The following is a 72,089-nucleotide window of genomic DNA, read 5'->3' on the forward strand; positions in this document are numbered from 1 at the left end:
GTTCATCACGTGAAGCCTCTGAATATTTAAATTCATACAACAAATATGTAGCTGTTTTAAATGCACATGTTTCTTAATAACATGTGTTCTTTTGTATGTTTTTATTGTTATTATTTGTCAAAATAAATAAAAATATGTCAAAAGTCTGGCATGGGCTTCATTGCAGAAAAATGTTTTCCGAACAAAATTTAAAACTATAGTGGAAGTTACTCTTCAAAACGTCATATTTCAATCTGTGTTGTCATATTTTCCATATCTCTCCTCTGGTGTGCTGTGTGGTCCAGCCAGCGGGTTGAAAATGCAGATGTTTTTTATGAAGATTTGTGACGGCAGACTGACAAAGAAAAACAGTTTGCAGATTCAATACCAATGTTCTAAGGATATAGTAAATCAGTCAATTTCAGGATTTACAATCATACAATAACTTTAAATGATTTTAAAATGTTAATCACAAATCACACTTCCTGTCAACTCCATCACTTCTATTGGCCGAACCAATTCACTTATGACATTATACAGAATGATTTCCAGTCAAAAGAGATGTCACTTAAAATAGATCTGTAAGATCTATTCACCACTACAGCACGGAGTAATGCTGACTCTCTGCAGTTATGTGACAATTCACCACAAAGGTGAGATAGCTTTTTTCATCCTCTTAAACAAAATGCACCCACCTAACCCTTGTTGTGTTTCTTTACGTCACAAAGACTTCTGAAGTACAAAAAGAGAAAGAGAGAAAGAGCTATACAGCACAAGCAGATAGCAAGCAAAAGATTACTAGTTCAGGGTGTGCAACGAGAATATCCTATTTGTCTATGTTACAACTCTATATCTTTGATCAAAATGAATCAAAAAGAACATACAACTATATTTACATGTATTCTGGAAACAAAACATGATTCCAAAAGACAAGAGGAAAGAGAGACACAAACAGGTGAGTGAGCAAGAAAACAAAGCAGAACAAAGAAGCCGATGCCATCTGCCTTGTTGTTTTTTATTACAGCTGTAACACACTTACACACGCACACACACACACACACACACACACAGATCCCCACCTCCAGCATCTCTCTCTGCAGGACACCAACAATATTTTAATGTGATTCTGTCCTGAGGTGAACAGAGAGTGGAATATGTCTCTTTGGGACTTGATAGAATTGCAAATGATAGTCAGAGTAGACACAATAAGACACGGGGCAGCGCTCAGAGCTTCATGACTCGATCAGTAGAGTTCATCGACTGAACACACAGCGCTACCTGACATTTGAAGGGCCTTTGTTATAAAAAGCATAGGTTCTGTCCTCTGTTCTCAGTGGCCCAGTTTACACACTTAATCTGTTGCAAGATACCTGACGACACACCTGGGACATATTAACAAGAGATACGGCACCGTAACATGTTGCCCTTTTCCAAGAGCAGCGTCACTTCACAGTTACACTTTCTTCTTCTTCTACTGTTGGCCACTAAGCAGCTCCAATGGAGCACGTCTGCTTGGGTTAGGAGTTTTTAAGTTGTTTCTGGTGCACCCTTATCAATTAACAAGTTATTTAACAGCTACACTGTTTGGTGGAAGAATAATAGCATGGCTATATAAGTATTTCTTGAATAAAATGGTTAATTTAACATTTGCATTGTTTCTAATGGTATGGTGTAGCAATGAGCCGCTTCACAGTGAATTAAGTGAAACCTCACTTCATGCTGAGAGAGAAGAGAAAACGAGAACAACGAAGATGTCGCTCTCTGTGAGCTCCTTGAATTTGATTATTTTCATCAGGAGCTCAATTACAATAATAATAATAATAATACATTTTATTTATATAGCGCTTTAAAAGGCACTCAAAGACACTTTACATGTTAAAAACAGAAACAATAGAAGCATTTATAATAAGAACAAAATATACGACATAACAGTAAGAAAAAAAATAAATAAAATAAAATAAACATGAAAAGAAAGAAAGAAAACATACATGACTGACTTTAGAGGTTAAAAGCAGATTTGAATAGGTGAGTTTTAAGTGCAGTTTTGAAAGTGGCAAGTGACGAAGAATGTCTGAGGTGTTGGGGCAGGGAGTTCCAGAGGGAGGGGGCAGCAACGGAGAAGGCCCTGTCCCCCCAGGTCCGATGCTTGGACAGAGTAGGGGGGGTAAGGAGGTTGGCGTCAGCAGATCTGAGGTTGCGGTTGGGAATGTGATGGTACAGGAGGTCCGAAAGGTATGAAGGGGCAAGGTTGTGGAGGGCTTTGTAGGTGATGAGGAGGAGCTTGAACTGGATTCTTTGCTGTATGGGGAGCCAGTGGAGGTTTTGAAGGACTGGGGTGATGTGGTCTCTGGTGCGGGAGTGGGTGAGCAGACGGGCAGCTGAGTTCTGGATGTATTGTAGTTTATTGATGATTTTGGTGGGTGAGCCGTACAGGATGCTGTTGCAGTAGTCCAGTCGAGAGGTGATGAAGGCGTGGATGAGTGTTTCAGCGGCTGCGGAGGAGAGGGAGGGACGGAGACGGGCGATGTTTTTGAGATGAAAGAAGGCGGTTTTTGTGATGTGATTGACGTGGCGTTCATATGAGAGAGTTTGATCGAAGATGACCCCGAGGTTACGGACATGTGTGGAGGCAGGAACAGTGATGCCATCGATGCAGAGGGAGAAGTCGTGGTGGGAATTGTTTAATGATTTGGGGCCGATGATGAGGACTTCAGATTTGTCGGTGTTGAGTTTGAGGAAGTTTGCTTGCATCCAGGTTTTTATATCTGTGAGGCAGTTGGTGATGGTGGAGTGGATGGTGGGGGTGATGGATTTGGTGGAGATGTAGAGCTGTGTGTCGTCAGCATAGCAGTGGTACTGGAGACCATGGTGGCGTATGATGTCACCAAGGGGGAGCAGGTAGAGGATGAAGAGGAGGGGACCGAGTACTGAATAATGACTGCTGACACACACTCACACACCTACTAGTGCACTATAAGTATGAGGAGCATCATTTTTTAATTGGTATGAAAAGTACACAAGTAAAAGTAGAAAGTAAATCTCAATGTCTAAGTCTTTTGAGAAAGGACATACGCAGTTTCCATCTCTTTTCCCTTATTTCAATTTCTCCTGCCTCATTATCCTTCTGAAAAGGGCTTTCATTTATTATGAAGTGTTTGTTTTACATGCCCCTCTGAAATTAAATGTCCAACCCTTCTGCTCTCTTAAATAAAGCTGATACGAAAAAAATGTATGTTAAATTAAAATCCCCGTCTTCCTGCCGAAGCTCTCTAGTATCTGTATTTGATCAGCCAAGAAACAAACGTCCGCTGTCCAGAAGGCCATCGTTTACACAAAGACAATGCCGCAATTTACCTGGAAAAGGTTTGCACTCAATCTCTGCCATTCATTTTAGTATTACACTTTTAGTGGCACAAAGTCAAGTCGGTGGTGCAAAAGTAGAGAAAACTAACATGCAGTAGAAAACCAAACATATCTTTCATATTTTAAACTTTCGATTCGTCTCGCTACAACGAGGGATGGGTTTTGTTAGAATTTTATCGGTGCTGCTTCTCTCATCGATAATCCATATTGGTTGGGTTTTTTTGCGATATTCTTCTCAGTTCTTTTTTATTACTAAATAATTGTTTTTTTTAACATGTTATTTAAAAAAATAAAAAAAGAATAAAGTCAGAACAGGATTAGAATTTATTCATATTTTAAATATAACTAAATCTTTTTTCTAGAGCAACAACAGTAAATTCAGTAATTCCCCCCGTCCTCTGTCTTCCCCCTTTGCTGATGTGAATCACTGCCTGCAGGTACTACTCACGCTTTAATGCACGTTGCAGTAGTCGTCAACTCAAGTAATCTTTGAGTTCACTCCAGCGTCTCTGCTCTGCTGTTCGCTGGCTTGGCTCCATGTGTGTGTGTGTGTGTGTGTGTGTGTGTGTGTGTGTGTGTGTGTGTGTGTGTGTGTGTGTGTGTGTGTGTTTGAGTGTGTGTGAAGGAGCTCAGCCCTGACACACAGAGCGGAGGAGATGCTGCAGCGTGATAATAAATTACACTAAAACACTAAGAAGTACCAATAAAAGAACCGGAAACGTCAGAGCTTATCAATACTCCGGTCGTTAACAATGTAGCCCTCGGGCCCATTTAATACCGGGTTTCAGTACCCAGCCCGGACAGGGGACATCGTTGAGCGGTGGAAAGAGCACTTTGAGGAACTCCTAAACCCGACCAACATGTCCTCTGCAGAGGAGGCAGCGCCTGAAGATCTAGGGGGAGGCTCACCCATATCCCTGGCAGAGGCCGCTGAGGTAGTCAAAAAGCTCCTCGGTGGCAAGGCGCCGGGGGTGGATGAGATCCGCCCTGAGATGCTGAAAGCGCTGGACATAGTTGGGCTGTCCTGGCTGACACGCCTCTTCAATGTCGCATGGGGGTCGGGATCAGTGCCCATGGACTGGCAGACCGGGGTGGTGGTTCCCATTTTCAAAAAGGGGGACCGGAGAGTGCTCGAATTACCGGGGTATCACACTACTCAGCCTCCCGGGGAAGGCTTATGCCAGGGTGCTGGAAAGGAGGCTCCGACCGTTTGTCGAACCTCAGATTCAAGAGGAGTAATGCGGATTCCGTCCCGGCCGTGGAACAGTGGACCAGCTCTTTACCCTCGCAAGACTACTGGAGGGGTTCTGGGAGTTTGCCCAACCAGTCTACATGTGCTTTGTGGACTTGGAGAAGGCTTTCGACCGGGTCCCTCGGGGGTTCTTGTGGGGGGGTGCTGCGGGAGTATGGGGTGCCGGACCCATTACAACGGGCGATCCGGTCTCTGTACGACTGCAGTAGGAGCTGTGTCCACATTCTCGGCAATAAGTCAGACACGTTCCCGGTGGGTGTTGGCCTCCGCCAGGGCTGCCCTTTGTCTCCGGTCCTGTTCGTGACTTTCATGGACAGGATATCTAGGCGCAGCCTGGGGGTGGAGAACGTCAGGTTCGGGGGTCTCGGGATCGCCTCTCTGCTGTTTGCAGATGATGTGGTCCTGTTAGCCTCCTCGGATCGTGACCTCCAGCATTCACTGGGGCGGTTTGCAGCCAAGTGTGAAGCGGTGGGGATGAGAGTTAGCACCTCCAAATCTGAGGCCATGGTGCTCTGCCGGAAACCGGTGGATTGCTCCCTCCAGGTGGGGACGGAGTGCCTACCTCAAGCGAAGGAGTTCAAGTATCTCGGGGTCTTGTTCACGAGTGAGGGTAAGATGGAGCGGGAGATCGACAGACGGATCGGTGCAGCTGCAGCAGTAAAGCAGGCGCTGCACCGGACCGTCTTGGTGAAGAGGGAGCTGAGCCGGAAGGCAAAGCTCTCAATTTACCACTCGGTCTACGTTCCTACCCTCACCTATGGTCACGAACTCTGGGTCGTGACTGAAAGGACAAGGTCGCGGCTACAAGCGGCCGAAATGAGTTTCCTCCGTAGGGTGGCCGGGCTCAGCCTTAGAGATAGGGTAAGGAGCTCGGTCATCAGGAGGGAGCTTGGAGTCGAGCCGCTACTCCTTCGCGTCGAAAGGAGTCAGCTGAGGTGGTTCGGGCATCTAATTAGGATGCCTCCTGGACGCCTCCCACTGGAGGTTTTCCAGGCACGTCCAACTGGGAAGAGACCCCAGGGAAGACCCAGAACACGCTGGAGGAATTACATCTCCCAGCTGGCCTGGGAAACGCCTCGGGATCCCCCAGAATGAGCTGGAACATGTTGCCGGTGAGAGGGAGGTCTGGGTCAGCCTGCTTGGCCTGTTGCCACCGCGACCCGACCCCGGATAAGCGGAGGAAAATGGATGGATGGATGGAGTACCCAGCCCTACTTACAATACTGCTGGTGTAACCAGAGATGGGCAGTATTTCTATTACTTGTATTTGAAATACGTATTTCAATTACTTTTGAGTATTTTGTCATTTGTATTTGATAGGGCCGATAAAAATCGAACGTAATTTGTAACAAAATACTTTAGAGTGGAGTAATTTTGTATTTAAAATACTCAAAATACTTTCTCCACGAATCAAAAAACAGTTCACAAGTCTTCAGATCTTCAAGGTCAACGGATTTTCTGTCAAGATAAATAGTTTATCTGAGTGCTAGCTTGATGTATAATGTATGTCTGGGTCTGGCTACATAGTCTATTGTATATACATGGTGATGGTTATAATATCAAGCTCGATGCTAACATGCTAATCACGCTAGCATGCTGTCTAGGCTAGTGCATAGCCAGTGTTTAGCAAGTTAACTTATCAGTCGAGTAGCTAGCTATATAGGAAGAGGGAGATTGGGAGCTTGTATGTTCATGATAACCTTATCAAGAGACGTCTGACCATCTAATCTTGCACTGTATAACAAGTTATGCTGCATCTTCTCAATGTGAATGTCATAATGCCATATCAATTACTGGCAGATAATATAGTTCACAGTTAGCCAGGCTATGCAGTAGATGTTAAAAAAAACAAAAAAACATTAAATATCCAATTTATTTTATTTAAAAGGCATATTATGAAAGTATTCTTAGTTTTATTATTTCATACATTTTACCAGGTGGACAACATGTCTCAGCAAGATGATGTTCAAGAAGGACCATCAACAAGCACAGATGTGCTTAGTTACACTGACATTCTGTGACTGTTCTTCCTTTTTGTGGGCTTCACCAGAGCTTTGTGTACATTATATAGCCCAAACCTGAATGCTCTGCTATACCAAATTGTGAGAAACGGAAAATCCAGAAAAAAGTATTTCCTATATTTTAAATACAAAATACATGTATTGTATTTTGTTACATTTTCTGGCACCAGTATTTTGTATTTTATTTTGATACATTTATTTGAGGGGTATTTTGTATTTTGTATCAAAATACATTTTGATGTATCTTTGCCCATCTCTGGGTGTAACCACCAATATCATCAATATCTGGGGAAAAGCTGTTCAGTGTGTGCTAGAAATACTACATGATTGCAGGTGCAAAGCTATCCTGTCTTATGACCTGAGACACAACTTCAAACAAATACAACATGTGTTGAAGAAGAAAAAATATGTTGCACACACAATTTACATACACTGAGGACTTGAAGTAAGATGATACGCCAAGCTAACACTTCTGATGATACAGCAAAAGAACAGCAAACACGTTGGCTCAAGGCTGCTAGAAATGCTGACCTTTTTAAGAAGGAATCTTACTATTTTCATGAAATCAATTGGTACCTTTAATAGTGTTTTTTGCACAATTTTTGAATGCTATGTTGCGTAACAACCCTGCTCTTTTAAATTGCTGTGTGGCTTGTGCTGAAAATGAAAACAACTTTGCCCCTGTGTTGCTGAAGATGACTTTGAAATCTTTGGACTCACTGATAATTTACTATCTAGTCTGAGTAATGTCTGAGGCTAGTCTGAACTCAAAAATGAGGAGTTGCACGTTAAATCTAAAGTGTGTGACTTCCATGTAAGTCACACACTCAAGAGGGCAGTTCTCCCTCACAAATATGGTGATACCACTGACCTGCTCATTCAGAGCACATCGGGGTACCGTTTCTTGCTCAAGGAGACTCCGATGTGCAGTCAGGAGCTGGAGATTGAACTACCAAACCTGCGATTAATAAAAGACCCACTGGACCACCTGACCTTGTCGCCCATATAATTTAGAGTGACGTAAGAAAGTCGGCATTTTCAAGGACGGGAACAATCTCATAAATCCAAGTAACATTTAAGAATGGCAAAATATTGTCAACCGATGTTTCCTCACATTGCAAGACACAGATGTGTGCATGTTAAAAATCATTGTGGAATGTTTTTAATTAATGCACAAGAGCAATTTAAGAGAGTCATAAAACAGAAGACTGTTTATCTCTGCTAGGCAGTCGGGTGCTAATCTTTTCTAAAATTCAGTCCGACTGTCTGACAGTGTCTTGTATTTGTGGCTGGGGAATAAAAGGGTAAGTTTCCTGCTTTATGGTCCCTGGAATTAGACTCCTTTTTTTTTATTTCTTGACTTTGAAACCACATCATAAAAAGGGGAGAAACACTGTCTACTGTGCCATTGAGGGGAGAAATTCAATCGTGTGTATTTTGGGCTTTGGTTTATGTGAGTTTATGTGAGTTACAGAACCACAGTACTGACTTCTTTCTGCACTTCCAGACAGAAAATAAAGCATTTACAGCATGAACCAGAAAAGTGTTGCTTGATTGCCAAGATTATTTTTTGAGGGTGCTATCTGTATTGGTGTTTAATTGGTTCACAAGTGTATCTTATATTTTCTCCAATAAGTTACAGAAATGGATACACCAAATGTTAGAAGAGAATTTTAAAACAGATCAATTTTATAAGAAACAATCACGATACTACAGCCAATAAACACCATAAGTAACTGAACTTGAAAATGTTGACAATGGTAGGATTCATTGTAGAGCTCTTTGTTAGATATTCGGCTAACATGGCTGATCTTTCCGCTTTTTCTCTCTTGTATTATGTAATAGGAATTATTTTGTGATTTTCGTCACACTTCCTCCTCCCAGATTCATCTTGTGGACCTGGTGGAGAAGCGTGGCGCTGATCCTGGTATAGAAATCATTCTTCGGCCCCATCCTGCAGCCTTAGATTGCACAGAAAATAGAATTCAGTCATGAAGATTTCACCGCATCTCTTCATTGCTATTCTCTTACTATGATTGTGGGTAATTTTATTCTGTCAATGTCTCGACCGATTCCTCTCCTATATTTGGGATTTGGAAGTGTAACAAATGCCATTTCAAGTCAAGTAAAACCATGCCCGATCAAAGGCATTTCTTTTTTTAAAGCAACATACGGCCACATTTTCAGAATGCAGATCTAAAAACACGTTGATGAATTTAATGTTTCTCAACATTTACCCTCACAGCACTCGCCCTTTCCGTTTCAGCTGAAAACGTCTTTGTGTCCTATAGTAGTCCGTCTATATATAGAGGCTCTGCCGTTTGCTTTGGCAGACCGTAGACATCAAACTGTTCCAGCAGGAGATGGTAATAAAAGGAGACACCTATGTACATCCTCTAGAACAGGGGTGTCCAAACTTTTTTCAAAGAGGGCCAGATTTGATAATGTGAAAATGCCCAAGGGTCAACAGTCCCTGCTGACATTATTTTAAACAATACAAGTAGCCTATACATACGTTGTTATTTAATCATTTTATTTTCAATGACAGCAAATAGCAATGTAACCAAATGTAAGCATTCATGTATGAACACATCTCAACAACTATTCTGCCTTTCTTTCACATCTTGAAAGAACACAAAGAACAAGCCATCTAAAAGCTAATTACATGGAAACCGATCAATATTCTCACCTCAAGACAATCTTAAATATGACTTAGTGAGGGTGATGAAAAGTTGTCTCACATTTAAGTTCAACACACATGAAACAGGCTAACGAAACAAATCAAGTTGTCTCTTAGTATCTGATGATAGCTCTTCAGTGTTACGAGCCAGGCAAACATTAGCAAACTCGGTCTTCTTCTCGGGGCAAATATGTTTTCTGCTATTTTCATAACACAGTCTTTGATAAACTCACCTTCCGTAAAAGGTTTGTCATGTTTAGCAATTACCATGGCCACCTGGTAGCTTACTTTGATGATGTTTTCATGTGAAAAGGACCGCTGCTGTGTGGCCAAGTTATCTTGGAGTTGCTTCACTTTTCTAGCTCGGTCGCTCTGATAGCTTGTTGTAGCATTAGCATGTTTGGTCTCGTAGTGTCTCTTTACATTATATTCCTTAAACAAGGCAACAGTCTCATGACTAATTAGGCAGACACAGTTGTTTCGGTTTTCGGTGAAAAACATATTGCGATCTCCACCTCTCCTGGAAGCGGCGGCCCTCATTATCGACTTTCCTTTTTTTACTTGCCGTAACATGACAGTTCAAGGGTCAAAGCCAATTTCAAACAGCCAGACAGTTACAGAGTGGTGCTGCCACCATGAGGTAAAAAGAGGAATTGCATGTTGAATTTGTATGATTTATTCATTCCGTTTTGACTGTGCTGGCGGGCCACAAATAATGCATTTTAAGACAGAAGGTGCAGGCCATATAAAATCTGACCTCGGGCCGTGATTGGCCCGCGGGCCGGACTTTGGACATGCCTGCTCTAGAATGTCAGAGGAGACTGGATTCAAACAGTTTCAACTATTTTTGTTCAAACCGGATGTAGAGTGACATTAAATTTGACCTTGCAATTAGTAGCACAGTTTGTAGGAAGTGTTTTATGTGACTTTAACTTAGTCACAAGGGTGGCCAATGGATGAATCAGCCGTGTGTGTGTGTGTGTGTGTATGTGTGTGTGTGTGTGTGTGTGTGTGCGTGTGTGTGTGTGTGTGTGTGGGGGACTGAAGGGGGGCTTACCTCAATTGATACTGACAAATATTTTCACTCAGCACAATTAGTGCATATGGTATAGAGTTCTTGCTGTGCACAATTTTCAAAAACTCTTTCCTTAATGAACTGATCAGCAATATTCCCTTTCATGTTCATCCTGCTCAGTGGCATTACCAGTGGGGGCTGCTGGCTTTATCTCCAGGGGGGGCTTCACAAAAAACAATCAGGCAAAAATCTACTGAGGTATCACAGCAGTGTATTTGAATGAATGAAAGGGCCTGTATTTTGTATTTGCTGAGTATGTGTTATAAGGAAACATGCTTAGTTAAGGTAAGTTAAGATACTTCAATTGGTGCAAATTCTTTATAATAGGTGTCTTTTATACTACATTTTGTTATTGGGGAAAACAAAAATAAGTGAAAAATGCCTATTTAAATGTGCAGAAAGTAAGACATTTTCATTATTTTGTGTGACTTTGCTTTGCCACTTTAAACAACTCTGTGCACCTCTGTACCTAAACTGGCATAGAATGTTGTTCCACATGTTGACACAACGTATTCACTTTATTATCCGGCTGATCGGGTCCAAGCTTTTTTGACTCGGAGCTTCTCTTCCTCTGTCAAATGCCGTTGGTAGTGATTGAACGGAATTGTCTTTCTCTTCTCTTGCTGGCTAAATTACACGGTCTGTTGCGACTTCTTTGACTCTACGCTCAACAGCAACTCCTTCTGGTGCATTGCTCATCAGATGTACTTTGAGCCTCTCTGCCGCTGCTACAACCCAGTGGTTGGTGGTGTGTAAATCAACAGCATGAAGATGAATGCGGTCGGAACGCAGGTGCCGTGCTCCCCAACAAACTACTATCTCTTGTGTTGAAAAAGAGCGAACTGCGCAGGTACGACTCATAACAATAGTGAATGGGAAAATATTGTTGAGCCCCAGGCTAGAAAAATACCATATGTGCAGTGGTGGAGTCAATTATTTCAGGCCTTTAGGCATCGTCAAACTTTATAATCTACATTTTATTGCAGATTAAACATTTTACCCACCAACTATATAATATTAACCTTGCTAATTTAAAAATAATATATGGTTTTTTTTTAAGTCACTGTCTTATTCAATGAAGGTGCAGGATGTGGAGATGCACCATAGTGCCGTAAATTGGCAAGCTGCTACAAGGCATTACAATCTTCCCCTGAAACATTTGGAAGCTAAATGTTTTTCTCCAGTACGCAGCAGTGCTAGTTTCAAAGATATACATTCTGAGTGCCAGAGGGAAGAAAGCAGAGTCTAAAACAAACGTACAGCAACACGCCCCAGTATGTCTATTTATCAACTTCTTATGGATAATGTACCAAATTATTTACACATCAAACAGAAACAGAGCAACATAGACATCCCACTGCGGTCCTTTGTCCGGCTGACTGCTGAGAAGAATTTCTACCGGTAAGGCCCCGAGGCTTGTGAACTTTCTTCACCAAACCCTCATTTACTGCAGCTCTGCAGCCTTTTATGGACAGGTATTGCACAATCGGCTCGTGGAAGCTTGTGAGCTATCCTTATATAAGGCGACTCAAATTCACACCAGAAACAATCAGCTGAAAGTGGCAGAGCTGCAGAATGGGCAGTCCCAGAAACCTTTTCACAGTACAGTGTGTCATTTGATTCACAATTAAAACTCTAAATTATTTAGACTAGTATATCTTTAATGAAGAGGATAGTGGTTCCCACCACCATATTCCCGGCCAATCTAGGGATTTTGTTCAGTTCATTTCATTCATGACTCCGCTCTTCCCTCTCCGTTTTACAGGCTCTGAACAGCCAATAATTAATGAGAGACACCACACAGTAGCCTTTCCATGTATCTACAGCAGGTTCTCAACACAGAGTCCATATTGCTGCTAATTATAGTTTGGCATGGAACATTTCAGTGTGTCCAAATCAGAGCTAGGGATGGGTAGCTACTGACCTTTCTATGGCTCTGAAAGGCAGCAGCTGTGAATAGCAGTAACAATGCCCTCAGTGACATTACAGTGTGATGTGAACAACATTTCACAGATCATGGAAGAAGACTGTCGAGCTGGGATCACTGCTACTGAGAAATGATAGACGCCAAACTCTTGTCTGATATATGTTCCGTTATCCTATTATGAGCAATAATGTAAGAGATCTATTTTTGGGGAGTTTTACCTTGTAAATGATCTTGCTTCTCCAAATGAAACCCCGACATTGTGCTCTCTCTCCTGCCTTGCTCTCTGGTTGCTGTGTGTTATTATTGTGGTGCTATTCTCAAACCCAACCACCGAAGGTGGGGGGATACAGAACCGCCATGTTGACCATATGGTCAGTTTATTATGTATGCACCGGCAGAGCATCTTAATGAGAGTCCACATCCTGACAGTTACATTCTTTTGAGCCCAGACCACACACACCGACACAAATGATCACACACACACACACGGACACGTTAAGATGCACACACATGCACACACTGACTGTGTACACACACTACTTAAGTCACAAATGAACTACGTATGCACACAAACAAAAACTCTTGTGCATAGCCCGTTTCCTTTCACACACACACACCAGAAAACTGTGAAAAATCCTTCAAGCATAGGCATGGGCTCAAATCAAAGCCCTGTACTGACACCCAGTGGCAACAGTCACTCACAAAATGTTTCACTGGCCAACAAGGTCAGCACTCGACACAAACTGATTAGCTGAGGGTTGTTTTTGTGCTGCAGCAATTGCTAATGCATTTGACATACAGCCAAAATGAGTACTGCACAATTAATCAAAATGTTATTGAAATTGCAATACAATTGTTGTGGAATATTTCTTATGACTAGTCGGGAGAAGAAAGTTGAGGTTTTCTATCAATATAAAGTAAAACAGAGTTTTGATGAACGATCAAGGTTTGTAAAGTCAATTTATTTGCTTGCAAGCAAAGAGAACAGTCTCACAGACACATCGCAGTCATCTGGAAGAGTGCTCTACCCAACAGTCAGAATGCATGGACATTTATACTCAGACAGCTTCCTGTTATCTGCTTAGCTAACAAGAATACACAAAGAACACAACAAAAGGCAGGTCATCCTTCGAGCCTTAGTATATCATTTAAGACAGTCAGGAAGATGCTTTTATCTCCTGTTTACAAATCCCTTTTGTTCACAGTTTGCCTTACCCTAATCAGTTTAAACTCACAACAGATGCTTCCTTTGAAGTCACTGTGACATCGTAAAAATGACCATTTGCAGAGACAGAACAGACATTCTTTACCCTCACACATCATCTCTGCATGCAAAGGTTTACGCCTTTACAACTTCAGATAACGCGTCAGCAAAGGAAGTGAAAAGTATTTCAAACAGAGGATCTCTGTTAATCAAGGCCTCTCTGTGTCTCTGTCTTACGAAGAGTAAACAAACAGTGCACAAGATAACAGATAACAAGACACCTGGATACTAAACTAATTAAAGTAATCTACTGAAACTACAGTTTGGTGTCTGCTCTTTTAGGACTTACATTCCTTAAACCTTCACATTAGACTATGACATATTTTCCCATTACACAATCTATTGGCATCTTCTTTTTTTAAGATTATTTTTTTGCCTTTCTTGGAAAGTGGGAAAGAAATGCAGCAGGTTCACAGGAATGACTCGAACCCGTGCCATTGCAGTCAGGACAGGCTTGGTATGTGATGTGACCACTCTACCAGGAGATCTACCGGGTTATCTACCGGGAGATCGAATGAAAAGATACACCTCATCATCTCAGGCCTCTATTGGGCCATTGCTCATCAATTATAAAACATAGTTCATATGTACACCAGTACACAAAGCTCAATCCAAAACACTATATTGGACATCTTACAGTCATACATAGGGATGGTATTATAGTAAAAATATTTCTTTTGTATATAGCAACAACGGTACTGAATACAAAGTAGGCCGCCTATATGTAAGACTTGTAACGGTAAAAATGTTTTAACATGTCCTCAGCATATTTCTCTGCAAGATGTTCAACAGGAAACACCTGCTGTGACCGCAAAAGGTTCCATATGAGACAACAGCAGAAGATATGCTTTTGGGGTGTTGAAAAGGAAATATGCGAGACATAGCCCTCTCCTTCTCATGTCCTTTTGACTTCTCTTACTGTCTCCTTTCTGTTTTGTGAGGGTATAAATTAGAATGTACAGAGGTCAGTCGGGGGGCTTTCTCATCAGACTCTGCAATATGTGTCTGTGAATCTGTTCTCCTTGCTTGCAATGCAATAAATTGACTTTACAACTTTGATCATTCATCAAGACTGTTTATTTGATATTGATTGAAAACCTTCACTTTCTTCTCCCGAATAGTCATAGAAATATTCCACAACAGACTCTCCCAAAACAACTCCAGTGCACCCTCCACACAGCATTATCTTTAGTACAGAACAGAGAGTCCCTTACCAACACACCCAATGCTGTTCAACCAAAGAACCAACACTGCTGGAAACAGTCCATGTGGACAGCAAAACAAGTGGAACGCATTGGCCAAAATGCAATCTGGGAACCCACCAGCTATCATCTGACGAAGATTTAGCTAAAATTAGAATGTAAACTCCCTACTTGTGAAAAAACCCCGTTGTACGCGCCATCGCTCAACTCCAGTCTCGCATATCACGTTGCTAATCGGACCGCAAGAAGGAGAAGCACACGGAAAAGGAATTATTATCCTGGATATCGGCTGGCTACACGGGAAGCCCAGAAATATAGCCCCTCGCCCCCAGAGGATTACCCGTCATCAGGCCAGCCGATGGGTTTCGAGAATGCACAACATGTAACAAACTGAGGAACACATAATCAAAACATTACTAAATGTGATTAGTAATTATCTTGACAAAGTAGTGTTATTGCTAATATTACTGTTTTTGTGTATTGTGTGAATTCCTAATAAATTTGTAGTTCGATACTCTGAAAACAATTGACAGAGAGAAAGAGTCTGGAGGAGTCTGGCATCCATGTCTGTATGTGTGTTTCAGTGTAAATGACCCTTGTACCGTTTTATTGACACTCATAAAAACTGGATATATGACTTGAAATTTTAGTCGGTGATAAACTTTGATTAGTCACGCCACACACACAGAAATAACGTACATTACTCATGTTGGGTGGTTACGGTATCTTATGCTCATGGTTAGCTTTCAATATCTGTCAAACCTGCACACGCACTTTCTGGTTTGCATAGCTTTCATAACACACACACACACGCACACGCACACACACACACACACACACACGGGGCAGGACCTGACTGATACGGGTGTCTTCTCCTTAAGGTAGTGATAAACAGATGCAGACGAACAAAGGACTTTGACACAGTTGGTTTCCAGTGCACTCGACAAATAGAAACTTTTCAAACCTTTCAACGGGTTTCATTCAAAATACTTTGAATGGAACCTGTTTCCTGCGGTTAGAAAGTTGCTGATATTTAAGTTTGGAGGAAATTTTGTGAGCAGAGAGTGAGTGAGAAGAAATGCAGCTCAGGGTGGATTACTGAAGACCTGAGGATAAAGATCTAGTCAACAGAAGAATATATCAAGGTAGATATCTTCAGATGTCTTATATGTAAACGTGATTTAAATGATCAATGCTGACCATGATTTAAAGAAAATATATTGTCTTCTAATCTATTTATTCTGTTATTTGCCGTGTTAATGTTTCATATTATACTGTTGGTAATCCATCAGAAAAAAAACTTCCTGTTTGAATATTTTTCCTCTTTGAAACAGATTCTACAGTGGCCATCACAAGGAGTGGAGTAGACGAGCAAGATGGAGGAAATCAAATTCAGAGGAAAGAAAAGAGAGGGAAGGCACAGGTAAAGACTAACCTACCGTGTGTGTCGCTTTTTGACAGTTTCATTTCTGTTTTATTTACAGGGGATCATCTGAAACATGAATTGAAGTTAAACACATATGTATGTATGTGTGTATGTGGACAGCAGCACACTGAGCCCAGCTACCAAAGTTTAATATTTAGCTGATCATATATATATATGTAATTGGGGAAAGAAACGTGTGTTGCAGACATTTTCTTTTTAGGCAGCAGGAATCCATCTTCTTCTTTGGGGGGGGTCACAATAATATTTGTATTCTTTCTTGCATTCGGATTAGTAACCTGGGCCGACACAAAAAGTAGTTAAACCAAAATGTCCGCATCCGCATGCAGGAGGGTGCGCTGACTGTGCTACAAGTGGTTACTTAGCAAACTAATGCACAGACTAAACGAGTTAGAAAGTAGTACCAGTACAACTACTACGCGTTTGTGGTGTGCGCAGCTGTCTGTGTACGAGTTGGCTTCAGACATTGTAGAGATCACTGAAAACAAAGAAAGAGTTGGATCAAGGGAATATTTTTGTATACTTGTTTGATTCATAACTTAACTTATGAATCGATTATTACAATAGTTGAATGATGAAAATAGCTAAAGCTAGCCCTAACCCACTATAATGAATAGATCACAAGGTTAAAACACCACATCAAAGAAGCTGTATCCTGTCATCAAATTTAGTGAAAACTCATAATAAGTAATTTAAGATGATCCTCACTTAATGTCTGAATATCTAAGTCAGACTATAATATTAGAAAAGGTACTGCACAAATTCATACAAATGCCGCAGATGCATCATCCATTCATAATGGATCCAAAGAAATTTGGATTTGTTCACATCACTAGTTTTTAGTCAGAAATGTCCATCGGTCTGTCCAGATGGTCCAACGCGGAAATGCTTTTTACTGCCATCATTTGTGTACAATAGTTGTAAAGAAGAGGTAAAGGTCACGAGCTTCGATATGTGCTAAACCGCAACAACTTACTGGATGTGAAAGAGAAAGAATTCAAAGTGAACTTATTTCCTTATTTGAGAGAGGACAGCGCAGGGAATCCTCTCACCAACAAAGCTACCGGAGGAAAGTTCATCAGGCCATCCATCCATCCATCCATTTTCCTCCGCTTATCCGGGGTCGGGTCGCGGTGGCAACAGGCCAAGCAGGCTGACCCAGACTTCCCTCTCACCGGCAATATGTTCCAGCTCATTCTGGGGGATCCCGAGGCGTTCCCAGGCCAGCTGGGAGATGTAATTCCTCCAGCGTGTTCTGGGTCTTCCCCGGGGTCTCTTCCCAGTTGGACGTGCCTGGAAAACCTCCAGTGGGAGGCGTCCAGGAGGCATCCTAATTAGATGCCCGAACCACCTCAGCTGACTCCTTTCGACGCGAAGGAGTAGCGGCTCGACTCCAAGCTCCCTCCTGATGACCGAGCTCCTTACCCTATCTCTAAGGCTGAGCCCGGCCACCCTACGGAGGAAGCTCATTTCCGCCGCTTGTAGCCGCGACCTTGTCCTTTCGGTCACGACCCAGAGTTCGTGACCATAGGTGAGGGTAGGAACGTAGACCGAGTGGTAAATTGAGAGCTTTGCTCTCCGGCTCAGCTCCCTCTTCACCAAGACGGTCCGGTGCAGTGCCTGCTTTACTGCTGCAGCCGCACCGATCCGTCTGTCGATCTCCCGCTCCATCTTACCCTCACTCGTGAACAAGACCCCGAGATACTTGAACTCCTTCGCTTGAGGTAGGCACTCCGTCCCCACCTGGAGGGAGCAATCCACCGGTTTCCGGCAGAGCACCATGGCCTCAGATTTGGAGGTGCTAACTCTCATCCCCGCCGCTTCACACTCGGCTGCAAACCGCCTCAGTGAATGCTGGAGGTCACGATCCGAGGAGGCTAACAGGACCACATCATCTGCAAATAGCAGAGAGGCGATCCCGAGACCCCCGAACCTGACGTTCTCCACCCCCGGACTGCACCTAGATATCCTGTCCATGAAAGTCACGAACAGGACCGGAGACAAGGCGCAGCCCTGGCGGAGGCCAACACCCACTGGGAACGTGTCTGACTTATTGCCGAGAATGTGGACACAGCTTCTACTGCAGTCGTACAGAGACCGGATCGCCCGTTGTAATGGGTCCGGCACCCCATACTCCCACAGCACCCCCCACAAGAACCCCCGAGGACCCGGATCGAAAGCCTTCTCCAAGTCCACAAAGCACATGTAGACTGGTTGGGCAAACTCCCAGAACCCCTCCAGTAGGCTTGCGAGGGTAAAGAGCTGGTCCACTGTTCCACGGCCGGGACGGAATCCGCATTGCTCCTCTTGAATCTGAGGTTCGACAAACGGTCGGAGCCTCCTTTCCAGCACCCTGGCATAAGCCTTCCCCGGGAGGCTGAGTAGTGTGATACCCCGGTAATTCGAGCACTCTCCGGTCCCCCTTTTTGAAAATGGGAACCACCACCCCGGTCTGCCAGTCCATGGGCACTGATCCCGACCCCCATGCGACATTGAAGAGGCGTGTCAGCCAGGACAGCCCAACTATGTCCAGCGCTTTCAGCATCTCAGGGCGGATCTTATCCACCCCCGGCGCCTTGCCACCAAGGAGCTTTTTGACTACCTCACGGCCTCTGCCAGGGATATGGGTGAGCCTCCCCCTAGATCTTCAGGCGCTGCCTCCTCTGCAGAGGACATGTTGGTCGGGTTTAGGAGTTCCTCAAAGTGCTCTTTCCACCGCCCGACGATGTCCCCTGTCCGGGTCAGCAGTCCCCCCCCCCCCTGCTGAGAACAGCCTGGGGTAAGCCCTGCTTTCCCTTCCTGAGTCGTCGGATGGTTTGCCAGAACCTCCTTGAGGCCAACCGAAAGTCCTTCTCCATGGCCTCCCCGAACTCCTCCCATGCCCGAGTTTTAGCATTCGCGACCACCGCAGCTGCAGCCCTTCTGGCCTGCCAGTACCTGTCTGCTGCTTCGGGAGACCCCTGGGCCAACCAGGCCTTGAAGGTCTCATCAGGCCGTCACGTTCAAAGGTTGTGTGATTGTCCGTGTTAGTCGGACTGATTGAGAGAGAAATGCGTTCAACACAGCATTCAGCCACTCCACGTCCTCTCTGCAGGCACACCATCAAGATCTATCGACATCTTAATCATTGCCAGGAGGTCAATAGTTAGCGAGATATTGGTAATGGATATTATCATTAAGTTGATATATCATAACGTATTGTATTAGCAGGTTTCTATTTGGTATAAATTACAGTTTGAGGAAACAGTTAATTTCCCCTGTGCACTGCTGAGCTTCTCTTTATAGCTGTGGCTGATATCATCCCCGCAGATACTGAGTGCTGTTAGGGGAACGCTGCTCCATTTAAAACGTTAAATACGCAGCACAGTTTTAATCACATTCTGCATGTTGGTGTCTCAGGTCAAAATAGGTCTGTTTTTTTTTTGTTTTTTTTTTTAAATAGACTTAATTTATGTTCTGCTATCCTCTATATAATTAGTAGAACGTTTTAGAGGAAATACACTTCTATTTTCATCAACAAACAATGATTTTAAAAACTCTGAAGTTCAAAAAAGCAAATACTATGTGTGAAGAGATATCTGAAGTCTGAGAGTACTAGTGAATGATTGCATTCAGTGTTATGCAACTGTGATGAGTTATATAAGTATGTTGCAAGATCACCAGAGGGTCAACAATTAAAATGTAGGCAAGTTGAACCAATATGCTCTGTTCTGAGATGTGTACCGTATTTTCCGCACTATAAGGCGCACTTAAAAGCCTTTAATTTTCTCAAAAAACGACAGTGCGCCTTGTAATCCGGAGCGCCTTATATATGGATCAATTGGTTAATTGGTTGATCCATACTGGTTGTACACGGCGCTCTGTCAAAATGTTTCAGTACGACTGGTAAACTACAAAGCCGCACCGCGGTAAACACCGGTACTGTGCTTACTCCTAGTCCAACACCACTTGTGTGTATAAAGACCCCAAAATGGCACCTTTCGAGAGACACGCTTACGACGCTATTCTATTCTATGCGCCTTATAATCCGGTGCGCCCTATATATAAAAACAGTTCTAAAATAGGCCATTCATTGAAGGTGCGCCTTATAATCCGGTGCGCTTTATAGTGCGGAAAATACGGTACTGGCCCAGAATAAAAAACACAGAACAACACTTAATTGTAATTTTGTGACAGCTGAAAGTTGTTTTTTTTCTCTTCTACAATCAGCAGCTTTTCATGGCTACTGACGATTGATATGTAGTGACTACTTATTTATTTACCTCATGAAAGAAGAGAGTGCTCACCCTCATCTCCCAAACACACTTTCTGCCAGCGTGGCTGTGGACTCGCTGGCATTTCTGATAGTTGTTATGGCAAAGATCACGAAGCGTTATAAATTCCAGGAAGACAAGCCACATCCCGATAATTATTCTGTACTTGGCACTAATCGGGCAGCAGTGAGGGACGGCACAGAGAACGATAGAAACTCAAATGTCAACTCAAATTGTACCAAATATGTCTGACCCCTCTGAGAACTTGTACAGTGTAATTTAGACTAATAAAAGAATCTATTGAAGATCCAGGTCCATCTGAAGACATAACCAGCTTCCAACTCACACACACCCTGATCATGACAGATAGCAAAATCATCTGAATTATCATCATTGTATGATAATAAACATCTTTATTTTGTCTCAATAGCTTCCTTGTGACAGGTCAATGCGTCCTCTTGTTTACGACTTATCCCGTGTGTTAAACCCTTCTTCATTGCCACATCTTTACAGTCACCTTCCTTTTTGACATCGTGACCTCCAGCTTTAGGGCACTACACGAGCACATTCAGGCTACACAGCATTCTGTTTTCACTGACAAAATCTTGTAATTAAAACATGTTTCAAAGTCCAGCATCGGTTTATAATTCAATGGTTCCCCACTGGTGTTCTACCATCTTGGTCAAGTGACTTGGGATGGATTGTGGCCTGAATACATGAGATAGCCGTGATGACTGTTTTCATGCGTGTCTCAGGGATACGTGGGATCCATTCCAGCTCAACCCAATCGGAGCTGAGAAGGAAACTAAGAGAAGATGTTTCCAGCTCGCCCAGTACCTGGTGGCTGCTATCGTTGGTTTAGCCGTCTTGACCAGCGCCGTCATTTCTAAGGTAGGATAATCTGTATGTCTGTCTGTTAACGGTTATTCATCTCTTCATCATGAGAAAGAAGCATCACCGTAGAGTCCCTGGCACTAAATGTGAAGCCTCAAGCTAAAATCGTTACAATCTTCTTTGATGAAAGTCTAAAAGGATGTTTCTTTCACAAACAGACTCTGAAAAATATACATGTATGCCTTCTCACTATTAGGTTCAACTAACCGTCTTATATTTTCTGGCCTAAGCAAGAAAGCCTTTCAAATACATTGCTCTATTTTAATGGTTGATGTCTCTATCTGCAATTCGATGTATTACATGGAGCATTTATTTAGCATACTGGAAATAAGCATGAGAGTGCTCTGAATTGATTGGATTTGATCACTTGTCCATCAAATCTTTGGGTTTTCTTCATTTGAGTTTCTGTAGGTACTACTGTTGCATATGCATTATGCGATTATTCAAATACTTGTTGTATATACAGCTCTTGCTGGCAGCAGTGTTTGAAGCTCTTTCTGTGTTTAATATTTTGGCAGGTGGAAAAGGTTGTTGTTATATGAATTAAAACTTCATTTGAATATATACTGTTGGTGATGCCTGTCTTCAACAGTGTCCCTTCGTGTAGCCGACATCTTAGAGTTGTTGTTCCTGGGAAATATACAACAAACCTTTAGTGACTAGAAAATGTAATTAAACATCTACTGTTTGTACATCTACTTGTCATTGTTTTGTGTTGCTTTTCTTCGTGTATGTGAGGGACTCAATGCCATTGTAAATAATGATCTCACGAGTATACAGTGGGTACGGAAAGTATTCAGACCCCTTTAAATGTTTCACTCTGTTTCATTGCAGCCATTTGCTAAAATCAAAAAAGTTCATTTTATTTCTCATTAATGTACACTCAGCACCCCATCTTGACAGAAAAAAACAGAAATGTAGAAATTTTTTGCAAATTTATTAAAAAAGAAAAACTGAAATATCACATGGTCATAAGTATTCAGACCCTTTGCTGTGACACTCATATTTAACTCACATGCTGTCCATTTCTTCTGATCCTCCTTGAGATGGTTCTACTCCTTCATTGGAGTCCAGCTGTGTTTAATTAAACTGATTGGACTTGATTAGGAAAGGCACACACCTGTCTATATAAGACCTTACAGCGCATGTCAGAGCAAATGAGAATCATGAGGTCGAAGGAACTGCCCAAGGAGCTCAGAGACAGAATTGTGGCAAGGCACAGATCTGGCCAAGGTTACAAAAGAATTTCTGCAGCACTCAAGGTTCCTAAGAGCACAGTGGCCTCCATAATCCTTAAATGGAAGAAGTTTGGGACGACCAGAACTCTTCCTAGACCTGGCCGTCCAGCCAAACTGAGCAATCGTGGAAGAAGAGCCTTGGTGAGAGAGGTAAAGAAGAACCCAAAGATCACTGTGGCTGAGCTCCAGAGATGCAGTAGGGAGATGGGAGAAAGTTCCACAAAGTCAACTATCACTGCAGCCCTCCACCAGTCGGGGCTTTATGGCAGAGTGGCCCGACGGAAGCCTCTCCTCAGTGCAAGACATATGAAAGCCCGCATAGAGTTTGCCAAAAAACACATGAAGGACTCCCAGACTATGAGAAATAAGATTCTCTGGTCTGATGAGACCAAGATTGAACTTTTTGGCGTTAATTCTAAGCGGTATGTGTGGAGAAAACCAGGCACTGCTCATCACCTGCCCAATACAATCCCAACAGTGAAACATGGTGGTGGCAGCATCATGCTATGGGGGTGTTTTTCAGCTGCAGGGACAGGACGACTGGTTGCAATTGAAGGAAAGATGAATGCGGCCAAGTACAGAGATATCCTGGAAGAAAACCTCTTCCCGAGTGCTCTGGACCTCAGACTGGGCCGAAGGTTCACCTTCCAAAAAGACAATGACCCTAAGCACACAGCTAAAATAACAAAGGAGTGGCTTCGGAACAACTCTGTGACCATTCTTGACTGGCCCAGCCAGAGCCCTGACCTAAACCCAATTGAGCATCTCTGGAGAGACCTGAAAATGGCTGTCCACCAATGTTCACCATCCAACCTGATGGAACTGGAGAGGATCTGCAAGGAAGAATGGCAGAGGATCCCCAAATCCAGGTGTGAAAAACTTGTTGCATCATTCCCAAGAAGACTCATGGCTGTACTAGCTCAAAAGGGTGCTTCTACTCAGTACTGAGCAAAGGGTCTGAATACTTATGACCATGTGATATTTCAGTTTTTCTTTTTTAATAAATTTGCAAAAATTTCTACATTTGTTTTTTCTGTCAAGATGGGGTGCTGAGTGTACATTAATGAGAAATAAAATGAACTTTTTTGATTTTAGCAAATGGCTGCAATGAAACAGTGAAAAATTTAAAGGGGTCTGAATACTTTCCGTACCCACTGTAAATAAAGGTTTAGGGAATGAATGAATGAATGAATGAATAAAAAAAGCAAATTGATTATTGTTCAACCTGATGAACTTCCTTATTGGTGCGAGTGCAATAAATCAAGGCGGCATCCCATAAAGGTAATCAGGAAGCAGATAGTTTATCGTCTCTATATTTACAGAATGGAAGTACTGCTACACACAGCACTTTCCAGTAACAAAGGCTGTTAGGGTTTCTCTACAATCTCACTCTAAATTAAAAAAAAGATGAACATTAATTAATAAAACTAGTATATGACACACAACACATTGTTACTTTGCTATTGTGTCTCAACTCTTCTTTAACACTCACTTGGTCTGTGCTCAATCAGGGCTCTCTCTTGGTGTTGTCAACCATGTCCAGTCCGACCTCCCTGCGCAGCCCAAAGGAGAAGCAGTTCTACATGCTGATGCTGGTGTTCTGCCTGGTCTGCCCAAACTTCCTGGTGTTCCTGAAATCACTGTGGAGGTGTGCCTTCAAGAGCTTTGTACAACCCAACATGAAGACCATGGCATTTGTACGTTTTTCTAAAGCGTATTCATCTATTATATATTCTGCTTTGGTTGTAATTACAATGAATAAAATGGTGGAAAAATGTATATCATAAATCTTTCTTTACAATGTTACATGGTAAGACAATATTACAAGGCTATTGCGGCAATATTTGTTTGCATTCATTATTTACGGCTGTGCTCGGCTGTTGAGATTATTAATCTTTATGAGGAAGACAATTCAGGGAATACTTTAGAATGGATCCACACTGTCGAATATTTAGCTGAACTTAATCTTGAACGCAGCGATACACAACTTTTATAAACTCAAAGGTCAGTTTGTGCACATTGAGATTGACGCTTCTTGTGGTTTTCAAAACTCACTGCACGCAGGAAACAAACAAGTCCCTCAGTGCCACTATTAATACATTCAATAACTCTAGGTGACCTATAGAGTTTGATTTCCTGATTAAGCTAAACCAGTCAGCAGCATTATTTTCAAAAATGATGTATGTCAATCTATATCTTGACATTTTCACCACCAGATAGCCCCTAAAAATACTTTAAATATGTGAAGGTAATGATGTGTGCTTTTGTGTCCTTTCCAGATCTGTGCCATCGAGTGTCTGGTGTCTCTTGGTACTTCTATCCTGGTGCTAGTTGTAATGCCTCAGTTTGATGTGTTGACTAACCTCTTCATCAGCGGAGGAGTCTGCATTATTTCTGCCATTCTGCAGATAATATACAGACTACAGAGAGAAACATGGAAAATCCTGTTCCCAATCTGCTCCCTCATCCTCACAGTTGCTGGTAACTCTCTCTTCATGTTTGCTTTCTAAACCAACACTCTGTCTGCCCGTCTCTTTTTTTAACATGATATTTGTATCACTAGTATCTTTGTAATTCATAACCGACAACTACTTCAATGTTGCATTTTGTGAGTAATTGACCCTACGCTAAGTACCGCCCCTCGAACGCAAACTGGCAAATGAATGAATGAATGAAATTTATTTATAGAGCGCTTTTCACAGACATAACATCACAAAGTGCTTAACAGAGCAGAAATTTAAAAGCATAAAAACACAATGTGACCCTAGGGTCAATAAATTACATACACAGAGAAAAATAAAATAAAAAATAAAATAATAAAAATTAAAACATTTTAAGAGCAGGTCTAGGACATGGGTTTTTACTCAAACGCCAGCCTAAAAAGGTGGGTTTTGAGCTGTTTTTTAAAAGTATTCACAGAATCTGCGAGGCGTAGAGTTGCAGGCAGAGCATTCCAGAGCCTCGGCGCCACTGCCTCAAAGGCTCGGTCACCACGGGTCTTAAATCGTGTGCGTGGGACTGACAGAAGACCTAGAGCGTTTGACCTGAGAGTGCGGGCGGGTGAATATGGGTGAAGTAGATCAGCTACATAAGTAGGAGCCTGACTGTGAAGTGCTCTGTAAGTGATGGTGAGAATTTTGAAGTGTATCCTATAGATGCTATAGGGAGCCAGTGGAGAGATCGGAGTACGGGGGTGATGTGAGACCGTCGATTTGTCCTGGTGAGTAATCTGGCGGCAGCGTTTCGGATTACCTGCAGACGGTTAAGAGCAGATACACTGAGTGATGTGAAAAGTGAGTTACAGTAGTCGATGCGAGAAGAGATAAATGTGTGTATGATCATCTCTAATTCAGGTGTTGATACTACAGATCTCATTTTACTGATATTTCTTAGATGGAAGAAACATGATCTGGACAGCTGCTTAACATGGGGGTCAAACGGCATGGATCGATCAAAGAAAATCCCTAGATTGCGCAGGTTGCAATGGGCAGCAGAGGAGAGTGGACCAATACTCTGCCTGATCATGGGGACAAACTCATCTGGAGCAATAACTAGGACCTCCGTTTTAGAGTCGTTGAGTTGTAGGCAGTTTTCTGCCGTCCAGTCTCTGATGGCATTGACACAGTCCAGGAGCCTAGTTAATGTGAATGCCTCGCTGGGTTTGAATGACAGATGGAGTTGGATATCATCTGCATATAAATGATAGGACACATTATAACTTTTTATAATCGGTCCCAAAGGTAACAGATAAAGGGAAAATAACAGAGGCCCCAGAACCGAGCCCTGCGGTACGCCACAAGACAGTGGAGAGGTAACAGACACAAAATTACCCACAGAGACATTGAAACTTCTGTCATTGAGGTAAGACATGAACCAGTCTAACGCTATGCCAGATATGCCAACCCAATCACGTAGCCTCTTAATCTGGATGTTATGGTCTACAGTGTCGAATGCAGAACTGAGGTCCAGAAGAACTAGCACAGAGCAGTCACCTGCATCAGAACACATGAGAATGTCATTTGAAACCCTCAGGAGAGCGGTTTCAGTAGAGTGTTGTCTGCGAAACCCAGACTGGAATTCGTCGTACATGTTGTGCCTCTCCAGTGCAGCAGTAAGTTGTTTGGCCACCACTTTCTCTAAAATTTTGGACAGGAAAGGCAGTTTTGATATGGGCCTGTAGTTCATGGGCAAAGCTGGATCTAAGTTTGGTTTCTTTAATATGGGCTGGATAGTGGCATGTTTAAAATAGGAAGGGACAATTCCTGTAGACAATGAGGAATTGACAATAGATGTTACTGCAGGGCCAATAATTAGCAAAACTTTCTTAAATAGAGAGGTCGGTATTATATCGAGAGGGCAAGATGATGGCTTTGTTTTGTTAATTAAGTCCATCAGGTCTTGAAGGCTGATAGGCTGGAAAGAGTCCAGAACAGTAGGAGATTGCGAGGAGCTACATGTAGATGAACAAATCCCAGGCTGAATGCCAGACCTAATACCCGTTACCTTATCAGGAATTTGTTGCAATCATCAACAGAACAGCATGGCAATGTAGAGACAGACGGTGAAACAATTCTCTTAATTGTGTCAAACAAAATCTTGGGATTTCTCTTTGAGGAAGAGATTAAGTTGGCAAAATAAGCAGTTCTAGCTTCCTTTACTCCAGTATTAAAGGGAACTCTGAGGTCTTTGAGATATGAGCGATGCACTTCTAGCCCAGTGGCTTTCCAGAGCCACATCATTGAGATTTGTGTTAATATCGCAGCAGAAGTGCATAGAGAAATGATCAGCTGTACTCTGAGTAATAATGCAGGAGTGGAATGTTTGTTTCAGACACAAGGGGTCAGCATTTACAGAAAGATCAAAGAAAATACATTTATATCTCCGACCAATGGCTGTGCTCCATAGAGTCTCATGTAAGCGCTTCAGATCGTCTTCAGGTCGGCTTTGTGGATTTTGCGCTCGCCACGGTGAAAACGTTGTGTACTTGTGATGCTCGTTACCCCCAGAGGTTTATACGTTTCTAAACGTTGTGTTTCTACCTCAAAACCTGTGCAGACTACGTTAACACATTAATTATCATTACCACTATGCTACACAAGCTACTGAAGGTATAATGAATGTATATTAATGGTTGTAACGAGGAATAAGGGCCTACGCGGCTTTAACTGGCGATGGAAACAGAAGACCATTTGCTGTGATCTGCAGGCTGCTGACTTTCTGTTTTTCACTGCTGAATCAGTTTGACATTGTGAATATATCCTTAAAATGCATATTGTAGACCATTCTGTCTGCTTCTCTCTGAAATTGGTTTTCAGTTTTTCCAAAACACTTCTACTTATTGAGGGAGTGCAGTCAGTGACAGTGAGTGTTGTGTTCCATGGTGGCTCTGGCAGCTTGGCGGCGTAGCAGCGGGGGCAAGGCTTAGCGAAGGGTTCATTTGCTTGCATGATTGAGAATCACAGCTACAAACTAACAGCTTAATTACTTCACTAACTAACCAACAGGTTACTGCCTCCTGGGAGTTGACTACTATGTCCGTGTATCATCATACGTGGATCGGCAGGGTGTCGAGTGCTTTATCTACATTGGAATTGGAATTTTCTCTTCACTCCTCGTCTCCCTCTGCTGGTGGGAAAACCCGCTGCAAGCTACTAATCGCATGCAGGTATAATGTTGTTCTATTATGTGCTTCTATTGATCTTCACTGCACCAACCTTTAAACTTTATTTATTTATTTAAATCAGCCAACAAACTAGAATTCACCCCTTACATTAACTCCACTGCAGACTGCAATTTAGTTATTTAATAAGCTGAAATTCCCCACTGACACCGAGCCTTAAACATAAAATCTTATTCTAATTGCTGTAACTTTGTCATTTTGTGTAATTGTACTGCCCACTTGGCCAGCTGTGGCAGGTATTTTCCCATGTGTTCTGATAGAGCTTCTGTTTTGTGCCGTTTCTAGTGCATATTGATAAACAGTGTTGTTGACGTGACGTGATCAGGGAGGCTTTTCTCATCTCTGTCTTTCTCCCTGCAGGAAACACTGTCAGAATTGGATGGTTTCAGAGACTTTGTGTTTGTCATCAGCAGCATTCTGAGGGTAATAGTGATAGGTAATTATCTGCCATCAATGTCTGCATCAACAGGATACTCTTGAATTGTGTCATAAATAACAACATCACTGTGTGTTGCCGAGTTTTCTCATCATCTCACTTCCAACATTCACACCCTGGAGAACAAACAGATGTCTGTTAGAGGTGCAGATGGTTTGCAGAGCAAGTTCTCCAGCTGTGATGAAGTCTTCACTTGTTTTCAACTTTGTCGGGCGATGCCGTCTATTCTTCTCAACAAAACACTTCTATCCCTTTCTATACAACAGATAATTTCCTTATGCTTACTTGAATTTCCAATAACATTTCAAATTCACTCTATTTAATGTTTACCTATCCAAACACATAGTGCTCTTTTTATATTGTACTTATGTAGGCTATATTACACATACAAAACATATTTTGTGTTATTTTTTAACACAGAGTAACTTTATGAGATTGTCTCTTTTACGTCAGTGATAGCATGCGTTCTGTTGCAGGAGCGGTATACCTGTTCTACCATGTGCTGATTGAGAAATCCATCATCTGGTCAAACTTTAACCTGCAGGATGAGGACTGGGAATTACTGCAAATAGGACTGGTGCTGTTTTTCTTACAGGTAAGTGGGAGGAAGACAGCAAAACAAACAGATGGGCGCGATAGGTATACATGGACTATGTGAGTCATGGGTCCCCTTGGGATCTTTCCACTTTAAAGATCTGCAGCTCATCTTTAGGTGCTAAATGGTCACATGTCATTTTTCTACATCTAATGAAGATCTTGCACAAGTAAAATTTAAGAAAAGTGTAACCGTAAAAAAAAAAAAAAACGTGTTTGAGCTCATGCAATATTTAGAGGTTTAAACTTTTGAAAGAAGAAATGTATACAATGCTGACGGACCAGTGCGGCAGACAGAAATGCGTATCAATTTCAACATCTGATAAAAGCAGGTGCAAAATCTCTGACACTGTTTTAGTGAAGGGACACACTCTTCTAATAGCCTATTATTTCTAACTTGATTTGACCCGTTCATCTCTTAATGGCCTCCTGATATAATATGTATCCTTTATATTAATTTCCTGTTCTAATCTAGACAAAGGAGTTTACAACTTGTAATATGTCCCCTGTTGATTCTTAATAATTCCAGCAGGTTTAACTCAATCAGAAATCAGAATCAGATCTTACTGGCACTCATTTACAAGTGTAATCTAAAGTAACCGGCTTCATTGAAAAATTGAATTTTGCTCCCCTGGCAGTCATTTCTATTCCTTTACTTCCTGTCTCAGGCCTTCTGCTCAGCGGCCTGCCACTGGTTCGGGGTGGTGGCCTGTAAGATTCATGCAGTCAGGATGAGCTTTGCGCTGCCAGTATGTTGCACAGCACCTGCAGTGCTGCTGTTGGGACTGCTACTTTTCATAACACAGGCAGAGACTTTGGACGGAGCAGAGCACGGGAGCATCACAGGTGTGTTTATCCTTCTAACACTTTGAGAATTGCCTGTGCTCCGCTTAAATGTACTTTTGTGTGACGTTAGTTTAATTTAATTATTTTAGTCATGCATCAGAATGTTTAAACATATGCCTTCCTATAGTCATGTGGTGGAATGCATACTTCCCTTAAAGCTGTGTGTGATAAGAGTAAGAAACATAATTTCACTTATTAGTAATTTGCTAAAACGTTAAGCTTTGTTTCCATTGCAGAGTTTTGTGAAAGCTTGTTCTACTTGAGTCATAAGAACACAACCCCTGTGGTTTTACTGGAAATGACAAGAAGCATTTGTCGAACGTCACTCAACAGGTACGTTCGTGTGTTTGCATCAGGTTTAAGCGATGTCCTGAAATGACCTATCATGCAAAGTAACATATGTAGAGCAATCTATACACACATTCAATCTATGTATATTTTTCCCAAAATGATTATGGACTATTTGATTGACAGCTACTACTTGCAATGGCCTTTTGGAATGCTGGCACTGGAGGGAGTGTGTATGTGGTCGGGCTTCGTCACGTGTACCTACTACGTATGGAAGATCAAGGTATCGATACAAAAACACACACACACATCCACACACACACACACACAGACGTCCATACCCTTCATTTAGGATAAGCTCCTTAAAGAGTCAGTTCACCCAAATGATGAAGAGACATCCGTCTTTCTGACAGATTTCACCTGCCACCTCTATACGACGGAGGTGAATGGAATTTCCTTTGTGTTGCTTACAGCATTGAAAAAATACATTTTGCCAAAGTCAGCAGCAACCTCTCCCCAGAAAAAATATCAATGTTAACCTTGATGAGCCAAAGAACAGTATTCATTGGAACTACTATTTTACTATTTCTAGCAGCACAAAATGCAGGCACCTACCTGCATGGCTAGATAGCAGTGAGTCAATGAGTCCTGAGTTAGTTTCAAGCATCCGTGTCATCTAAAGCTACATTCCAACATTACATGGCACAATTTACTTCTTATATTAATATTAAGCAGAAAGACGTGGACCTAATGCCTCTATGGTTCACCGTGTCTCAGGTCCAGCGTATAGAGAGAACCTCCCAGCTCTTTGTTCGTCGACTCTATGAATCTGCTTTCATCGACCTGTCTCTGCTGCTCAACACCAAGATGAAGGTGCCACGAGCCCGAAACCAAGAGAGGTGAGAGGGTTTCTCTGCTTATTTTATTTTTATTTGATTGTGGTCATATTTTAAGCAGGTAAATCAAACATCATATTAGGGTGATAATTGTGTGCGGATGCAGTAGAAGTACAGATATCCCTTATCCCACGGCCTAATGAATTTAAAATATGTCGTCATGAGTCGATTAGCTTCTGAAGCATACTTTTGGAGATTTTGATATCTCTGTGTGATGATGCACACAGACATTGTTGTGATGATGATTTAGAATCAACGGACTGTTGAGAGATGTGCATGGTCACAACATGAAATGTTTAAAGCTTCTGTTGAAAACCTCTCCCTTTCCTTCTCCCCTCTTCTCTCCCTCACAGCCACGAAGAGATGCAGAACTGTGTGATCTATCTTTGTGCCACCATGTGGCATGAGACCTATGATGAAATGCTTAAAATTCTCACCTCTAAGTTCAGGTTAGAGACACCGTCACTGCAGACACCTAGGTGTCCAGGTATCAGATACACAACATGGGTTTCATTCCTGTCTCACATCCCTTTAAAGAGCTCGTGAACAGCAACTAAAACTTGTTTTTATTCACCTCCACCGGTTTAACTTCTCACCTCGCTGCAGTGATGCAGAAGTGTACTCCGAGGTGTATCAGTACATTTTGTACAACAGAAGTAAACACTTGAGTAAATAGGCTTTTGCAGTATTGATAAGGTTGTTTGTTTGTTGTTGTTTCAGGCTGGACCGCTACCGAGGTGATCCAACGGAGAACCATAAGGACTGTTTTGACTTTGAGTGTCACATTTATGTAGATGATGCCTACATGACTGAAAAGGACACAGGAAAGAGGCTGGTTAACTCCTACGTTACCGACTTGATCCATGTTGTCATAGAAGTTTATAGGTGAGATTATCCATTGATCTACTATCTATCTTTATATGTATCCATCTGTGCATCCATCCATCTACTCATCCATCTATCCATCTTCCTAACCATCCTTCTATCTATCCATCCATCCAGGGTGTTTACCAACAAAGAACCCGATGATGTGTCGATCTTTGAAACCCCCTACGGTGGCAGGCTGATGTTTGTTATGCCAGAAGGCAACATGCTCTATATTCATCTAAAAGACAAAGCTCTCATCAGGAACAAGAAAAGATGGTCCCAGGTATGGTGTAGTCATGGTGTTTTTGTCCTAAAGGTGTCATGGTACGAGACGCTATGCGGTGGCCAACAGTAAAAGACTTGGACCAGCTAGTTCCCAGTTAGAACTGCATGGGAATGACTGAGACCTCTAATGTAGTGCTTAGTGCCCAGTAATCTCTGACAAAATTTAAGAAAATGTAATTTACTCACTTCTCATACACACTGTATGGCTGTCATACCCTAAATCCACATCAGCAAAACCAGTGACTTATTGAACAGTCTGTGAAATGTCAAGAAATGGTCAAAGGGCACCACATTTTCCCAGAGTCCAAAGCATTGTCTTGTTTGTTGTCAAATTGCTTGTTTTGTCCGAAGCCCAAAAGATTTTGAAATTATTTTCTTGACAAATTACTTAAATACTTAATCAATTATCAGAATAGTAATCATTCTCTGTGATATAATTAGCTATACCGTCTTGTCTATTTGCATTACGGCTCATTTCAACACAATTTCATCATGTCTCAGATGAACCAAATGAGTAATTGACAAGTCACCTGTGTTAAAGGTTTTGGGGAACAAATACACTATTTAAATTGCACCCATGTCTTTAAGAGCCAGTCTTACTGTTTATGACTTTCAGATTATGTATATGTACTATCTACTCGGCTGGAAGGGCTACATCGTCAAGAACCCTCAGAAGATCACAGTAAGACTTCTCTATTTTGTGTAAAAAGTGTACATCTTACTATTTTGACAGTATGCGTATAAAATATTTCAATGTGTAAAATATCTATATTTTTTACAGCGCCAGAATAACCCATGCAGAGAGAGCATGGTCTCCATGTATGGAGAGATTTATCTGTTGCCTCAGCACGACAATGACTACAAGAGGAAGTTCACCTCAGATGAAAACACCTACATCCTGGCTCTAGACGGAGACACAGACTTCCAACCTAAAGCTGTGATTCTGCTTGTAGACAGGTCAACTATTGTTTTTTTCCAGTCATTACTGTATATAAACCCTTTTTAAACATAGTAATTAAAAAGACTATTTTCATTGACAGGTTGAGGATGTACAAAGCCGTAGGTGCAGTATGTGGTAGAATCCATCCTACTGGAATGGGTAAGTAGACATTGTAATGGCCTTTGTTTGCAGAAGGTATAGTACTTTGATTTTACTTTAAGCTGCTTGTCCTGTGCAGCTGGAACGTGGAGCCAGTGCTGAGTAACCACTGTAGTTTACACTGGATCCATTCAACACAGTGGGGCATAGCAAAGTGTCTGCTGGCCAGGATTTGTAACAGTTGTGGGGGGGAAAGCCACCCAAATCCATGCCATTAAATGGCAAATATAACAAAGTCATGGGATGGATTATTTAAACACCGTATTTTTCATTCGTATCTTGCAAATATTATTCAGGACTTCATGATTTGGTTGTTCAAGTGGGAACTTCTTGACATAGTATAGTTATTACATGTAAAAGCTTATTTTTGTTGCAGTAATCAAAAGGTGTTGCCCTAAAGAAAGGGAAAATGATCATATAATCCCATATTAATATCCCAGCACTGGTGCTTTCTGGGTTTAATTCCCTCCGCATAGTCAAAAATGAAGTAAGATGGGTTATATGAAGCTAATTTGTCTCAAGGTAGGAGTAGGGTTGTAAAGTATACACACGACATTATGCTCAGATAGACTCCAGCTTCCATAACCCTCAACCCGACTGAGTGGAAAGAAATGAGCATTTGTGAAGGATTGTCTCTTTTTTATTTCCTTCTTTTATTTGATGATTCATTTGTCTCTGTGGTCATCTCCTGCCTGCTGCCCTCCCAGGTCCCATGGTGTGGTACCAGAAGTTTGAGTATGCAGTGGGCCATTGGCTACAGAAGACATCAGAGCACGTGTTTGGCTCCGTGCTGTGCAGTCCAGGATGTTTCAGTCTGTTTCGAGGATCATCCTTAATGGACGACAACGTAATGAAGAGATACACAACTACTGCAACAAGAGCTTCGCAATATGTGCAATATGACCAAGGTCGGTTGGGAGGAGCACCAACCATTTTTACCTCGCTTAATTTAGTCTCTTTAACATAATTTTTTGACTGTTCACGTCCATCTCTCTTCTGTGTCTCGTGTGTGCGTCTAGGGGAGGATCGCTGGTTGTGTACTTTGTTACTGCAACAAGGGTGGCGTGTCGAATACAACGCTGCATCAGATGCATACACCAACTCACCACAAGAGTTCAAAGAGTTTTATAACCAGAGGAGACGATGGGGACCATCTACACTGGCTAATACACTGGACCTTCTGCACAGGTTAGGGTTACCTATTACTACTGCTATTAGGATTATAATCAATATTTAAAGTGGTGTTTACATCCTTAGCATAGCACTTTCTAACTCACCTGATTTAGTTCCCGTGTTTCAGAGTGATATCTACAGGCTATACATCTATAATGAGCCGTTTACTATAACACTATGACATGTGCATTGTATCGTTATAACACTTTCTGTTGTTCGGACTTAAATCACAGTGGTGAAGAGACGGTGAAGAGAAACTCGTCCATCTCCAGGCTTTACATCTACTACCAGATGTTCACCGTTGGTTCCTCTATCCTTGGTCCAGCCTCTGTGACTCTCATGATAGCAGGTAGGTTCAGGTTTACTTTAATACGCTACAAGCCCTTCCTTTTGGGGGGTTGTCGAACGACTGCAGTGGAGCAAACACGTTCTTCTCTTCTCCCACTCTGTCCCTGCATCTCATCTCCATTTCTTTACCCGTATCATATGCATCAATTAGGTCACAGTCTTTCTGCATTTATATGAACTGAAAATAATGTTATTGATGTTATGCTCTGTAAGTGTAGTTGTTCATAGATAGCAAGTTAAGGCTGGGCGATATGGAGAAAATCAAATATTACAATATATTTGACCAAATACCTTGATAGCGATATTACGAAAATATTGTGAGGTTGACTATTGGTGCTTTCACAATACGATTTTTGATAAATAATCACCAGAAATGTGATATAATGACTATGTGGGTAAAGGCAAATGCTGCCTTTAAAACAAAGTAAAAGACAACACTTGTGCTATATTACGATATCCAAAATCTAAGAGACGATATCGCTATCATTTCGATATATTGCCCAGCCCTCAAACAAGTTACGAGTTACGCTAGCCTACTAGTGTATTGTGCGTCATTTCTTGTCATTCTGATTAGTTGGTTTGTAAATATGGATCGTGGGAACTGTGACGACGTCGTCACAGAGCAGTAACATTGTAAGATTTGGGTCTTAAATTTATGATCAGAATTTTTTACTCGGACAGTTTTTTTTGGGTTACATTTTCATTGTCCATCTACCCGTCTCTGTTGTCCCCCCCCCCCCCTCTGTCTTTTCTTGCCAGGTGCTTTACAATTTGTCTTCAAACTCGATGGTACAGACGCCATCGTCGTCGCAAGCGTTCCTCCTGTGTTCTACGTCATCATCTGTTTTGTAGCCAAGTCTAATAACCAGATAACCATTGCTGCCATTATGAGTATTCTGTATGCGTTCCTCATGACTGCATCCTTCTTTGCCATCATCGGTGGGTAAAAACTCCTTGTGACCTCGTACTTTTTTTCAAATTATGATTGAGTAAATGATGTAAAACCCTTAAATTCACACACGTCTCGTTCTGCTTTTAGGTGACATGGTGATTCAGGGTACCTTCCTGACCCCCACTGGCTTGTTTTTGGTTTCAATGGCAATCATGTATGCAGTGACAGCCATGCTACACCCAGAGGAATGGGGTACGGTTATATTATTTTAATCATCATTCTCACATTTGTAACAATCATTATTCACTATGATGTTAACATTGTTATGTTGTGTTATATCCTGTTATGTAAACAGCTTTATGTTCAGTTATGTTATGTAGTCTTCTCTTCCAGGAATGATCATCTACGGTCTGATGTATTTCATCTGTATCCCCAGTGGATACCTCCTACTGACCATCTACTCACTGGTTAACATGCACATTGTGACATGGGGCACAAGGGAATCCAACAAGTAATGGTCCAATCTTCTGATAACTTCATTCTTAATTTACAATGATATTAAGCAAAGACAAGCAGCCAGCAATCCCCCTAACTTTCAAATCTAATCATCCGTTGAGCTAAAGCCAATCTACCGGATGACCTGATTACCTGACTTGTGACTTCAGCACTAACGGTGTTAGTTGTGATAGTGAAGATAACTGTCAGGAGGAATGTAAAACACTGTTGTAGACAAAGTAGTATTTCCTGCTCGTAGCACAGCTGCAATGATAGAGAATGTGTCACTATAATCAATTCATTCAATATTGTGAAGTTGGTCATTATGCATACAAACTCCAAAGAGGGAAGAATTCTCCCCGAATATCAACATACTAAAAATAGATGTGATACAGAAATAATTTCATCAATCAACCTCCATTTATCTGGCATTCATAAGCTAATAGAGAAGAACACAGACATGTGAAAAACATGAAACGGGAAAAAAAGGAAATATGGGTTTACGTCAAAGATAATTAACCTTGACTTGTGCACTCAAAGAAAAAGATACAATTTTAAAAAGCAAGACATAAAATATTACAATTATGTAGAATTTAATATGATGATGAAATCCATCCAGTCATCCACTCATTTTCCACTGCTTATCCGGTTTGGGTCATAGTGGGAGCAGGCTATTGTTGCCCAATGATTCACGTATCCATAATACAGATCAGTGGAGTTATTTATGCCAATCTGCATTCTTAATAATCACTGTATCTGTCTGTATATTAATGAGAGTATGTCTGTTCTCACTGTCTATCATTCTGTTTGTCTGTCAGGGGAGAAGTAGAAAAGAAGAAGAACCATAACATCCTGTGTGACAGAAACTGTACACTTTGCTGCTGGGACATGAAGTTACAGGTACTGTTCCCAAACAGCCACAGGCAACACTTCCACGGCATAAATAGAAGGACAGATGTATTCATGTTATCCTGTTGCTTTACAGATAACACAGGAAACAGAGAAGCTGATGCTTCGACAGATGACAGGCCAGACTGCACAGCAAGCTCCTCCCCTTCCTATCACCAACCAGGACTCATTGATTCAACAGATGGAGCCTGAAGCCAAAGTTGATACAAACACAGAAAAAGCTGTGGAAGGAACTAAGAACTCTCCAACTGACAAACACAATGGGATGGAAGGAAAAGGCAATGACACCGTTTCCTACAGCAGGTATTCATTTGTCTTTTCTTTCTTCTCTTTTTCTATTGTTTGTCAATAATCTATTCTGTCACTAAATATTTCAGTCAATCAGCAACCTGTACTGCCATAAAGTTAATCAGCTGTCACTCGTGAGATTATTAACACTTCCATGCATACCAGCTCACCTCTACATTCTGCTGACTTGTGACAAAGGCAAATACACACTTGGATTGTGCAATCAATACTCAACATTCACAAAAGTGTGTGTGTGCCTGTGTGTAGTGATGACAGTGTCAACAAAAAAAGCATATCACCAAGTGTATACGACGAAGATGACGTTGAGGAGGATGATGACTTAATGATTGCTGACCCAGACGAAACAGAGCTTCCTGTCAGCGGTGAGAAGCACTTTCAGTGTATTTTATTTCCTAAATATTATGTATTCTGTATGTATGCAAAACATAGTATGTATAGCATACTATAATGACGTTAATGGTGTGTGTGTGTGTGTGTGTGTGTAGACTGGGTAACGCCGGTGAAAGCAGAATTTTTGAAGAAGCTGACTTATGCCAACATGAAGAGAAATCTGCAGGAACAAATACGGTAAATAATCAACATTAAGGAGAGAAATGTACAATGTTTGTATGTCCTTTATCACAAAGGCTTTTGTCACAATGTCCACAAAAACTGTGGCAATGTTTGCACAAAGTGAACATTGAATTTAACTGAAAACAAATGAATAAACTTCTTTGTGTCCACGTGTCCTTTGCAATTGTATAATACGAGTTTTGTTTTTGTGGATTCTTTGTCCACAGATACACACTCCGTAACAAAAATGAGGATGACGTGTGTGAGGAGTTGGTCTTAATGTTAACAGACACTCTTAACGGAGAGCTAAGTGGAGTGGGGCCTGAAGATGTTCTGTCAGAAAGCAAGCTGGAGGAGTTAGAATATGCCCTGGAAGAGCATGTAATAATAATAATAACAACAACACATGAACTATTCATTACAATGTATAATTGTATAATATCACATTCAAATGCTTCCATTTCATGACTTCTATATTGTCGCAATCTCGGACTGTATAATAAAGCCAGAAATGTAAACAAAAAAAAAACAATAAAAGAAGATGAATTATGGATGATCACTGAATCACTAATGGACTTCCTGTGTCTCACAGTCTCGGCGTATCCTTAGAATCAGTCAAATGGAGAAATTAGAGAAAAGAGTAAGCGCAGCAATCAAGAAAACACTCACCGCCCCGCAAGTGCAAAAACTTGATGAGGTAAGACTCCGATTCAACCCCTGGCTCTGTGAGAAGAAACACCTCACAGGTATGAAGTCAGGTGTGTAAATACATATTTGTGTGTGTTTTTAGGGTGAGCAGGACTTCTGGAACAAGCTACTTGAGCGCTACTTGAAGCCTATTGTTGACACCAAAGCACATCTGGAGGAAGTCACCAGAGAACTAAAGTCACTACGCAACAAGGTCGGCTATCTTTAATTGTTCGTGCAAATGTGTCACTTGTTTTGTTTGTGCCATGAATTCTGGTCTTGTGGACATACAGTATATGTAATAATGATACCTCAAGCACCACAGCTGATTTATCTCACGCTGGATTTAGAATTAGCTAACTTTGTTATGCTGAGCTCAGACTACACAAGTTATAAAATCATAACTGATTTTGATAATGGGTTGATTCACAGAGATACGTAGAAACTTCACGGACGTTCTTCTCTCTAATGTCAAACATGCACACACTACAAGATGTGAAAACCATGACTCATCACACACTACAGGATATTGTTTACCGTGCCAGAGGGAGCAATACATGTGGTCTCATGAGGAAGCAGATACAAACTAAATGGAAAGTCATGTGGAGCAACAACTTGCAGCTGTAATGCTTTGCAAAAAACAAAAGCAGATGGCTCTGAGAAATGGTTGGGGAGACGCGTTCGACGCGGGTTGTTTATTCCAGTGATTCTCAAAGTGGGCTCCGGGGGCCCCAGGGGTTTGTGTCACTCTGCCAGGGGGGGGTCCATGCAATAATTTGCTATGAATCATAAAATTGTGCTGTATCATTAAAAAGTGCATATCTACAGATGGGGACCAGTTCCACCCACAAAACAAACATACTGTGTCCATTACTCCCACTCACGTTAGCTTTGGGCCAGAAACTCTGATATCAGTCCGTCACTCGCTCTAATGCAAACACTCCAATCAAACAAGTCTGAAGTAACAGACTGAATTACTATCATGTGGTATGCAACACTGCTATGATTAATTGTTATGTGTATCGAGCTTTCTGCCAATTGATACATGTTTCTGTTTATCACTATGAAACAGGTCTGAAGTATTTAGATTGAAAGGCTTTAGGATACAAATAGTTCCAATGGCATGTAAGGGTACAAATGGTAGTAAGCATATACTACCATTGACATGTTATTAATAACTGGTATGAAGACTTCAAAGTATCATGAGATTCTCCTTCCTTCCCAAAGGCTGTGTTCCTGTATTTCATCATCAACGTGCTGTGGGTGGTTGCTACCTTCATCCTGCAGGCCATTGGAAGTGATATCCTCAGCATCAACATCCCGAAATACTTTCCGAACGGAACTCTATCTGATATACCCCTCAAGGTTGGGACAGACAGACAGACAGACAGTCTTGTAGCATCTTTTTGAATGTGTGTCACTACTGCTGTAACTCCTGCTCAAAGTAATCACCATTACTGTCATTTTGTGTTGATAGGTGGAGCCTGTGAGTTTGATGTTCCTGATGTCTTTTGCTATTCTTCTTACCATCCAGTTTGTGGCCATGTTATATCACAGGTACACAAACACACTTCTGTATGTGCTGCACACCCACTACATTGTCATTCATATTCAGCTTTTACTTTTTTGCGGCTGTAATATCAGACTTGTATTTGACAGCCTCGCAGCTAACTCACAGACTGAGCCTGAACTTTCAGATACTGGAGGTTTTGATTGTGTGGCAAAAATAAAAAACAAAGCTATTAACTGGTATTAAATGTTTTCCCGCACCATGAGCAGGACATTTCTTATTCGTAGATACCTGCCTTTATGGAAAATTAGAATTACTGCTGTCCATTTCCTAATATTCCTATTCCAATACTTTCTACGTGTGTTTGATCTTTGTGCCTCTCTGTTTGCAGAGTCTACACTCTGATCCATGTGGTGTCCTATCGCAGCACAGAGAAAGACTACAGACCGAAAGAATATGTAAGTAACGACGCTCAAAACGCACACAAATTAGAATGTGACGGTCTAATTTGACACGCGCCGATTTCAAAATGAACCGAAAATATTTTAACACTTCTCAACGGGTGGGCTTGAAATGCGCCTGGAAAGGCCCAGAGTGAGAGTGGCTCGTGGTTCCATGCGTGAGCTCCACAGCTCCCCTCTTCACATGGACGTAGTGCTTACTGTACCTATACTAATAGCGTGGATTGATACATAAAATGAAACTGATTTGTTCTGTGAGACTGGTGAGTGATGGGTGTAAAAGTCCCGCATTTAAATTTGACTTAAGTAAAAGTTTAAAAAGTATTGTTGTCAAAATATATTTAAAGTACCAAAAGTAAAAGTATGTATTGTGCATAATGGCCCATTTCAGACTAATATATAAAAAACATCATTGGATTATTGATGCATTAATGTTTTCATCACCTTAATGCTGCAGCTGGTAAAGGGGGAGCTAATAATAAATATAACGTTAGCCTAACGTTCTTTTTGCTTTTAAAGTTCACCAGACTGATGCATTTTACTTTATAAACGTACAAAATGTACATTATTACACACCACACTAAACCACATTCTCCAGTTTTTACAAAGGGAGGATGGTGTTGTGACAACAAAATGATGTTTCAGTCACAATAAAACAATGCATGTGCGATATACATGATTAACGCATGTTTAATCAATGGAAAATACTTGTATGGGCTGAATTTCAAAGCTTTTAATCTAGTTACAAATAAAGGGTTAGGGTTAGACTTTTACAGCATAGACATTTTATAAATTGGTAAATTCTGATATTGTGCCAACTACAAATGAATTGAGCAGGAGATTCCACACATGGCGGGGGTCCATGGCCCCATAAGAATGCAGTATTCCTTAGCAATGGGTTATTAAAGCTCGTTACTCATTAGCACAGCTCAAAAGGAAAGGGAGGGGAGGGTGGTAACAATACAATAAGCAACGACCGGACTTCTGCACAGGCTACAGACAGGCACCACACAGTCAAACAGGGGACTTGACACCTACGATGTCAAACTCCAGAAGCCTTGACCATGATGGCACACAAACAGCTCAACCCATTACAAGCGATATGCGAAGACAACTGTATAACTGTTACAACAGTAAAGTTACGTTCATTCAGAGGACGTGTTTGACTCACCTACCGGTGTTTGAAGAAGACCGCTGTGTGTCCAGGTGTTTCCTCGCTATACTTCTTGTCTGATACATTGTGTACAAGTATTTCCTGCCATGTGCTCCGACTTCTTCGTCTTTGTTTACTCCGGCGTAACCTTTAGTTGCAGTTTCGGAAGTTTGTTTAATTTAAACGAATTTGCTAATTTTCTTTAACTTTAATTGGGGTGAAAGAGGCCACAGACAGTCGCCTCCCTTCACATTATTCACCTGTGTCTTGGTGCTCCCTCGGTTTCCCAGTGGCGTGAAGTTCCTAATTAAGGCACGTGAACTTCACCTGCGTTAGTTTCTGCCGGTAGATACAATCGCCTCTAAACAGTGTAATACCATCTGTCACCACACAAGCTCATCGACATTTACCGCACATTGTAATCCAGGGGGCGCTGTTTCGCTAATTCTAAGAAAGTTAATGGAAAAAAAAACCGTGGGACGGATTGATTGAATGGAAAACTGAGAATATTCAATGAACATCTGACAATTGAGAATGGCACTGAAAATATGACATTTTTAAAAAGTATTGAAGATTGATTTATAATTAATCCCAACGAGAGTTTTAACTACTTAATATACAATTCCATAATTTTGTTTCGTGGTCTCCAACCTGGGAAATCAGGCCCTCCACAAAGGGTCATGACATAAAGATTTTTTTTTTTTAAATCGGACTCTTAATACAAACAACAGCTGTTGTGACTAGATGACATAAAAGTACAATATATATATCTCCAATGACTAAATCTACTTTGGTACATTCCACTGATGTAATGTCAGCTACTTTCCACCTGCAGTTCCTGGGCAGGTAGGCACAAGACTACAAAATACAATAGATACAGAATTATACGTACAATATATTTGTAATATTACGTTTTAAAAAGCATAATTTGAAGGGCTGTAGTATTCAAGTTTTGCAAGGCTCAAATCTTCTGCAGACAAAGCAGCTTTTGACTCAGTATTTTATCTATATTTTTCAATAATCAAAATGTGTGCTGATTGGACGCCCCAGTAGAGTAGTAGTTCACCTAGTAGAGAATGTGCACCATGAGTCAAGTACAAGGCTGAGTCCTTACCGCAGACGCCCATGTTTGATGATTGTTTTTTTTTATGATTGATTTGTGATTGTAAAAATCAGCCAGAGAAACTCTCTGTTAGGATAAGTCCCTTCATTTACATGTCTTTTTTGTGTGTCACCTTGGAGGATGAGGAGGAGGATGATGATGGCTTGACTCTGGAGAACCACAGCGCCAAAGGACTTGAGTTTACCAGTGATGACCTGTAGACCATAACAACCAACTGGAACCAGTGAAACCCAGCCACCAGCACACATTGGCATGCCCAGTGCCAACAGGTCCCTCCCCATTTAGCTATCACATTGCACTAAATACAGTGGATGTTAATGATTGGCACAGGGGAAATCATTTATAACAGATTAAATAGGCTTTGTTCAACAACTTAAACTGAGTAATTGTTAAGATGTGAGCTCATGTTCTATATAATGGGTTCTTAGATAGTGTTTTCTAACGATCAAGTGTTTTGTTTCAATGTATCTGCTCTTAAGACATATTTATTGTATTTGAAGTGTGGTTGAATGCATCAGGTCCTGATCCAAATCCAGGGTCTGAAGATAGACGGTGTTATGTGGTACAGACTGCACATCTCATTGAAGGCTACAATCATTTAGGCAGATTTGAAAAAAAATCTTGTAGAGGACACACAAACTCATTATCAGAAATTCTACAGAAAGATCTGTGTAATTTGTTGATTTTTTGTTGTTATGTGCCTGCAACAAAACCTGTTATTAATCACAATGAGCTAGATGTAGATGGAAGCAAATCATTTCCATTTGTCCAAGTACATGTTTTTATGAGCTCCTTGTCAATTCAGGTTAAAATAATCAAATACTTGAATGCGTTGCTCCCACGAAACAGAGACAGTCCTTCGATGATTTTTAAATGCAACATTTGCACATGAAATATTGTAAGAAATACTTCAAACATTTTTTTTTTGTTAAAGTCTGGTGGAATTTACACCGTTTCCTTCTTAAAATGCTGTCAAGATGGTATCATTGTAATTATGTACACAACTTGTAACAATGCACTTTACAGGGATACAATGTTCTTGCAAAGATTTGAGAAAACTCCCATGGAAACTACTGAAGTGATTAAATCAATTAAGTGGACAGTCTCTTTGTATTGTAAAATAAAGATATCAGCAGCCAACACTCATCTTCTCAACATGCTCGATATGAACAAGATTTTAAAAAAATGTTTCCAATTGTAACAGAAATGTGCTTATTGGACGTCAGGGGAAGCTGTTTATAGTTGCTCCTCAGTCTGGCGTCTCAACCTAATAGCACTAAACTGTTAGTGATCAAGTTTAGTGACTGTATATTTTCTTAAAGTCCAGCTGAAGTTAAAAGTTAAGCATCTGGCTCCCAAAATCAGTTCACATTCAAATCTATACACGCTTATTTTCACACCCCTTTAAAAAGAATAAACACAACCGGAGTTGACCTTTTTTTTAATGAAGAAGTCATTTCATTCAAATGAATGGAAGCAGTAGATACAGTTCTTAAATAGACGCAATTGCAAAGCAATCATCCAATATATTTTGGGGAAGAGTTTCAGCCGACGGTAAGGCAGCAACCCGACACTGAACACAACCGTAAAGGTTGTGTGCACCTTTCTACTCACAGTTATCTGTAGTCGTGTAACAAGTAGCAAGTTGTTCGGTCAGAACGAGGCACCTTCCATTTTTGGACAACGGCTCAAGTCTGATTACTGCCACCGATCCCCAAACGCCCAGTACAACAACAAAAAAAGAGGAACACTTTTACATAAAACTCAATGAATGACACATTCATCTCATTTTAAGTCATTATGTAATGCTAAACTTTTACTATAGATTGATTTCCCAATGGTTTTGATCCTATGCCATTCAAGACATAGCAACTGAATGATGCTCCAATACATGTAGTAAAAATGTCACTTCGTGAGTTTCCACTTATGTGTCACCTAAAAGAAGCACACACTGCCAGTGGTCCTGTGTAAATAAACTGCACACAGAAAGTCTGATCTTAAACCAGCAGGAAATGGCTAGTTGGAAATAAATGTACTTTACTCAGATATCATGGAACTTTCACTTTATTTTGAAAGAGGGGATGTTTGTAATTTAATGTACTGTATATGAAACTTCTGAATATCTGAAAGCTGATGATGGAAATCCATTGATTCCACTCACTCACTCACAGCCAATAAAAACCCTGCCAGCCCAGATGAGTGGCAGTCAGTCTTATCAGTCCCCAGGTTGGCACTTCAATAATCAAAAGCGTCACTGAAGTTGCGTTTGTGTGTCCCTCTTTTTTCGCCAAAGCCGCCGCGACCGCGACCGCCATAGCCACCGCCACCGCCACCGCCACTGCTCCGAAACCCGTTACTACGGCCACCATATCCCCCAGAACCACGCCCTCTCCCACCTCTGAACCCTCCTCCTCCTCCTCCTCCTCCTCCACCACCACTGAACTGCTTCTCCTCCAGGTCTGGGAGCTCTGTGGCTACAGTCAGCTGCCAACGCCGACCGTCCTTCCAGCCCTCCTGTTGAAGGATCAAGTGAGGTGAAAAGGATGTTAGCAGGACTGTCAACTTCAGCAACAAACATGTTGTATGTTAGATTATTTATCTTGACTTTGAGTTTTTGCAGTTGTTCTCACCAGAACCTCCTTGACTTTGTCAGCTGGGACGTCAAAACAAACTCCCTGTTACAGACACAATAAAGGGTGAGATGGTGAGTGCTGTGCTATCAGAATGAGAGCCACAACAGGTCAGGTCACACCTACACAAAGGTTTCACACATTTACTCTGGCAACAGATGTTTTGTTGTTTACTTGCTGTGAATAAATAGTTGTGTAACATGTCTAGTGTGGCTGCAGCAGCTGAATTTATATATAAACTAAATAGTGTTGCTCTTTAAAGAAATAACACGGCTTCTTTTCTCAATTTGCATTTCGATTTACCACCTGGTTTCCCCATTTATTTTTTCATTTGCCAAGTCTATGACTTCCATGTATTAGGCACTGTGGGGGCCTTTCTTTGGCAAGACATTACAAGTGTGTTGTAACAAGAGCACCACTTGGCTGTGATCTGACCCAATTATGTGTAGCCTACATCCATGCTCAACTTTTACAACTGTATACATCAAATCGAATACACACTTTCACTAACACTCAAACCCCATTGGTAACTTTAAGATAATAAAAAAAAGCTTCCACAGTGGCTCCCATAATAAAATTACATCATAATCTGGAATTGGAAAACCAGGAAATGTAACAAATATAATTTCTTTGATGCGTATAAAACCCCAGCAGCACCTCCCATATGTACACACGTGTGTGTTTACGTACTGTTTTGCCTTTGAGGAAGGTCATTCGTTGAATTTGGTTCTCAAACTCTTCTCCGAGCTGCTCTTTGATGGATCTCCAGGCGTAACCCAGATTATGCATCTCCTGGGAACACACCATCTGCACAGTGGTGAAACCCTGCAAAAACAAACACAAACAACGAGTTAGGTGGAATTAGGGTTCTACAGCACCTAGAAGAATAACACGTGTGTGTGTGTGTGTGTCCAAGGACGGCTGCGGTTTGAATCATCCTGCAGTTGTTGTGAAACCCTTGCAATGTTTTCAGTACGTTATTCAGCAGTGTGCCCAAATGTGTTACTATAATGTATGAGTTTGTGTGTATATAACTTTGTTTGTGAGATTTGTAGGTTGTTTATAACGAGTATAAAAGCAAACTTACAGTATCAGAGTTGAGCAGTGACCTCTGCTCGAGACTTGTGGCTCCAGAAATATGTGCCAGGGCAGCGGCGAGAGCATCGACCGCTCCTCTCTCGCCGATCAGTTTCTCAGCTGACGCTCTGAAGTACGCGATGGCTGTAATTGGAACAGAGTCCAGATACCTGGACACAATACAGACAAAAAACAATCAGAACAATCCAAAACTTCATTGCTTACTTTAACACATTTGTTTCACATTGAGCATGGCACTAAATTAAGCTCATGAACCAAATGATGTGGCTGACACAGTCAAACAGTAATCAACAACAGTAGCTTCATACATCCAAAACAAAATACATATGGTTCCACTCGGCTCCCACTATGATGATCTACCTGACGGCATCCTTGCTTGAGGACTTGATGATATCGTTGGCAGTGGGAACGCCAACTCGTTTGAATGTGATACCCTGGAAAACAACCAAACACAATGCATTTTAGTTGACACTCAATATGGAACCACCTGAAGTACAGTCAAACAGGTTGCACTGAATGTCGGAATTTCTTTGTCAATAAAATTGTGCAACTTTAAAACACCATTTCAGACTACAGGGATGAGGTGGCTTTCAGTCTGGCTGCTATGGAGCGCAGCGTTCTCTTCTTCTTTTATGCACTACTTTTGATTCTCCCCTTCCTTCCTGTCCTTATTCCATACCATGTGTAGCACAGATGTGACTGCAAGCTGTGTTTTGTATATTTTCTCATAGCTCCTCAAACAATTCAACTTGTCGATGTTCTTTGCCCTTTCGTCCTCTTCCACTTGGACTGAATTAAAAAAAGAAAGACACGTACTGCTTTGTGTTCTACGTAGCGCAGCTGGTCCTCCTCTTTCCTCTGGTAGAAACAGATGCAGACTCCAGGTCTGCCGGCTCGGCCCGTACGTCCTGAACGATGGATGTATGACTCCACATCCTGACACCAACCACAGAGACAGAAACATTTTCAGAGCAAGTAGAGGTGACAAGTTCATATCTCGTGCAACACTGTTACTGAGAAAGTGTGTAGTCAACATTTGTCTTGTTTTATGTGAATGGAATCAGTACCTTAAGATCAGATCATATTTGTAAATCTAAAATGTAACTTTTACATAGAAATGGCACATTCTTAGTACTGGCAACACATCTCACCTTGGGTGGAGAACACTGGATCACCAGGTCGACTTCAGGGATGTCTAATCCACGGGCTGCAACGTTGGTGGCAACCAGAACCTCAAACGCCCCGTTCCTGAAGCCCTTCAGCGTCAACTCTCTCTGTTTCTGAACAATATCACCATGGAGGCACTGGGCACTCTGACACGATACATACAAGAAAAATAAATTAACACTACACGTTTCCTTGCTTCTTCATAGCAGTTTGTACTGCTGCTGTATGAATCGGATATTCGTAAACTGTTGCATGTGCGAGTGTCTACCTGTTTGATGGATGCATTCACGGTAAGTTCGTTGACATCTTTCTTCGTCTCAGAGAACACGATGGTCCTGCCGTGGCTGCCGCTGTAAACCTGGATCACATCTCCTATTACAGCTGCACGCTGTGACCAGTGGCACGCTATGGCCAGATGCTACGGAGAGACAAACACAAGGTGAGAGAAGCCAGGGAGTGACAGAAAGAGACTGTTTCATGTATACAGCTGGCAGACTTTAACTTGATTACAATTCCATTGGTGTTGATGATGACAAATACAGCAATTTTTCAACTTTCTGGGCTTTCCTGATGGAGATATATGCAAACGTATTTCACAGTCTCAACTACTGTAACTGTCCCTGCTTACAGGCAACTTTAAAAGCTCTAAGCCTAAGAATTAAGAATGCTAGAAAGCTTGTTAAATTGCACTAATCACCGTTTTCACCTCTGCCAACACACACGCGCGCGCACACACACACAAACACGCGCACTTACTTCTACAGTTGTTGCAGCTCTCTGTGTTTTCTTGCCGATCAGATCGACATGTTTGCACTCTGGTCTCATGTATTTCTTAGCAACCTCGTAAACCCAGGGAGGGCAGGTGGCCGAAAACAGAAGAGTCTGTGGGTTGGAGGCGGAGTCTGGAGAAGAGCACACACACACACACACACACACACACACATTTTTACATACATGACCACTCTATACCAATCTTTAAATCTACTTTAACACAGCGCTCCAGACTGCAATCGTTTTAATTTTTTTGAGTGTGTGGGGTTAAAATTCACGTGGTCACATTCATGCGAGAGTATGAATTACAGGCTTGCAGCTGGGTACTGCCGAAAAGACGCGCACACACACATCATGTCGTCGGTGTGGAAGTGTATGATGATTATTATTTTGTGATTATTGTGAAATTAGGAGGAAGAAAAGTAAAGTAAGTAAAGACTAAAAGTTAGTCTGGAGCCCTGTTACATATATGATACACAAATCAAAATCCTAACACTCCACCTTACACACATACATAAATATGAACACAAATACAAGGACACCTATATATACGCTTTGCAAGAAGATTTTCACACAACACAGATTCACGTTACCTTTCTCATATGATGAAGACAAAATCTCTTCAACCTGCTCTGCAAATCCCATGTCCAACATTTGGTCTACTTCATCCAGAACAACATGTTTCAGTTGAGAGAGGTCGAGTTTATTGTTCTGCAGGTGGTCTTTGATGCGTCCGGGGGTGCCGACCAAAATATCGATACCACTACGGATCGCATCAACTAGACAGAAGGGGAAAACCACATCAAAATACAAATAAGGAGCTGGTATTTACATGGTCATGTTATACATTTTAATAAGATTAAACATAAAGAAGCCATCAATGTAAATAAATGGACTCTTAAAATAATTACGCTGTGGGTTGTATGAGCTGCCTCCATAGAAACAGGTGAGAGCCAGCTTCCTGGTGATGTCTTTGAAGTCCTTTGCCACCTGGATAGCCAACTCTCTGGTTGGAGTTAACACCAAGACCTACAGCCAGACAGAAAAGACACTCAGTCACACACAAACATAGTCAGAGAACAAATGAATAGTGGGACTCCGACTGATGCTGGTTTTTTAGTGATCGGTGAGACGGTGGTTCCGTGTGTGTGTGTGTGTGTGTGTGTGTGTGTGTGTGCACCTTGGGAGCCCGGCCTCTGGTGAACGCCACCGACTCCGTCTGGAGCTTCTCCACCAAAGGGATGGCAAACGAGAAAGTCTTTCCTGTTCCTGTTCGGGCTTGGGCAATGACGTCCTCGCCATCATATACAGAATTGAATGTCTTGATCTGAATGTCAAACAGGTAAGAGGCTCCCCGAGCTGAGAAAATGGCAGAGAGTGAGGAGGAGAAGATGGTCATTTGTTTTTATGACGCCCCAAAGGCCTTGCAGCAGCACCAAAGCTCAGTTAACACTCCAAAGTACATTTTCAGTACAAAAAGAGTTGTGTGTATGAATTAGTCATTTATTTCAATATTAAAAAACATGTGTATTCTATTAAAAAAAAAACAGTTCAGAAACAATTAATATGTTATAAGCATCAGTTCACCTCTGGTAAAAACTAAGGTATGAAGATGTAAATATTTGAGGTTTACCTTTTAGTTTGTCAATGGTGAATTGGGAGATCCTGAAGTTGGCGAAGGCCCCTTCCTTCTGCTCTGGTGTTTCCTCCTAAACAAATGAACAAAGTCAGACGATATGACAACAGCCAATTTAAATTAACCGGAGTAATTTAATTTGAGAAACTTGTAAATGCTTGAAAACATGCCGAGTGGTGAAAGAAGTTGCTTTACAGTTATGTTGTGGTTGTTTTGTTACTTAATCCTAAAATATTTTCAATATTCTGGGAGCTTCTCATATTGCAGGCCAGCCCACTGTTGGTAACAAACACTAACTGCACTGCCTCGACTTTTATCCGACATGTCATACGAGCAGCTACGCTTCGAGTCAAAGGAGCACGTAAAAGACTACAGAATGGCCATTTCCTCGATATAATAAAACAGAAATGTAAGAAGTATTCAGTAACAGCTTTCATGGTGGTCGCTCACACTTCACCACTTATTCTAAACGCCACATCGCTGAGTCATCACACATTCAGCAACAACACAAACGTTCAACTCCTCCTGAGAGGAACAAAACTAAAACATCAGTCTGTGAGTCGTACCTTTTCTTTCTCGCCTTCGCTGGCAGAGTCTTCACTTGACTGGGCCGGTGTCTGTGCGGGGGTGTCTGGGATGGAATGTCCGTTCGTTTCAGCCTCTGCCGTGGCTTTCTTTTGCTTCTTCTTTTTTTTCTCTGGTGGGTCAACACTATTACTGTTACCGTTCATGTCTGCGGCCTCCTCTATGAGGTCGGTCACTTGGTCCACCGCAATGTTGTCTTTTTTTTTCTTTTTTTTTGGTGCCGGAGGTTCACAGTCTGGGTCCTCCTGCTCTTCCTGGTCCTCAAACTTCTTCTTGGTTTTCAGCTTTTTGCCCTCTTTGGTCTGGTTAATAAAGACAAAATAGGATTCAGTTAAACCTGTGCAAATACAGTGCAGCTACTCAACGTTTTAAGAGAGAAAAATGTTGGCTGCTTGAGTATAATCTAGTTTGGAGTTATCTCATCATGTTGCAATTTCAATTGCGACGTTTGATTAAGGTCTAATTAGAGATGGGCGGTTAATATCAAAGCTGGTTTCACTCCTGTGAAGCGCAGTTTTAGTTAATCGTGGCGGAGGTAGTCTCAAATAAAGTACACTGTGTGTTTCAGAGAGCGCTTCATTCAGTTTGGTACGTTTGCAGATAAACTATGTAATAAGCACGTTAATGGAATATGAGCAGATTAATTGAGAAATATGGCCACATACACTAGAGATACATGTCAACATTTCCACCTGATACCACATAATACAATAAAAGTAATACGCTAATTTAATGAATAGCATTCTCCAATCACATCATATTGTGATTCATATGACATTTTATGTAAATATAACTTTTTTTCATACGTTTTGACACTATATAAAGTAGCGTGCACGATTATGTATCAAAGATAATTACTGGAGACAATCCCAACTAGAGTTCCTCTTACTGTAAGTGAGCTTGAGTTAACGTCAGTAGCAGCTGTAATTAAAGGGGCAATCTTGAAGACAATCTTCACTGTTTTAAGACGGTTGTTTTGTCTGCTTGACGAACAGCTGACGAGCCCAGCTGTATAAAACGTAATCAGGTCGCGCCCAGAGCGCAGACATACACGGAGTTGGTGTTAAAGGCGTCCACGTTGTCCCACCCGTACGTCCATGTGATCTACAGATCAGCTCACTTGCGATCTTTTAGCTAGGCTAAGATAACAATAACTTAGCAGTGGATCGCGTACATTTTCTTAATTCATACACTGTCACACTACACTATGTTTATAACATTTCACTACAAGTATCGCTCCATAAACCTATCTTACGGTGGTTACCTAACAGTTAGCTGGCCGGTTAGCCGAGGGCTAGCGCGTTGAGCCACATGTTGTTAAACATGGAGTCGCCGGGGACGAGGCATAGCACGAGCTAAACGGTTATTTTAGTCTGTCCAGGGCGACACGAGTCACGCTGCTCACCTTTCGGGGTTTAGCCTCCGCGACAGTGTCTACGCCGTCATCCATGGCTTGATCTTCAGTTTCAAAGATGATTTTTGTCGGCATTTCTCTCGACTGTTGGAACCCCTCAGTGTAGACACGCAGCACAACCCACGGGCACGCGGATGGAAAGGAACGCGCAAGGCTGCGACTCGCGAGGAAGTGTGCTCACGAGCCAGACATAGAAATAGAAGCGATAGACAAGCAAGAACCTTAGTTAGGCTTACGTAAGACGCTACTGTCCAAAATGTATTACTGCGAATTGTTCACTCCGTAGAATAACTAAAAGGCATAATACAATGAATTGTTTTTATTTGACAAATAATGAATTATTCTATTACACTACTTATTGTAAAAATGTGAGTGGTGCTGATAAAAGCTCAACCAAACAAGCTCAAAAGGGTTTCATATTATCATTTGATACACTCATCATAGTAGAAACCACAGTGCTCTTTAAACACATGTATTGCCGTCGACATCAACTTCCCAGCAGATGGCGCACAGGTCATCTGGCAACTTAGTTTGTTGGTTTTACATAACCTGATTGTAAGCAATATCCATTACTAACCATTTTCACTCATTAAACAATTTTCACTGAAACATTTAAAAGGCTTACTCAAATTGTTTGCCGTATTTACTGTATTATATAGTTATTATATTTTTTTTCATATATCTTTTTTGTTGCTCTGTTAGGTTACTAAAGGGGCATGCTTAAAGATCCCATGGTAACTTATTATTCAGTTCACTCTGTTTTGCCATCAGTAATAGTTTTATAGATAGTCAATATGAAGCAAGTGTGTAACAAAGTGCAAATGGTCTATTATTTGAATATTGAAGTGCTATAAACTTGTGAACGGATGAATTGGCACAACAAACAATTTAGTACAAATGTTTTCTCTAAGTTAGTATTTCTTAGTATCACAACAGAACATGCGCGATATTGGTGCCAATGCATCAGATGAGTGCCAGCAGAGGCACTATTGTTATACTGAGACAATGCATATTGGGATAATCCATTTGTATGGGAGAAAGCTTGAGACTCAATTTGGGTGAATCCTTGAATTCATCCTTAAAGTACAAAATCCATGCAAGTATTATGTAAACAAAATTTTAAAAAAATCGATGAACAATAAACATAGTATAAAGCAAATTAAGGCATTGTATGGGAACCTAGCTTTGATGGTAAAATCATGGCTTATTACCATATTCACATGTTGTCAAACTCAACAGTATGTTTTCATGTTTAAAAAGTTGTAGTTTAACAGGGTAAATTAAACCCACAAAAACAAAGAAGGCCAATAGATGCAATAGATAAACAGCCTACATGGCAGCAGTGTGTACATTCACAAAAATGCATGCTTGAAGTAAAGTAAAATGTACATTTGACTCCAACAAAGGTCTTCATGCACGTTGCTGCACATAAAGACAATCAGCTCAACATCAGTGTGGACAGCATAAACATGATATAAAAACAGGAAAGAAAGGGCAGATAAGCCAATAGTGTATGAATGACATTGTATAATATCCTAAATCAATATAATTTTATAAGATCATACACATGAGAGTCACAAGGCTTCTCACATAAATGGGCAATAGAGTGGTGTGCACAGCACTGCTGAAACTTTCGAAAGGAAAATGTAAGAAAATTCAAAGCCTATTACGTTACTGAAACAAATACATATGGTGTACTGTAAGACATCTTTATATTAATATTCTCTTTGACATATTTCTCTGTATACTTGTTTTCAATAGCTTTTTGTACAAATTTGGACCGGCTGCAAGGGACAGAATTGCCCACCATCATTTTAGTTAGGTGTTCAGATTACTTTGGGTAATGTTGGACTCAAACCATGTTTTTCTCTTTATGTTTGCATGTTTCATTTATATGGTTGTCTATGTCCCATGCTCCCAAATCACTAAGTCAATGTCCTGTATATGACAGTATACTTGGCAATAAAAATAATTCAGATTCTGAATAGAGGAACATGTTCAAGAGATCCATGTTGTAGAAGAAAGCCTTTATTTGGTTGGAGTCTATTTGTCAGCCTGTAAATGAAGGTGCACAAGAAAGAAGAATTTCAGTTCAGTTACAATTCATGCCAAAGCTCACAAATACTTTAGGCAAAGCTTTGCTTTACATGGTTACACTTACATCCAGCTGCCGATCGAGCAACGCGATCTCCTTGTGGAGCTTTCGCATTTTTAGCTGGCGGTACGCTATCTCAGTGCGCAAGTACCACTTGTACAGCGTCCGCACATCTTCATGGTCACCCTGAACAAAAGACAAGAAAACCATTCATAACTTTGTTCAGTGTGGTGGTCAGATGCCAACTAAACTCAGACCTCCCCTTTGGAAAATTGTCTTTGGTTTTAAAAGACACACACACAATGAACATGTATAGAATCATTACACAATGATGCAGCAATATCAACTTGCATCAGTGGGCTCCTCTCCTCCGACCAACACTATGGGTGGTGGCTGCAGCAATGTGACCGAAGGTCCAGCCACTGCAAAATGTGACGATGGTTAACCAAATGACTAATTACGAAGGAAACTCACAGAATGAAGTGCACCTACCTTTGAGATAAGGCCTCCTCACAGTACTGCCCACCTCTCCAGAGGAGCTGCCTCCAACTATGCCCTCCATTATGGGCCTACCCCTATTGTGCTGGGGTGCCAGCTCCTCAGCAGCGGTAAAATCTGGAGTCTTGGGTCCTCCCCCTGTCTTGACCATATCAGCCCTCTTTTTGTTTGCTAAAATATGAGGGATATGACACTGACAAGCTGTTCAATACATTACCATGGCACATATTGGATTGACTCACCACTCTGAATAATGTTTTTGTGCTTCATTTTTACTTGCTCCCATGTCCTTTTGATGGCTGTGTTGCAACTACATGGGGGTTGAAAGCACTCATAATGATATGTACACCATAGCATATCATTATTGTAGAAAATGATTAAGGTAGACTCATGATAAGAATAGAGAGAATCACACACAATTTCTTTTCACTGCTTCAATTGATTGAATTTCTGATTATGAATAATACATACATATACTGATCCGCCCATACACAGATTCACACACACATATTCAAACTCCTAGTTCTATATGGTAATCTACACATACATGTATATACACATATATAGTACATGATACATATGCGCATACAGTACATATATCCTCATGAGCATCTATTAATTCGTATCAATTAGATACTCTTTGGGCTTGTTTTTATCTAATTATTCTGAAAGAGTTGAGATCATTATTTTCGCTATAACATCTCATTCGATGATGCATTCCATTAAATCTACTGCCAGCAGGCACATTTAAAGAAATATAATGTGATTGATTGGGGTGATGAGCAGGGGCGTTTCTAGGATTCAAAGAAAGGGGGGGCTTAGCCCCAAGGGGAGTGGCATGTTTGCGCGTGTAGTGCGCGGCAATTTTTTTTGGGGCCCATTTGGGGCCGTGGATATCCATTGTTCAGACAGTTCATAGATTGGTTCAATCAGAAAGAGTGTGATTTTGCTCTGTAGTTTTGCTTGCATTCAGTATATGATAACACAAGAGACAGAATTTCAGGGTCATAGTGAAATTTGACAACACAAATATGAACTTTTCTCAAATAAAGAGAGAAATAATTTTCCTGCTTGTAAAGGAAAGATGGATAAACTAGCTTTCATATCCGCGTCACTCCCAAATCCTAATTCTTAAAGGGACCGCACACAATGGATGGAGAATGGACCTGACAGTGTCAACTTTATATCGTTAAGTATGATGATAGGCTATTGGATTGTAATTTGAAGGGGGAGAAAACATACAAACCAGAACGCACGCTCATATGTAGCATCTTAGAGTTATAAATAACTTGTCCATGTGAGAAACAATAGTTTAATTTAATGACATCACCAAAAAATTCAGCCCCCCTAAAATAAGCCTAACGACGCCCCTGGTGATGAGGCACTTAAAATGAGCCTATACATTTTCCCAACACTTACGCATTTAACTTGTCTGCGATCTTTTGCCATGCTTTCTTGTCTAGCCCTCGCAGCGGTGGTGGTGTTAGACTTCATCATGATTACGGTCTTGAAATCCTCATATGCGGTCATAATCATCTCCTTCTCGTCAGCAGAGAAAAAAGTGGCTCTTTCTCTGCGTGGATTTTCCATTGTACTGTTAGAAAATCATGGTTTCGGTGATCGACGCTTCCCCCTTTTGAAGTAGGACGGGCACGCGCAATTATCCTGATCCTGATCGTCTGGTTCGAATTAACGAGACTGTTTGAGAGCGGATCAGCCTTGGAGAAACCGAGATAGCCTGATTTCAATCATCGGGTTAATTTCAGCTGGCTAATAGGACATTTGATCAACTTAATTGAACCACGTACGAGGAACGGGGCCCAGATCAAACTCATTTTATTGTTGAATGTTAGTCCATTGTGGTCCATTGTCTTAGCTTCATTTCTTCACCTAACGTAATCAGCTCATCACATAGGTGCATATTTAAACTGTATGGTATTGTTGTATTACTTGTACTGATATGTTAACATATGCGAGGCACATGCAAACCCACAGTTGCACACCCAAAGCTTCTTTTAAGTGTGTTTATCCTGGATGTCAGAACTTTCCAGAAGTTCAGAACATTGTTTCTAAAGTTTGTTTTACAGTCACTCGTCAGAGATTGAGGATACCAGCCAGACGCTGCAGTCAAGTCCTCTTTTAAGGTGTTCTCTCTCTTTATTGTTTTCATTCAAGTGTGAGTTCATGCAGTTGAAATTAACTATAAATGTGTATAAGACTTGTTAACAAGCTAGACTGTGATGCAGTTCTTTTACACTGTTCTTGATACTATTTTAATTCAGTGTCTGAGGGAGTGACGCCGAGATGGAAAAGTGGCAGATGGTATGCTACTGTTGTTCAGGGTTAGGTACCTATCCCTAGAGTGGTATGCCAGTACTTTTCCAAAGGCACACCATTTCCTGAAGGCAGGTGCTGCTTGAAAGTTCATATTAGTGGTATATGCCGTTGAATCAGAGTGGTATACCATTCATATATACTGTATGTAGGATATATACTGTATATATATATATATATATATATATACATATATGGCCATAATATCAGTTTCAGGGCACATCAGCAAATACTAAATCACTTTATTGTGATTTAACCCTCCTGTCGTGTTAGTTTCTCCCCCCTTACTTTAGTGTTCCCGGTCAAATTTGACCGGTCTGTTTTAACTGCTCTTACATTAACACAAAAACCATTAATCATCACCAAATTTTATTTAACACCCTTTTAAGCTGTAAACAATGTCTCAGACTAGTGGTTTATATGAATAACTGCTGTGAATATACAAAGAATAGACACTGAAAATGTATCGCCAAATTTAATTAAACTGTTGTAAGGACATCGTTGACAGGAATATAGACCTCCCAGACTCAGCATCCCACAGACTTTTTCTAGCCTCATTGTTTGACCGATATACTCCTGCTAGAATCAACAGACCCATGTAGGCTTGGAGACCTGCATTGGACACCTGGTCCAATGCTCTCCACGTGTCCACAAACACACACCTCCCCTCCAGGTTTGTCATGTCCAGTATAATACCCTCAATGGACTCTGGTAAAAAGAGTTGGAAGCTGGACTTGATGTCATCCACACGAGATGTTGCATATCGTGTTGGCCCTGGCATCATCCTTATTATGTTTTCAACTCTCTGTTCTGGGAGGATGAATACCAGAGCAAGTTGCCACCCTTGGACTGGAATGTCACCTCAGGTGCCTGTTTCTCTGGTGCCATTTCCTCGCCATTTGTTGACTGGTCAGTCTCATAATAGTCCGGATCATTGTTGTCTTCAATTTCTGAGACATCTTCGTCTATCTCTGGTTCAATCTCTTCTTCATCTTTAGGTCCAGAGCCTCTCTGACAGAAAATCACCTCATCAGTGGCCTACTCATTGTACATGAGAGCAAGGCACAAATAAAGGTATATTTAGGGGGAAAGTGAGAAGATATGAAACATTGTTTAGTCAAGGTGTGGTTCACGTGGGGGGATGGGCACATAAGCGCGGTATAGAGATGGGTTCCCAGAACAAACACCAGATTTTTTGTTTGAAGTTTGAAATGTGTGCAACTGTGTATATGGGGCTGTGAACGTGTTTACACAGGTGTGTGTGTATGTGTGTGTGTGTGTGGGGGGGGGGGGGGGGGGGGGAGGAGGGGGTGGTTGTGGGTGTGTATGGGGCTGTTTTCCATCTGATGAATGGACATAATCTAGTGCAGGGGTCATCAACCTTTTTTAAACTGAGAGCTATACTTCAAAGGTACCGAGTAGGGCTACTTATTTGATACAAACTTCCTGAATAACAAAATTGCACAGATCACCTTAATAATAATAATAATAATATATGTGAAGAGACTGTTTGATCACATGTCAGTTAATTATTCCTCACAATAATTATTAATAATGATTTCCACAACAATGATGGTATAGCTACACATACATATTTAAACATGCAACTTTTATTTCTGTTAATCTGTTTCAACATTTGAAAGTCAGAGGTATCACATCTCTAATATTTTTGTATCATCACATGATTAAAGCCGGTTAATTTTGCACATAGCGCCTGCTGGTGAATGATGCAGTGGTATGTAGAAATTTTGCGAAGTCTGGGTCACCTTTGCATTGCGCAATGAAGCCTGCATGCCGGCCCGTCATCGCGGGAGCCCCGTCTGTTGTCACCGACACCAGCTTTTCCAATGGTACCTTTTTCTCAACGAAGAAACAAGTAAAAAGTCTCGTCTATAGCCGAGGGGGGGATCCAACCCTCCGAGGCGCGCGAGCGTCTTCGGGCGCCCGCGTTCAAACCTCTAGTCTGGGCCTTTTCGGTCGGATTGCGTTGCCTCGCCTCTACCCCTGCCACCCCTGAGTTGTTGCCCCGCGGCCTGTTCCGAGGATTTACGGACCTGACGATGGGGTGCGCTCGCGGCTCGCGTCTGGCACCAACGGGATGCGCCCGCCATTCAGAACCTGAAAACCTAGTGCGGCGGACAGGCTGTCCGCCGTGCGCCTCCGGGTACCCAACTCTCTTAACTCTCTGCAAGCGTTTTTGATTAAAAAAGAACAGCAACTACAATTTTAGACGGAGCTCCATAATGACTCGTGCTATTTTTAGAATATGTCTTGCGGGCGACTCACGTGGTCCCTGCGGGCGACAGGGTGCCCGCGGGCACCGTGTTGGCTACCTCTGATCTAGTGTAATCTAGTAACACAATATTTATGATTGATTAAAGTTGTAAATCGGTCAGATTTGACCCGAACATGACAGGAGGGTTAAAAAGCCTTTCATATATCCAAGCAAGAAAATGGACGAGATACAAATAGATACAATCTGTTCTGCTCAGACCTAATGTTGACTCCGTGTCCTGTATTGGGCTTTTCAGTCAGCTAAACTCTTCATCATACTCTTCCTCCAAGGAACGGACCAGCGTGTTGTATTTGGACATGTTTAATATGAATAAGTGTGAAACTACAAAACAGGCAAAAAATATACAAGCACATATTAGTTTTCATCAAACTTAAATACTGTGTAGTAATTTAGAATATTCATTTCACTAAACAGATACAAAATAATGTAAACATACATTCTTGTGCCATCTACCCATATTCGATCAGTTACATGTTGCACATGTCATCAACCTCTTTCTACTGACAACAAACTGACAAAATAAACCCTCAGAAATAATTAAAGCTATAAAAGTAAATTATACTCCCTGGCATTGCCACTCAGAGGGCCAGAAAATGCCGGATGGATGAAGATAATATTGCACAATCACTTGAATACAACAGAGCCATCTTGTTACAAAACCAGGAAAAGGAATACAACGCTACTTCCTGTCAAATGTGCCACACATATAGTAGGTGAACACTGGGGGATAACCGTAACAACTTAACATTAGGTGGCAGTAATTTCTCAAATAAAATACTCAAATAAAATACATCAGTGGTGATGCCAACCAATCATCTAGTCTTCTGGGGACAGAAGGAGTATACGCTCTGTGATAGGTCTGAAGAAGGTTTTAATTACTTTGTTTCTGACTACTTCGATCTCTACTTTTCGGACAAGTCCGTCTTCACTTCGTAGAGTCTTCACAATAATACCCATCGGCCATTCATTCCTTTTTGCTAGATTGTCCATCAGAACATCTCCCTCATTAAGGTTTGGCTGGTTGTGAAACTATTTCCGGTGGCTTTGAAGCGTGCTCAGGTGCTCTTTCCGCCATCGAGACCAAGAGATGTCAGCCAAGACCTGAACTCTCTTCCACTGGTGTTGGAACATATCAATCTTGGTGAAATCTCCAGGAGGAACTTCAGGGACCCCTTTTTTCTGAGTGAGAAGAGTATAAGGGGTCAAAATAAAAGGTACTTCTGGGTTGCAAGAGACAGGCACGAGTGGTCTTGCATTGAGGATAGCTGAAACCTCTGCCATCAGAGTTGTAAGGACTTCGTGGGTCAACTTTGGATTTCCAGCTTGCAGGAGCATGGAATCTAGGATACTTCGTGCTCTCCCAATCATTCTCTCCCACACCCCACCAATGTGAGATGAGGGGGGGGTTGAAAACCCACTGACATCGCTGGCTGAGCAGGTAGTCCTCAACACTAGCCTCTCCTGGGTGTGGATGGTCCAACTTCAGCTTCTTGGATGCGCAGACAAAATTTGTTCCACAGTCTGACTTCAGTTGTTTTGCAGGTCCTCTAATAGCAAAGAATCTGCGGAGGGTGTTAATGAAACTGGAGGAATTCAAACTCTCTATCACCTCAATGTGGACTGCTCTTGTTGACAGGCAAGTGAACAGAACAGCCCATCTCTTTGAGAGGCGTCCTCCCACTCGAAGCAAGGCATCAGAATCTATGATAGGATTAAGTTTTCGTAGAGAACTATTGGATGGGAAGTCTTGTTTTGCATGCAGACACTTGATTTCCATTGCATACTCCTCATGTTGCACACATCTGATGACAACATGCTCCGCTTTGATTAGACCCTCTGTGAGCGCCTTCTTACATAAGTGCCATCCAGTGCAGCTGCTGTCATCCCTAGACTTTGCATAGCCGTGAGCAATGTGACGAAGGTGAGCTCCCACTTTCACTAGAGCAGGGGTCTTCAATGTTTTTTCAGGTCAAGGACCCCCAAACTGATAGAGAGATGGAGCAGGGACCCCCGACTATATATATTGTATAAAATTGTGTTTTATATTAAATGGGCCTAGTGCCATGTATAAACATACTGTCACGGCCAGGCCGTGCCTCCTGCTTGTCCTGTGTGGGTGTGTGTGTGTATCATATGGGCAGGGCTCCGACCTGGTCTCCTCCCGGCTTCCTAATTACAACTCACCTCACCTGCCCAGTCAAACCAGCTGCACTCCATCAACTCGTCAACCCAACAGTATATCTACCCCGGTTCTTCATCCACTCTTTGCCAGATCGTTATTACAGCTCATGTGGTAGCTAGTTCTTCTTGGCCGCTCTGTTTGCAAATAATTCAGAGTTATCTCCCAAGTGTTTTTTCAGTGCTTTGACCCTGTCTCTCTGTTCCTGCAGTTTATTCATCCTCCTGGTTCCCCAGTCTGCCTGCCCTGCCATACCTCCTCCTGCCTGGATTCCACCTTCACACTCCCTGGATTTTCCCGCTGTGCTCTGGTTATCCCCCCCCCTTGGTTTCCTGTCAATAAACCTTTCACCTATAATACCTGGTCTGTGCCTGCGTTTGAGTCCACACTCACACCCCGTGACACATACCTTGTTATTGTGCATTCAATACTAAGCTATTCAAATAATACACAGGTTCATATATTCATGTTTTTATTTTAAACATGTGCAAGGTAGTGAGTAGGGTGGCCGTGCCACTGCCATTTATAAACATACCTTGTCGACTGATAACAATGCCAATATCAACATTGTCTGTCAATTGCATGATAATCATGCATACAAGCTATTCAAATTGACGTTTCTATTTTAAACATAAATGTGGAAACGAAAAATGAGTGATGGCCTATTAGTGCCACTGCCATGCATAAACATACCTGTTATCTTGCATACAATACTGAACTATTAAAATGATGGACAGATTCATGTTTTTTGGTCGAGTTACAAAACGATCCATTTTCACTCATAATGTCCATGCACTTGGCATAATGATATACTGGCCTCAGTAGTTGGCTGTTGTGGATATGAGCTGCAGTGTTTTAGCCAGGAATATCTTGCAAAAATTATTGCACAAGGATTCGAGGGTGAAGTAAATGTCGTTTTTTCATTTTTAATTTTTTTTTACAACGGTATCTTTTCAAATAATATTGCAGCGTGGGTCCTTGTGTCTGGGATCTTGGTCAGCTGCTGACTGAATAAGCTCTCGGTCAATCACAGGGAACCTGACAAAGCCAGCATGTAACATGTGGCCTCGTGATTGGCACAGCAGCGATAGGGGCAGGTCCTCCTCTTTGTGTGCAGGAGGCTTGGAGGGACAGGTCCAGGCTAGTCTCGCGCTGTGAGTGAACCGGTGCCCAGCTTGAGAGAGCTCCTGTGTGTCACTGAATGTGTGCATTGCTGACTGAAAGATAACATCTTCTGCCTCCATTTATCCATTCGCTACAATATGTTGGATTCATGTAAATGTGTATTTAAAGACATTTCATTGTGTGGGAAAAAAATTGGGAGCATTGGGTAGCATACCACTAAAGGGATAAGTACATACCGCTGAAAAGTAGCAAATTGTTGAAGAAATCATTCAAGTCCAGTTCAGAAGTCGCTGTGGTGTTGTGAGTTCAGTATAGTATGCCGGCAGAGCAGATCTGTGCTGGTAGGTTGACCCCGAACAAATGAAGAAAGAAGCATTTTATACAGGGAGCCAGAGCAGTGGTTAGACTGTATGTAAATACTAGAAGACAGAGGTAAGGGGGGACTATGACAAAAGGGCAGGAAGGACATACAGTTGGCATTTGGTCAATCAAGGGGCCACACAGCAGGGGCCTGAAGTAGCACACAGGCGTCATTTGGTTAGGAAGTCTGGCCCCAATGTGTATTCTTCATCACATACCACTCTAGGGATAGGTATACCGTTGAACAACAGTAGCATACCACTAAAGGGAAGGGTACATATCGCTTAACAGTAGTGTAACACTCCAGGGATAGGTACCCACCACTGAACAACAGCATACCACTCCAGGGATCGGTACCCACCACTGAACAGCATACCACTCCAGGGATAGGTACCTACCACTGAATAACAGCAGCATACCACTAAAGGGATAGTTACATACTGCTGAACAGTAGCATACCACTCCAGGGATCGGTACCTACCACTGAACAGCATACCACTCCAGGGATCGGTAGCTAACACTGAACAACAGCAGCATACCACTAAAGGGATAGTTACATACTGCTGAACAGTAGCATACCACTCCAGGGATAGGTACCTACCACTGAACAGCATACCATTCCAGGGATAGGTACCTACCACTGAACAACAGCAGCATACCACTAAAGGGATAGTTACATACTGCTGAACAGTAGCATACCACTCCAGGGATCGGTACCTACCACTGAACAGTACCATCGGCCACTTTTCGATCTTGGCACTACTGGTCGGAGGTTATCCTCATGAGTTCAGTTAAGCCGGTCATTAAAGATTTTATGATTTTATTTGTTTTCTTCTAAACATGCAGTACATTGTGAGTTTTGTGATGTAATACAAATGTCCCTTCATTATTTGTCCTTAGAACATGTATTAAACTGCAACAATTATGTATTCAATGTCTATTGTTATTCTTTTATTTGTTGGGAATTAAATGCAAAAGTGTTGAGTTGTATTATCCCTTGTAAATAAATGATAACATTCTGGCATATACCGTAAAACCCAGTTATCCTACTGTTGGGAACGTAAAGGAGCGTGTTTGGTTATCAGCAAATATGAAACTAAATTATCAACATCAATGGAGTTATTAATATCAATAAGTTAATTAGTAATTACTAATAAGAACGGGGCACCACCCTGCGGACAGGGACCAAAAACCAAACTATAAACTAAGTCTCATAATTAGCGTTCACTCATAATGTCAATAGTCTGAGTACTATTACACATTCAGAGTGAAAGTGAAGGTTTAAGTTCGAGCACAGGCCACTACATCCAGTTGTTATTACACACTTATGCACAAGTAATCACAGACGACTGCTCTTTAAAATATAACAGAGTTTATTAAATCAAAATAATAAATGATCAAATCAAGTAATATCACAATCAACAAACGCTATCATACAATTTATGTGTCTAATACCTAAACTCAAATGAATAAAGTGGGGTATGGATATGTGTATCGATATATGTACATGTGTGTGTGTGTGTGTGTGTGTGTGTGTGTGTGTGTGTGTGTGTGTAAAGAAAGGGGGGGAGGCCTACTCAACAGTGATGGTGGGTAATCTCAATAGGGGGCGTGTGAGCCTACAGGCCAAGATGGTGAGTCTAGAGACCGGCGACCAAAATGGCGGAGAGGTGGCTGCTATAACCACGTGGGACGGTGTACCATGTGGGTAGAGGTCAGAGATTAAGTAATCACGAGTCTGAGAGGTTCACCCAAAATCAGTAGCTCTAACTACGTGTGTGTGCGGGTTAGTAGAGGGAGAGAGAGAGAGAGAGAGAGAAAATCGAGCTCTGAGCGCGGTGCTCTGCGCAGTAGTGAGGCAGTGAGGAACAGCACGCTTTTACGGTGATAGTTGCGGTTCTAGATCTCAATCGCAGAGCCGATTTAAAGAGGAGAGAATAAAACCAAAAACAAAATAAAAGAATCCCCAAAACAAACAGATCTTTGTCACTGCGGTGAAACGCGAGTTTGTCTCCCTATCACCCCGAAACTCGGTCGGCCAGACGAGAGTCGGCCACCGTAGTTTTAGTTTTTAAAGTGATAGAATCACAAGCTCCACATCCACTAACAGCGACGGCTCAAATGCGAACGGTTACAGCAGAAAATACACAATATAACGAGACTCCGTGGTCCGCGATGCTGGCGTAATAACGCGTTATAACACGACAGTAACTTAACACCACAAGATACAGGAATAACAACGACATAAACGAATAGTCTAAATTAAGCTAATGCTAAGCTAAGCTAAGCTATGCCCAGATACCAGTAACTCTTACTTTGAGAAGCTTCGTTCGGCAGGGTCCTTTTCCCGTGGTGGGAATCATTCAGTCCTCGGGAGATGAGGGGTCCCGGTGGCGCGGCTAGTGGAGCTAGCGCAGACTCGATCCCCTCGCTGCAGAGAGGGGTCTTCTTAACGTCGGAGGCGTGCGGGAGTCGCTCGTCTTATGCCGGAAATCTTCGGCTCTGTAGGGGCTCAGTTGCCCTCTTTTGCCGGCAAGGTGTGCACTAAAGGGTGGGAGGACGGGTCGTAGAGATTATCCATTCTCGCACTACGGGATCCAAAACTCAAAATAAAACACAGTCTGTAGGTTCGACCAGCGAATGTGACATGTGACCTGATAGGGTTTGATGAGGCCGCGGCTCCTCGTGAATCTTCTTGTTGCCAGGACGAGGTCCGGAGGGAAGAGAGCGAATGGCGTTTCCTGCTCGCTTATAAACCAGGTCTCGAACAGTGGGGGGCCACTTCTTGGCCAATGAAGGGCCAGGATCAAGTTTTGGCTGTGCTGGGAGATGTAGTCATTCATCTTGGAGTTTCCATCAGACGTTGTATGACAGGAAGGAGCATGGGTGCTTCTAGACTAGGGCCAGATCCCAACACTACTATCACATACCGTAATCCAGTATAAGGTAAATACTGTAAAAGTAAATTACGGTCGCTTCACCGTAAAACAACTGCTACCAGTAAGTTACTGTTATTTTACGGTGAAATTGTTTAGAGTGCACATTTATACACATTCAAACTTTCTGCACATTCAGTTTGATTGTATGTATTTCATTATCAAAGCACTGGCAATGTCTAATCAAATTTTCTATATTTTATTTTATAATAACGCACAAAGGAGGTAAAAGTTCTCTTGAGTCCTGTGAATTTGCTCTTTGACCTCTTCACATGAGTCATGGCTTCTTCTTCTTCATGTCTTCTTTTTCTGTTGTAATATCCTCCTCGTCTCGCGTTCAGATAATCCAGATTCATATTTGTCAGATAATATTTGTCCAGATTTGTCAGATAATCCAGATTCATATTTGTCATCAGTGTTCATGGACGGGCTGTACTTTTCCATCAGTTGTATATTTCTTATTCAAATATATTTGAATACCTCTTGGACATTACGTCATCTGTTTCTGCTTTGCCTTGTCCTCTCTGCTCCAAACACGTTTCGAGTTGATCAAATTTTTTTTTTTTTGTCGTACGATTAAAACTGCCTTTTTCAGGGAACCCCAATTGTGTCCATTTTCCAATTGTTTGGCCATCCAATTATCTTTGTCCCACATGTATTTTATTATTGGAGATAAGACCTTGGCATCAGGCTGCTTAGGCTCAGACTAACTTTGACTTTTACCACCCACCTTCTCTAGTTACTGTTGATTCTAGCATCTTCAAAACCAATCTGGTCCAATCAATCAACTTGAAAGGATACACCAAATCATCTGTAAATACTACAAGTTCACCAGGACACGTCTGTCCGCCACCCTTTCTGTGAGAGAATACCGGTTTACCAACTTCTCTCTTGTTAACTGTCTCAGAATTTTAAGAACGATCTGGTCCAATCAATCAACTTGAAAGGATACACCAAACTTCTATAAAAACTTCAAGTTACACTCGGACTCTAAATGTCCAGCACTCTAAATGTGCGAGCCCGAAGTTTACCTATCAAAGTGTCTGTTCCATCACAAGATAATCTCTCACTGAGTGAGATTCTTTTCCCGGTTCCAGGATCAGTACAGCAATCTCGAACCATCCGTCTGAGGACAGCCTCTCACCCTCCAGGGAGGAATCAACTATTATTTGCGCTTCTGTCGTCTAACGGAGTCCTGATTACTCGTCTGATCCCATCCTCGTCGCCATTTGTGGTGGAAAAAAATCTTTTTAACCTCCCTGTGAGAAATAATGGTGATGGAAACTTCTTAAAATATAAAAACATATTTAATGAACAGACACTTCAATAATAATTCAGCTGAATGGATAGAGCTCTTTCCCCACGGATGGTTCGGAGGTCTAACAACAATGAAATGACAAAACAGAGTATATATGCGCGTTATCTCCTCTCCCTTCACCCTCCCCCTCGCAGATGTTGTCGGCCGCTGCACCCACCAAGGCCAGGTTCCCAGCCTTTTCATGGGAAGAGGGTTAGGGTGGTATATGCAGGTTTAAGTGATACAAGTTATAACTAAAAGAACCATATGATAAATTTCCACAACATAAGCTACTGTTATTTTACAGTGAAATTGTTTAGAGTGCACATATATACACATTCACACTTTCTGCACATTCGGTTAGATCGTATGTATTTCATTATCAAAGCACTGGCAATAATGTCTAATCTAATTTTCTATATTTTATTAACAACAACCCATTCTTACTCCTCATCGTTATGTTACTCTTTAAGACCCTGTTTGTGATGTACAGAGTACGACTCAAACGCAGTGAACAGACTAGAGAATGAAGTTGCAAAAAATCTAAGTTTTACTGAGGCCCAGTTCAAAAACAAAGCAGGACAGGCATCAAGCGGAATTTACACGCATATTAAATGGTCAAAAAGATTAACAACACTACATATAGGGAGCAGTGGGCTGCCAATGACAGACAAACTACATTCATGGGAGTCTTCACACACCGTTGATCTTTCTTCATGCTCAGTAGAACCTCCCCCTCTGTGGTAACCAGTTATATAAATACCAAATGTACCGTCTTGTTATTTTACACTATAGGAATAAGCATACGGACAGTGCTCTTAGTTTAGTCTGTTAATTTGTTTTTCTGTTGTTCAATATTGTTGTATAAATTATTCAGAGTTGATATGTTGCGCTACATTACAAGGAACCATATTTTGGTAGGTTTTGGCTGTCTTCTCGTCTTTTCTGGGTAAGACTTTTTTTATTTACTTTACACTACAACTTATTATCAAGGAAATAAAAGGCTGAAAAATTCTACTCAACACCAAGTGTGATATCAATAATCAGAATATTTATTCTTGCAAGAAGGAGCAGAGTTGTATCACATAGTTACGTCAAGTTGCTGCTCAGAGATCTGTCTCTGAGTCCCTGTCTTTTATACACAGTGATAAACAAGCTTCATAACAAAGTATGAGAGTTGGTACCAGGTTGAATCAGTCCTCCTTTATCTTCCTTCGAAACAGACTTCAACATTATCTGTCTTCAAAGACATCCTGTGGACTGCAAGGTCACGGCTATAATGTGACAGTTTCTGTTTCTCAGTTACCAAGCATCATGGAAAAGTACAAAGATTATGCATACATCATTCTGTATTTTTCCAACAAAGGCAAAACTATTTAAAGGGACAGCTCACCCCAAAGTCAACAATACATATTTTACCTCTTACTCCTAATTCCTACGTAAAATTGCTTACAGCCAGGTCTGTAGATTATCTCGAGTTATGACAAAGAAATACTTTTGAAAAGTGACGATCAGAACATACTGTCAAAATACACTAAATAATGACCAACACTGAACCACAGGAAGAGTAGAATTCAAGTAATGTTCCACCCACAACATAGTAATGTTACTGAAGGAAATGTTTTATTCTCTTCATTTTAATCCAGGGGATGTAAAGATTAATGTCCAAAGGCTATATATGGAATGTGCACATTTACCTTTAAACAAGAGCCTGAGTCAGATATGGGAAACATATTCAGTGCTGTTCATTAATTCATTATTTACCAGACTTACATTTCCTTAATGGATAATAAAGTGGTAGAATCTGAATGTATTAGAGCAGGGGTCTTCAACATGTTTCAGGCCAAGGACCCCCAAGCTCATAGAGACGGAGCAGGGACCTCCTACTATATATATTGTATAAAGTTGTGTTTTATATTAAACTGGGCCTAGTACCATGTATAAACATACCTCTTTATTGTGCATTCAATACGAAGCTATTCAAATAATACACAGGTTCATATATTCATGTTTTTATTTTAAACATGTGCAAGGTACAGTGAGTAGGGTGGCCGTGCCACTGCCATTTAGAAACATACCTTACAATACAATATCAACATTAATTGCATGATAATCATGTATACAAGCTATTCAAAGTGACGTTTCTATTTTAAACATAAATGTGGAAACGAAAAATGGCCTATTAGTGCCACTGCCATGCATAAACATACCTGTTATCTTGCATACAATACTGAACTATTAACATAATGGACAGATTCATGTTTTTTGGTCGAGTTACAAAACGATCCATTTTCGCTCATAATGTCCATGCACTTGGCATAATGATATACTGGCCTCAGTAGTTGGCTGTTGTGGATATGAGCTGCAGTGTTTTAGCCAGGAATATCTTGCAAAAATGATTGCACAAGGATTCGTAGGTGAAGTAAATGTCGTTTTTTCTTTGATGGGGAACCGGACAGACTAGCATGTAACATGCGACCTCGTGATTGGCACAGCAGCGATAGGGCGGGTCCTCCTCTTTGTGTGCAGGAGGCTTGACAGACAGGTCCAGACGAGTCTCGCGCTGTGAGTGAACCGGGGCCCAGCTTGAGAGAGCTCCTGTGTGTCGCTGAATGTCTTTAATTCTGACTGAAAGATAACATCTTCTGCCTCCATTTATCCATTCGCTACAATATGTTGGATTCATGTTAATGTGTATTGTTACGTCCCTATTTCTTCTGGTCCAGGGGATGATTAGGGACGAGCACAAAACAACCCAAATAATACACAAATGAACCAACATGGAATTTTGCACCGAACAATAAGCCTAGTGTATCTACGTATTTGCAAATGTAAAGGGTACCCCAGACTCACCTACCGGCCGCAACCTCTCGCCACAAACATTAACATGAAGTCTAACTCTCAGCATCGACAGAAAACAGTATTAAGACCAGCTGAACTCCTTAGGGTACATCCCAAGTCTCTTAATTCTCATTTCCTCGCTCCTCGCTTGAATCGGAAGTTGTTTCTGCGCCGCCATATTGACGGCAGTCCCAAAGCTCTTATTTAGCTCTGAGGATGGAGGAGAGATTGCCGAGGAGCCATGAGCGAGGACCCACGAGAACAGACTTCCAGGAAGTCTTTTACCGGCCGACACGCCCCCTCATTGTTCATCTGTCATGTGATTGGACGCTGCAGCCGATCAGACTGATGAGATTTTGTTCAACATGTAAACAGTGAAGATGGATCACAGATTAAACTCAAGCTTTATATTTGATTCGTTTTCTGATTCAACATCTGGTTTAAATAAATGTTCATTGTAGACTGAACAACAAAAGGACCACAAACAACTTTCTTAATTTATTAGAAATATTTGTCTTTTCATGATCTGATATTTCCCTCAATAACTTTTATTATGGATACAATTAAAGTCAGAGAGAGCTGGAGAGACTAAACACTTTTTACATAATTTATTATCATTTCATTCAGTCACATGAGGCTGATCATTCCTGAGTGTCTGGTTTGATGAGCTATTGATGAGCTATATATGTACCCACTATACAAATCAGCAATACCAGACCATTTTTGCGCTATATGGCATTATATATGGAGCCCTAAAACCAACAAAAGGCAGTAAAAGATTATCAGACGAGTAAAAAATTAAAAATAAAAAGTATTACTAAAACATCAGTGTTTCTTAAAAAAAACCCGCAAACAAGTTTAATTATGTGTAAAACTTGTAACTACCAATGTATTCATTTTTTGTATCTGTGTGTCTTCACAGGATCCTGTATATCCATCATGGGCCAAGCATCTCATCCTTCTGGTAATGTCGCTGAAGACGGCATGTGTCATTTCAAATACATGCATCAGACACTAACCATAGAGTAAATAAATTAGAGCCACCAAACTGGTAATTCAACAAAGGGTCATTTACCAAAACAAATAGTCACAGTACACATAGCCACTGGCTGGAATGAATATAAAACTTTCTAAATTAAATTACACACTTTGTAAGTATTAATCCTGTCTCTGCCCAACAGTTCCAGGGAGTTTCATACTGTATGAATTTGTCATATTATGAGTAAATATTGTATTTCTTTTTTAAGTTTTTGCCCGGACAATGGCCACAGGAGGATCGGACACAACAAAATGAAAACTGGGTGAGGATGAACTTTTCTTTTCACCAACAAAAACAGCAGCTTATTTGCACAGCAGCTTATTTACATATAGGCGCTGCCAAAGTGAACAAAACAGAAATTTTCGATATTGTAACTCGAAATAGATGACAAAGTATATGAAAGAGAAACATGCTTTCCAGCCTTTGCCGTAACAATATGTTAAACTTATTGCGCCTCTGCTGCTGGTATGCAATACAAATACCATGCTTGCACCACATCACCTTCTAAATTAAATTACACACTGTGTAAGTCCTCATTAATCCCATCTCTGCCCAACAGTTCCAGGAAGTTTCATACTGTATGAATTTCTCAT

General features: G+C 41.4%; 2 protein-coding genes across 2 annotated transcripts; one reads left to right on the plus strand and one right to left on the minus strand.

The window, feature by feature from the left end:
* Positions 1-15,832: 15,832 nt before the first annotated feature.
* On the plus strand, positions 15,833-43,395 carry chs1 (chitin synthase 1). The gene is made up of 35 exons (XM_076109758.1): positions 15,833-15,908; positions 16,098-16,186; positions 21,216-21,351; positions 24,104-24,289; positions 24,872-25,073; positions 28,097-28,257; positions 28,633-28,708; positions 29,185-29,303; positions 29,971-30,148; positions 30,385-30,481; positions 30,623-30,719; positions 31,214-31,335; positions 31,686-31,781; positions 32,053-32,217; positions 32,335-32,482; positions 33,101-33,166; positions 33,266-33,441; positions 33,525-33,583; positions 34,291-34,491; positions 34,603-34,771; positions 34,990-35,105; positions 35,864-36,043; positions 36,144-36,248; positions 36,390-36,507; positions 37,310-37,391; positions 37,477-37,703; positions 37,956-38,071; positions 38,195-38,276; positions 38,489-38,642; positions 38,854-38,958; positions 39,052-39,162; positions 40,176-40,313; positions 40,426-40,505; positions 40,850-40,916; positions 43,315-43,395. The coding sequence occupies exons 2-35, from the start codon at positions 16,140-16,142 to the stop codon at positions 43,393-43,395; spliced, it is 4,263 nt and encodes a 1,420-aa protein (XP_075965873.1). The 5' UTR covers positions 15,833-15,908; positions 16,098-16,139.
* Positions 43,396-44,619: 1,224 nt separating this feature from the next.
* ddx21 (DEAD (Asp-Glu-Ala-Asp) box helicase 21) lies at positions 44,620-52,662 on the minus strand. The gene is made up of 15 exons (XM_076109957.1): positions 52,488-52,662; positions 51,064-51,384; positions 50,495-50,570; positions 50,042-50,220; positions 49,773-49,890; positions 49,455-49,640; positions 48,847-48,992; positions 48,359-48,508; positions 48,075-48,236; positions 47,740-47,859; positions 47,284-47,357; positions 46,913-47,072; positions 46,516-46,650; positions 45,826-45,870; positions 44,620-45,709 (listed from the first exon to the last, which is right to left on the minus strand). The coding sequence occupies exons 1-15, from the start codon at positions 52,569-52,571 to the stop codon at positions 45,431-45,433; spliced, it is 2,235 nt and encodes a 744-aa protein (XP_075966072.1). The 5' UTR covers positions 52,572-52,662; the 3' UTR covers positions 44,620-45,430.
* Positions 52,663-72,089: the final 19,427 nt, after the last annotated feature.

Source organism: Anarhichas minor, unplaced genomic scaffold (assembly GCF_050575085.1).
Source record: "Anarhichas minor isolate MPS153535 unplaced genomic scaffold, ASM5057508v1 ptg000042l, whole genome shotgun sequence".
In the NCBI taxonomy this organism is placed as follows: Eukaryota; Metazoa; Chordata; class Actinopteri; order Perciformes; family Anarhichadidae; genus Anarhichas; species Anarhichas minor.

Excerpts from the sequence above, each read along its gene's own strand:
- chs1 (XM_076109758.1), top strand. The coding sequence starts at position 16,140 with ATGGAGGAAATCAAATTCAGAGGAAAGAAAAGAGAGGGAAGGCACAG. Across the intron at positions 37,392-37,476 it reads GCTGGGACATGAAGTTACAG|ATAACACAGGAAACAGAGAA; the intron begins GTACTGTTCCCA and ends GTTGCTTTACAG. Across the intron at positions 40,917-43,314 it reads ACTACAGACCGAAAGAATAT|GATGAGGAGGAGGATGATGA; the intron begins GTAAGTAACGAC and ends GTCACCTTGGAG.
- ddx21 (XM_076109957.1), bottom strand. The coding sequence starts at position 52,571 with ATGCCGACAAAAATCATCTTTGAAACTGAAGATCAAGCCATGGATGAC. Across the intron at positions 49,641-49,772 it reads CAGCTCATACAACCCACAGC|TTGATGCGATCCGTAGTGGT; the intron begins GTAATTATTTTA and ends CCTTCTGTCTAG. Across the intron at positions 48,509-48,846 it reads GAGCTGCAACAACTGTAGAA|CATCTGGCCATAGCGTGCCA; the intron begins GTAAGTGCGCGT and ends GTCTCTCCGTAG.